This window comes from Coptis chinensis, chromosome 7 (assembly GCF_015680905.1).
Source record: "Coptis chinensis isolate HL-2020 chromosome 7, ASM1568090v1, whole genome shotgun sequence".
Lineage (NCBI taxonomy): Eukaryota > Viridiplantae > Streptophyta > Magnoliopsida > Ranunculales > Ranunculaceae > Coptis > Coptis chinensis.
In genome coordinates this window covers 89,084,582-89,145,529 of record NC_141462.1, presented here as the reverse complement: position 1 = coordinate 89,145,529, position 60,948 = coordinate 89,084,582, and the positions used below count along the sequence as shown (strand labels likewise).

At 37.2% G+C, this 60,948-nt stretch overlaps 8 protein-coding genes, 1 long non-coding RNA gene, 1 other non-coding gene and 2 pseudogenes across 17 annotated transcripts; 2 read left to right on the top strand and 10 right to left on the bottom strand.

Moving 5' to 3' along the window:
- Nucleotides 1–1,329: 1,329 nt before the first annotated feature.
- Nucleotides 1,330–2,543, top strand: LOC147489778 (putative E3 ubiquitin-protein ligase ARI8 pseudogene; annotated as a pseudogene).
- A 1,461-nt stretch (nt 2,544–4,004) lies between these two features.
- Nucleotides 4,005–9,882, bottom strand: LOC147489776 (ERBB-3 BINDING PROTEIN 1-like). Its single transcript, XM_086570230.1, has 9 exons — nt 9,688–9,882; nt 9,509–9,593; nt 9,275–9,424; nt 9,045–9,198; nt 5,280–5,495; nt 5,051–5,187; nt 4,865–4,956; nt 4,563–4,742; nt 4,005–4,316 (listed from the first exon to the last, which is right to left on the bottom strand). The coding sequence occupies exons 1-9, from the start codon at nt 9,779–9,781 to the stop codon at nt 4,237–4,239; spliced, it is 1,188 nt and encodes a 395-aa protein (XP_086426356.1). The 5' UTR covers nt 9,782–9,882; the 3' UTR covers nt 4,005–4,236.
- Nucleotides 7,189–7,284, bottom strand: LOC147489777 (small nucleolar RNA snoR69Y). Its single transcript, XR_015203439.1, has one exon. It is a non-coding gene; the product is annotated as a small nucleolar RNA snoR69Y (small nucleolar RNA).
- A 132-nt stretch (nt 9,883–10,014) lies between the features above and the next one.
- Nucleotides 10,015–14,987, bottom strand: LOC147489775 (GDP-Man:Man(3)GlcNAc(2)-PP-Dol alpha-1,2-mannosyltransferase-like). Of its 7 annotated transcripts, none has more exons than XM_086570224.1 (8): nt 14,675–14,987; nt 13,474–13,538; nt 13,096–13,386; nt 12,447–12,633; nt 11,824–11,913; nt 11,526–11,719; nt 10,461–10,570; nt 10,015–10,365 (listed from the first exon to the last, which is right to left on the bottom strand). In XM_086570224.1, coding segments are annotated over exons 2-8 (1,098 nt in total). In that variant the 5' UTR covers nt 13,476–13,538; nt 14,675–14,987; the 3' UTR covers nt 10,015–10,141. The 7 variants fall into 7 exon arrangements, with proteins under 7 accessions (XP_086426350.1, XP_086426354.1, XP_086426353.1 ...); XM_086570228.1 differs by lacking the exon at nt 14,675–14,987 and adding an exon at nt 12,743–12,948 and having other exon boundaries at nt 13,474–13,954; XM_086570227.1 differs by lacking the exon at nt 14,675–14,987 and adding an exon at nt 12,788–12,948 and having other exon boundaries at nt 12,447–12,661; nt 13,474–13,954.
- LOC147489774 (putative B3 domain-containing protein At5g58280) lies at nt 14,965–17,983 on the bottom strand. Its single transcript, XM_086570231.1, has 7 exons — nt 17,832–17,983; nt 17,254–17,319; nt 16,980–17,060; nt 16,549–16,604; nt 16,324–16,477; nt 16,004–16,210; nt 14,965–15,535 (listed from the first exon to the last, which is right to left on the bottom strand). Exons 1-7 carry the CDS (start codon nt 17,898–17,900, stop codon nt 15,251–15,253), a joined length of 918 nt encoding a protein of 305 aa, XP_086426357.1. The 5' UTR covers nt 17,901–17,983; the 3' UTR covers nt 14,965–15,250.
- An 11,532-nt stretch (nt 17,984–29,515) lies between these two features.
- Nucleotides 29,516–33,080, bottom strand: LOC147489773 (receptor like protein 24-like). The gene has a single exon (XM_086570521.1). It carries the CDS (start codon nt 32,787–32,789, stop codon nt 29,607–29,609), a length of 3,183 nt encoding a protein of 1,060 aa, XP_086426647.1. The 5' UTR covers nt 32,790–33,080; the 3' UTR covers nt 29,516–29,606.
- A 701-nt stretch (nt 33,081–33,781) lies between these two features.
- Nucleotides 33,782–35,384, bottom strand: LOC147489772 (clathrin heavy chain 1-like). Its single transcript, XM_086570523.1, has 4 exons — nt 35,038–35,384; nt 34,787–34,909; nt 34,597–34,707; nt 33,782–34,223 (listed from the first exon to the last, which is right to left on the bottom strand). The coding sequence occupies exons 2-4, from the start codon at nt 34,826–34,828 to the stop codon at nt 34,062–34,064; spliced, it is 315 nt and encodes a 104-aa protein (XP_086426649.1). The 5' UTR covers nt 34,829–34,909; nt 35,038–35,384; the 3' UTR covers nt 33,782–34,061.
- Nucleotides 35,385–35,496: 112 nt separating this feature from the next.
- On the bottom strand, nt 35,497–38,779 carry LOC147489771 (clathrin heavy chain 1-like). The gene is given in 10 exon segments (XM_086570522.1): nt 35,497–35,635; nt 35,720–35,891; nt 36,024–36,509; nt 36,683–37,165; nt 37,167–37,686; nt 37,766–38,044; nt 38,131–38,256; nt 38,372–38,433; nt 38,561–38,624; nt 38,704–38,779. Coding segments are annotated over 6 exon segments (1,842 nt in total). The 5' UTR covers nt 38,133–38,256; nt 38,372–38,433; nt 38,561–38,624; nt 38,704–38,779; the 3' UTR covers nt 35,497–35,635; nt 35,720–35,819.
- Nucleotides 38,137–39,088, bottom strand: LOC147489770 (clathrin heavy chain 1-like). The gene is made up of 4 exons (XM_086574728.1): nt 39,072–39,088; nt 38,704–38,865; nt 38,372–38,624; nt 38,137–38,256 (listed from the first exon to the last, which is right to left on the bottom strand). The coding sequence occupies exons 1-4, from the start codon at nt 39,086–39,088 to the stop codon at nt 38,137–38,139; spliced, it is 552 nt and encodes a 183-aa protein (XP_086430854.1).
- On the bottom strand, nt 38,781–41,828 carry LOC147489769 (clathrin heavy chain 1-like). 2 transcript variants are annotated; one of them, XM_086570525.1, is made up of 8 exons: nt 41,343–41,828; nt 41,114–41,230; nt 40,919–40,978; nt 40,416–40,502; nt 39,904–40,038; nt 39,072–39,133; nt 38,897–39,001; nt 38,781–38,816 (listed from the first exon to the last, which is right to left on the bottom strand). In XM_086570525.1, the coding sequence occupies exons 4-6, from the start codon at nt 40,479–40,481 to the stop codon at nt 39,095–39,097; spliced, it is 240 nt and encodes a 79-aa protein (XP_086426651.1). In that variant the 5' UTR covers nt 40,482–40,502; nt 40,919–40,978; nt 41,114–41,230; nt 41,343–41,828; the 3' UTR covers nt 38,781–38,816; nt 38,897–39,001; nt 39,072–39,094. The 2 variants fall into 2 exon arrangements, with proteins under 2 accessions (XP_086426651.1, XP_086426650.1); XM_086570524.1 differs by having other exon boundaries at nt 38,897–38,991; nt 40,919–41,230; nt 41,343–41,826.
- Nucleotides 41,829–45,959: 4,131 nt separating this feature from the next.
- Nucleotides 45,960–46,394, top strand: LOC147489768 (tubulin beta-1 chain pseudogene; annotated as a pseudogene).
- A 6,440-nt stretch (nt 46,395–52,834) lies between these two features.
- On the bottom strand, nt 52,835–57,407 carry LOC147489767 (uncharacterized). The gene is made up of 4 exons (XR_015200984.1): nt 57,186–57,407; nt 57,025–57,090; nt 53,634–56,846; nt 52,835–53,526 (listed from the first exon to the last, which is right to left on the bottom strand). It is a non-coding gene; the product is annotated as an uncharacterized LOC147489767 (long non-coding RNA).
- Nucleotides 57,408–60,948: the final 3,541 nt, after the last annotated feature.

Below are 60,948 nucleotides of genomic sequence, written 5' to 3'. Positions count from 1 at the left end.
TGCTTTGTCTACCACGTAGCGGTATGTGGCCGCTGAGGCAAGCAAAGAGATGATCCGTTTTCTGAGGGGATTGATGGAAGAGCTTGGGATGAAGCAAAGAGAGAAGTGTGTTACACGTGGCGGTCAGTGCTATACATCTTGCCAAGAATTCCGCCTTTCATTCTAGGACCAAACACATTTGGTCTCCTGTATCATTTTATCCGATCCCCGTTGGAGGATGAGGTCTTGCACTTGAGAAGATCCAAGGGAGTGAGAATCCGGCGGATATGTTGACCAAGACCGCGTTTTATCGAGAAGTTGAAGTTGTGTTCAACCGGTGGGTCTTCTTGCTTGAAGACCATGATGGACCGCGAGTGTTTTTTTCTTTAGTATATTGGATTTGGATTGAGTTGTTACAATTGAGATGTGATGTGCATGAAGAATCTCGAAGGTTCCAAGTGGGAGATTGTTGGGTTGTTGGAACCGTCGAGCTTTGCTCCGGTGTCCGTATGCCACTCTCGACTTCTGAACCTGATGAAGAGGGCGCGATCGCGCTCATCCATAGTAAAGCGGCTTTCGGCCATGCTCGATGAAGAGGGCGCCGGCCATCAATAGGCGCACTCGTGCTCATGCTCTGATGAAGAGGGCGCCGCTCATACCTATGGCCTTCAGCCATGCTCGAATTGCGGCCCAAGCCCATTTTTTCCTCCCCTTTGTCTATGTACACCTATATAAAGGTAATAGATTAGGGTTTTGAGAGATAACTTTGAGAGATTCATTTCTAGGGTATTGTGGGAGCTCTATTGAGCTAGGGTTTGAGTGAGGCCTCTTCTTATTGATTCTTGATCTCTTGTAAACTCTCCAATCTTTGTTATAAAGGAAACTCGGCTCTTGTGTGGATGTAGGTAACATTTACCGAACCACCTTAAATCCTTGTGTCTCTTTGCATATTTACTTCCATTATTATTGTCTGCTTGTTATGGGTGATGATAAGTTAGTGGCTTTGCTTGTTTGAGTTTGTTGTGATAACTACCAAAGTCTTGGGTGGGTGATTTTCTTGGTGTGATCTCCAAGTTGAAATCATTTGGGATAGAAAGTAGCTAGATTGAGGTGTGACCTTCTAGTGAAATCTCCCAACAGCTATCTTAACTGATTTTACTGGCAACAATTTGTAGTTATGTCGCTGAATATCTTTGAAAGGAATTCAAAACTTTCATTGTACTGTTGGTAAGAATACTGAAATCAAACCCCCAAATTTTGGGGTATGCGTATCCAATCAAACAGCTTCAGTTTTTAAAAAAATAGTAAATATACCTTCAAAATCAAATAAATTCAGTTAAAAAGTCTTGATTTTTTTTTTCCTATCAGTCCAACTTCCAAATCTCCATTTCAGCAGATGATGAAGTAGGTAATAGTGATTATGAAGCATCTCATCATCAGCAGCAGAATTACACTGTTTTGAGTGAGTATAACATACAACAGCTTCAAGAGGAAGCTATCATGGCGATATCTAATATGAATTCTATATCAAAAGTTTCGGCTACTATCCTGCTCCTTCACTATAATTGGAGTGTCGCGTCGACAAATTGCAAGATGCATGGTTTGCTGATGAAGAAAAAGTCCGCACAACCGTTGGGTTGTTGGAGGAACCTATTGTTCATTATCCAAATTCTAAGAAAGTGACTTGCACAATTTGCTTTGAAATATTTATCTGCCGTAGAATGCATGCCGCTGCTTGTGGTCATCCCTTTTGTAAAAAATGTTGGAAAGGTTATGTTGGCACAGCAATTAATGATGGCCCTGGGTGTTTAGTGTTGCGATGTCCTGATCCCTCATGTCACGCTGCTGTTGGTCATCCCATTACCTTATTAGAACCTTTGTTGAAAGCAATCATAAAATCAAGTGGTGCCCTGCACCTGGCTGTGAGAATGCTGTAGATTTTGAAGTTGGAAGTGAGAGCTACAATGTTTCCTGCAACTGCACATATAGCTTTTGCTGGAATTGTGCGAGGACGCTCATAGTGACCAAGTGGATCTTGAAGAATAGTGATGAGTCTGAAAACATCAACTGGATATTAGCTAATTCGAAGGCTTGTCCTGAATGCAAGAGACCTATTCAGAAAAATGACGGATGCATGCATATGACCTGCAGACCTCCTTGTCGCCACGCGTTTTGCTGGTTGTGTCTTGCTCCATGGACTAAGCATGGCTACGATGGTCCGTGTAATCGTTATAATGAGAAAGAAAAGAAAGACGGGACAGAGAAGAGAAGAAAGATGGCTAAACAATTGATAGATAGATATACTGCAAAAGGCGGTTGGAGATTTGAAGCAAATGCAAGATGTGAATATGGAGAAGCTGGGAAAAAATCAATGTCAGACTCTATTACAGCTCAAGTTCATAACAGAGGTCTGGCTACAGATAATTGAATGCAGGCGTGTTCTCGAGTGGACCTACTACGCCTATGGATATTACATACCTGAGCATGAACATAAGAAGAGGGAGTTATTTGAGTTCGAGTTAGAACATCTTCATCTATGTGTAGAGAAAGAGTTTCAATAACTTCCGTGCAAAGCTAAAATTTCTGACCAACACTACCTGTAAAATCCTAACTTTAATCGATAACAAAACACTCTTCCCTTTTGATTTAGAAATGGAATCGCAACCCTTGCAGTAGCAAACCAAGGTGTATTTAAAGAAGATGAGGGAAGATCATTACATTTGTTTTAGCTAGCTTCAAATTTGAGTATGTTGCTGATAAACACACGTCCTTATCGTTTTCGATTCTTTCTTTTATCACTTTGAAGATTGAGAGAGAGGAAAAGAATTGATCAATGGTGTACCCGCGGGTGAGGGGTTTTTTTTTTCTTGTTTTGCTTTTGATTTTTTTTCGTTAGATTTGAGGAAGAGTTTTTCATATCATTCTATTTTTTAGTTTTTAATTATTTACTTACCCCTGGTGGACATTCAAATAAAGGCATATGTTTGGTTTTTGTTTTTCATAAGAACTGAAAAGACTGAATAGACTTCTGTAAAATTACAAAGTAGACTAATTTCAGGCGTATTTAAGTAAAAAAATAAAATAAATATTTTCAAAACATGGATTCTTTTAAATTTTTTGCTGATATGGCTCTCTATGAGCATCATGGGAGAAAGAGATATTAATATAGGTAGGATTGGACCAACATACTAAAATCCAGGGCAGCCCAAACTGTGAAGAATTGAGCCCTGGGAAGTGTTTTTTTTTCCCACGTATTGTGTGTGGAGGCCTTTTTTTTTTTTAGAAAGAAGGGATTTACATGTTTAGAGTCCTGGTTTAAGAGAAAAAAAATTGGGATTTATCAAAATTAAGACCTATTTTTAAAGTGAATTTTGGGGGCAACTTACGAGGATAGCGACACTGCTAAAATCTCTACATACTAAATTTTTCGTTCGTTCATTACTTACATCGACACAAGAACTATAAAATTGTCTCATTAAGCATCTCTATGGAACATTCCCTCAAGCTGCTTATCCCTTGCTAGTTGCTACAGCCGAAGGGCTAACATATACGAGCACAAAAGGACCGGAAAAACACCGAAGCGTAGGAATCTTTCCAAAGTGGGGTGAATTTGTAACTATCACACACCTCGACTTCTTTTTTTATGTGTATTGGAAATGACCCTAATTTCCCATCTAGTTGGGGGAAAATCCTAATTGGCTCATACAGTAAATAGTAGTTAACCCTAGTACAAAAGTTCATAGTTCATTACAGACATCAGTTTTAAGCATAGGAATCTTTCCAAATGTGACAAGAAAAAAAGGAGAATCATCCAATACCCTACAGTAATTTAAAGTAAACGTAATTAAAATTATATCCAAAAACCATCTAACTTATCACCCCCTATAACAATCTACCGGATGGAGAGCATGAGAAAATGATGAACACAAATATGTTGCATGATATAGTTTTTCTCTTGAAAATAAGCTATCAGAGTGAGCCCAGTGGAACAGCGTACTGTCTGCCTCATTTAACTCGAGAGCAACTATGTAACTGTTTTATCTGTTATTCATATAAGTATAAAGTGGGTGTTGATACATCAAGCTTCACTTCATTGAGTCCTATTTTTTCAGAATTGGGAGCAGCGACATAAAAACAGGTAACCATGTAATGTACTGCCCGCTTCATACAAAACACAATTCAGCCAGACACCAGATACTCAGCTACGCTCATTTCAGCAATGAAAATACAGCTGAACAAAATTGCAGACCCTATTCTTCAGAGTTCAGACATGTCATTTGTAGTTGTATCCATGGACCCAACTTCTCCACCCTCGTCAGCTTTGTCGCTGTTCTTCCCTGATAAACACAAAAATACTTGGCATGATGTTGGAACAATAAAGTGGGATGTCATGATATACATTGGCATCTATAAAATCAATGTAAATGACATTTTAAGTACTGAAAATGTCCCACTTGTTTTGTAATCCAGCTAAAAACTAGCTATAGTATATACACCAATCAATTCAACTCTGACATGCTTCATCCCTTCTACTTGATTCTCATAATTTAGAATAATTTTGTACGAGTTTTGTCATTACGCACCTTTCTTCTTCTTTCCACCACCTTTCTTCTTTGTTTTTGTGCCTAGAGCTAACCAAGCCTTTATCTCAGGGTCATCTACTGCCTTTGTGGGCTGCAAATCCTGCAGAGCATGTGACGTGATTCGATCTGACCCATTTGGCATAAGCAAAACTGTGAATTTGATATGGGCAACAAAATCACCTGCACAATAACCAAACCATATTATAGCATGAATCACAGATGGGTAGATAAAAGCTTCTCAAAAAAGTGCATTGTCCCTACTATCAGGTTGTAATAAGACATCTATTCTATTTTATTCTCACCAGGCTTTTCATGAAGAACAGGATATGGCTGTAGTAAATCATGGTTTACACATTCAACCAACCCCAGCCGAGCTCGTTTCTCTTCTAAAGCCCTAATAAGAAAAATAGCTCACTAAAGTTAGCATGAAAAATTCAACAGGTTGACACATAGAAAACTGAACGACAATTGGATGAAAACTAGCAGACCTTGCTGAAAATGGCATGATGGGGAATTTCTGAGTTATTTCGCTAAAGATGAATCTGGATGCTTTCATCTTCAAGTGATAATTCTTATCCACAGCTCTTTTGTAAATAGTAGTTTGTTTCTCATCAAGTAGCTTAGGCTGCAATTTTTTGAACAATTGCAGATTACACAATTAGCATTGCCAAGAGAATAATGAGTATTTGATAGAAGGAACACACCGAACATACTTGCCTTGCCATCTCCTGTGCTAGTTACTATATCAATAGCATAGACTTCGTTCTCCTCAAACTCTGCATCATCAACTTTGGTATCTGGACTGGGAACACTCAATATGACCTTATTCCCATCAATAACAAACTGCTTTAGTTGATGACTAAGAACGCCTTCAACAATTTTGCAGTCATAGGCAGCAGCCACCTTCTGAATTGCTTCTGTTACTTCTTTGTTCTGCCAGCATCCAAAGAGATCCAAGCATAAGACTTGGGAAAACAACGATAGAAAAACTTTTCAAAAATGCAGGTATCACAATAAAGAATATATAGGTGCTGTCATCCCGATTTGCAGTATATATGTCATGATCATAATAAGCAATAAATAGAAGCCACCCATCAGTGAAACTATGACAAAATGAAGCCTCATTTGGACAATCCGTCCATAGCCTCCAATGACCATTCATCCCAAGGGGAGCAAATTTACTTGTGAACATAATAAAATATGCAAAACCACAACAGAAGCACATCATTTCCATTTCAACAATAAAACTCTGTTAGATCTTATATATCATAAAGCTCTTTTTCCTCTGAAGAACTTACAGAAAGGACTGATTAGATGGAGCCTTGATCAGCATTACAAGAAACAAGAAAATGAGGGATTGATACGCAGTTGATCTTTTGGATGTATTGCCTTTTTTGTTTCAATAATTGGTAACTGATCACCTTGGTAAAGATGCTAACATAGTTATACCTAGTAGTTATTTTTCAGTGCCAAGGGGATTAATGGCATCTGGAAACTATATTAACTTTATTTTCATACACAGACTTGAAGAACTGAAGTAATTGGTCTAGTCAGAAAATGTTGGCCATACTAGGTTAAGTGAGCAAGAAAAAACATTACTCCAGCCCACTCAAGTATAGCCTCTAATGTGAGCAACAGGGAAAAAGAGGAGAACCAATTGGTACCTGATCACCTCAGCAAAGTTGCTGATGTAGTTATTATACCTCCTAATTCTTTTTCAGTTAACCAAGGAGGTTCTTCTTTAAAGCATACAAGTTATTATTACCTAGTGGCATGTGGCAACTACATCAAATTTTGTATGATGTCTAACATGTATACGTAACAAGGGGGACCAATCACACCGAGAACTAATGAGGTCATACTGCCTACGGAGGAGCATATATATATAGGGGAGGGATCCATATATAACACTTTTTGTACAACAATTTATACAACAGCCTATATCTCACTCTACAAATTTACCTCATTTACAATATCTACCATAAACACTCGTGCATATTTTTTGCCAAAGATCTTATACTGTCAAAAAACTGGTCTCCCACACTTGTAGTACGAGGATTAATAATCTAGGTTACTGATAAAAGAAAAATACAGAATTTATTACGTGAATAGAGAGAGAACATCTAGGTGCTGTTATCCTGACTAGCAGTCTAGATGTCATGAGCACATGAGCATTAGATAGAAGCCTCCCATCAGAGTAACTATGACAAAAGGAAGCCTCATGTGGACATCAGTCCATAGCCTCTACTAATTATTCATCATAAGGGGGACCAAATTTACTCATGAACTTCATGGAATATGCAAAACCATAGAACAAGCACATGATGTCCATTACAACAAAAGGCGCCTTCAACAAAATAGTAAATTTCTGGCTCAAATAGAACTGAATTTATCAGATTTGAAAATAGTAAATCGAATGATCAATCTCAACATATACATGGAGTAAAAACTTTATCCTACCAAATAAAGCTTAACCAGAGTAGTGCAGTACTCGAGTACATCAAACGCCATTACAAAGAGGGAGAAAAGATAAAAGTGAACAGAGAATTCATTATTGATCAGTTTCAAACTAAGTTATATAGAAGTACCAATACAAACAAAGAAAAATGAAAACTTAAAGAAGTAACGACGTGCTCAGATAATTTGTTAAGGAAAGTCTTATCTTAGACCACTAGGGTCTCATAATGAGCTGGGTATTAACAATATCATCACTGCATCATCAATCCCCACAACTAACAATATTTTTGGGAACAAAAACAAGGTTTAAAACCCATGAAATCAAACTGAAGAAAACCCACTTTGAATTAGACCTCAAACAACAATAAAATGCAAAAAAGAATATTAAGTAAATTAAAATTGAAAGAAAAAAAAAACAAGAGGCAGAGGAAGGACTAGTTTCAATGGTTTGAATCAGATAAAATGGATACTTTAGAAACGAGGCTCTCCAGAGGAGAGAGTGAGATTGCTGCATTGATATTGACACAGAAATCCTAGTCGCTCCCAACAGTACCATTTAAGGAAATTGCTAGTCGCTCCCAACAGTACCAGTTAAGGAAATTGAATAACAAATAGGGACTGGTATACTCCATCGCCAAATATACCTCATGTAGTCATGTTGTCAAAGATATATTATGCTGTCATACACATCAAAAAGTTACATATCACTAGTTTACCAAAGTACATTCACATCCGACGAGAATAAAATGCCCTATCAGAGTAACTATGACAAAAGCTTCACTTGGACGTTAGTCCATAGCTTATGACAACTATTCGTCCTTTAGGAACATTACTAGACCTGGAAACATATAATTGGTGCACCAATAACCAAATGGATTTCATAAAAGGAAAAATATCAAAAAGAGAAAAGAAATTCCAATTCTACCTTCAAAACAAACTACAAAGCCATCTTGTCTACATATATGATATATCTTACTGTCACATTGTTATATCGTTATATACATGTTAGAATCACAGATCACTAATTTAACAAATACAATAATATCAAACGAAAAAAAAAATTACCTATCAGAGTAACTATGACAAAAGCTTCACTTGGATGTTAGTCCATAGCTTATGACAATTATTCATCATTTAGGAACATCACAAGCCCTTGTGATATGGACTTCCTAAATACAAACTAACTGGTGCACCAATCCCAAATGGATTTCCAAAACCTTGCGACAAGTATGACAAGAATTGTGCAATACTCCCATCATTAACACTTACAGTATTTGTTCTTAAAACCTAGTCTATCCGAATATACTGAACGAGGCAAGTGAATACAAGAAAAGTACGGATATAAACTACCTCAACTAATAGACCTCATATTGTCTTAGATACATTATATTGTCATACATAAAATACCACCAAATAACGATCACATCAAACAAAATAAATTCCCTATCAGAGTAACTATGACAAAAGCTTCACTTGAATGTTAGTCCATAGCTTGTGACAACTATTCATCATTTAGGGGTATCACTAATCCTGGGAACACTTGGGTATATACCTGGTGCTTCGATACCCAAATTGATTTTCTAAAGGAAAAAGAACAAGAGAAAATCAACTCCAATTCCATCTAGAGTAACAAAACATAAAACATGATATGACCAAGCAATGCTGGTTAAGGGGAAAGGGAACACAACATAAAAGGAAATATAAAATCTGAAAAAAGCTTTAATCACATAATCTTTTTAGCGTTAACTATGAAATTTACCCATTATACCAATATTGTCATAGACACATAGCAATTAGCAATCACTAGTTCAGTAAAAATACATTCACATGATCACACCAAACGACAAACACCTACCTTTCCACTAGGTTTTACATGAAAGGTCAACCACATAGTTTAAGTGCTTGGAAGTTTAAATAACCTTAAAAAAAACAAGTATTCTAGCAACCACTCGATTAGTCAAACACAACTTTAGAGGTATTCATAGCAACAGAGTAATATAAAATTCACATGAAATAAAATCTTACCTTTCTACCTGGTTTAACAAGCCTCAATGCAACTTCAGAAGCAGTTTGAGCTGCCGCAATAGCATCCGCTGCTCTTCCAGTCACTGGCCCACCCTGAAGAACATGGGTATGTCCAACTACTGCAATAAACCCATCGATATGACACCCCATATCACTGAAAACCATTTTAAAACTCGTCAATTCAACAAAACAACCCCAATACAAGTAAAATCTAACAAAAAAAAACTCACATTTTAACAATGTTGCCTTCTTCCAATACAGATTCATCACTAGCCAGTGGCGAAAAGTGACAAACAGTATTATTCACCGAAATGCAAGTCGGAAACGCAACACCCCTTTCAATCTTCTTCTTAACATTCTTGTAAACATTCCCTGTTTGCCTACATCACAAAAAAACACACTCAAAATCATCAAAACCCGAATAAAAAAACATAAACCACAATAAAAAAAAAAGAGACACTTACTCTCTAATATAGACATCCCCTTTTTCACAAAGATAAACAATCTTCGCTTTCGGTTTACATTCCGAAAGTACCAACTGCAATGCCTCTGCATTATAATAATAATAATAATATTACAACTACAGCCTTGAAATAAACAGTGAATATTGCTTATAAAACAAAGTGAGGAAAGAGAATAATACTGTTGACAATATCAGCTGCAGTTTTGTATTTGGTGACGACTTCAGGTGACGTCAGATCAAGTTCCTTCTCCTCATTCGCTTCGTCGTCCGACATTTTGGCTAAATAATATTAGGGTTTTAGTAAGAAGTAGCCGGCGTCTCTTTCTTCTATTGTTACTTGAGATAAAATTCAGGGTTTAAGGGTTAGCCACAAACTAGCTACTTTTATAGACCGTGCTTCGCTTTCTTGTAGGGCTTTGGTCTGTGGTCCGCTGGACCGGTTTTGGGCTTTTTTATGTTTCTATTATTTGGACTGCCAAAATTTCATTATTTTATTTGTAAGCGTACTTCAAGACAACCAATTAAGTGCTTTACGATGAAATAACTGTAAACTCGTATGTTTAGAGCCTACATTATCAACCAACTTCATTTGACACGTAGGACTTCTATTCTCATGCAAAAATTTTACAGCTCTTCACTTGGAAGGAAAAGATAAGATTGGGCAGATTGCAATCTTGAAATCTTGATAAAATCTTTGCTCTGAAAAATCTGCTGGCATCTCAAGTCTCTCAATATGTGGCATTCTTAGAATCTGTAGGATGGCATTTGCATATTCGTCTGGATCAGAAGCAAGGAATCCCGTCTGATGCCCGTCTTCTTCCAAAACAATGTCCATTTTGGGGCCGGCCGAATTGTGAGCTGAAAGAACGAGCCGGATTGTAAGTCAGAAAAACTGAAAGTTAAATGTACTTGAGGTAAAATGTAGATTATGCATATAATGGTCATGCTCCGACCTATTGGAATCGCGCCTGCAGCCATGTACTCCACAACACTGATACCAAAGTGCTCGTCTGTCATGGAATGGATTCCTGCAATTGCGCCTCCTAAAAGTCTTACCAAGTCCCTGCTCATGTTAATAATTCACCAAAAATCAATATATCTGATTAGAACTTACAATTAAAACTTAGCCATACCAAACCAAATCACATTTTTAAACATAGATATTGATGTTAAGAATTATACTAAAAGATAGAAGTGCATTTGAACTAATTCGGGTCTCTATTTGAAGGGAGTGAGTGATGCCACTAAGATCCTTCGGCTGTCTCGCGACAAATATATCCCCTTAACATTCACCAAGTCTCACCGCACCGTTTATATGAGTGGGATAAAGCAATCCAACAAAACCGATATGCTTTGCAACCGCAGCTGATTTCTTGGAAATAGTGCTAGTAATATTATAATCTCATGACAGATAAAGGAATACATATGAAAAAAGATTACCCAACATTCTACGACACCTACCATTGTTTCATTGCTAACCCTATTTAGTTCGGCTTTCGCCTCTTGGCATGTGTAATTCATTTTCACGTACAAAACACTACATGCTGTTGTAGGACTTTTATGTGTTCTGATGGCATTAGGATTATTTTAAATAGCATGCAATTAAATTGGGGACCCTTGTCCCATGTCTATGAAGAGTTTCAGCCACATTATGGTAAGAGATTAAGAAGATTAGGAAGACCAAAAAGTTTCAAACCTCTATAGAAATTTATCCATGTATTCACAACAAAAATGGCAATTTCTTTAGTGGGTCTGATACTCTAATTGGATTGGTTAGCATCTGTAATGTGCTGGTATCAGTAGGTTAACTTTCAGACAATCAAGAATGTGCAGTTCAACATCAAAGCCAGAGAGCTCATAATAATGTTCCCTGTGGACATGATATTCACTATCCAGCACGAAAACTTTCATGTCTGTCATGAACTCAAGTATAATAGGAACATTCACAATTTCACATGCATTAAAACTTAAAAGGACAGATACCTGAGGAAAAGAAGGAAAGATGATTGGAGACCCACCTGTACATCAAATTCTTATAAAATTCAACATCCTTTTCCACCTTTAGCTCAATAGCTCTGTCTTTCAGTTTTTGCAGCCTATCCTTGTCCTCCTTGTTCCTGCAACTGCCCACAAACTGGAGCTTTGGCCTGGGAGAGTTTGCTTCCAGTTCCCTGAGAACAACGGAGAAGGCCTCAAGTTGAAGAATGTGGGCCTGAGAAATAGTAAAGCAAGCTCACCTAACTAAGTGAACTTACAATGAGCTTTCAATGGAACTGATGTGTTTCTGTACACATTGTGAGAATAAAAAACTATTACCTTCTTTGGACGAAATTGTGCCACAGATATGAAAGTTGGGTTTCTGTTTGACCCTTCCAATGGGAGCTCCTGTTTAAAATACAGGTGAGGCTGTAACCAAAGCACAACAGATATAACATACGCACACACAAGCACAAGTGTAGGTGCACGAAAAAAAAGTTTTAATAGGCCCCAAGGCACAGTTACCATCCTTCTAAGTACACTCGTCTGAGAAAAAGCTTACTTGTCAGTTCTGACACGCACTGTTAACCAGTTTTCTAGCACTTTCTGGGATTTACCCATTGGTTGAGCTTATTGATTCATTCCATTTTGCTCCTACTGTCCAATTACGTACACTTGTTTTCAGCTTCTCTATATCTTCCTAACCTTTTAGATTTTGAGATGCCCATAGCACATCATCTTTCTTAGTGCAAATTAGTCACATGGTTCCCATGCTTACAAGAACAAACAATCTTACAAAGGCTATTCTATTGTTCCAGAGATCTTGTTTGTCAAGAAGATGAGAAATTACCCTTTGCACAGAATAAATGTTTTTAATATAGTTGTTATAATTTTTAAGAGAGGAGAAAACAATAAATAATTACCAATCAAGATTTCCTCATGTAGAGAACCATTAAACTAACCTGAAGGCCTGAAGTATTGCAGGGAGGGTAAACTTTCATAGTTCGTTTAGGAATTCCCCAGAGTTTCTCTATGTGCGATTGTGTCCAAGAGGAGTTGACCATTGCAAGGTGTGTGTAGGATCCCACGAACCCATACATCCAGCTAAAGATAGTGTAGTAGATGACCTTGCACCTGGATAGCCAAGTACTGCGACAAGTGAAGGAATTGTATAGTGCTGCATCAGGTAACAGAACATAGTGTATAAAGAAAGTGAATAATTTACTTACAAAAATGATAACTCTTATACTACTGATACCTTGAGAAAAGAAAGAAATAGAAAAGGAAAGGGGAAAAGAAGAACCAAAATAAAACTGAGACCCTGGTGGTTGAGTTTTGTCCAAATGATCAGTTTGGTTCGCAAGATCTAGGATGAGGTCCAAAATCCCGTGGCATGGGCCGCAGACCTCAATGGCACAAAAAAAACAACTTTTCCAACTTTCTTGCCTTCAGTTTATATTTTGCCTAAAGGAATTAATAGGCCATTTGGCAAACACAAGTCAAATGAATTATGTCTACTTCTTATCATTATTTCAATAAAGGTAACTTAAACAATGGTGGCCAAAATGACGTCCAGATGAGAAACATAACTACAATGGTTCAGAAGCGTACCTGTTTGCAACTAAAGCATCATTGTTATACAACAAGCTCCGGCGCCAAACACGAGAAACCATGTTGGTACTAATTGTTGGGTAATGTGTGTAGCAAATAACTTTGCATCCAAATATCCGGGCAAGTGGATAAGTAAATGCATATCCACTAGTATCAAAATAAAATGACGGTGTATATTTGCATAAAGCCTCCCATGCAAGATAAACCGACCCACCCAAAACTTTGACCAACCATAGTGAAACGAGGGTAGGTGCGTTCCTCAACCCACTTCCTTCTATACAAGTGAACCACCTGACCAAACAGAAGAATACCTTAGGAAATGAAGACAAGTCAAAAGGAGAGATCAAAATACAATGTTTATGCCAGAAATATACTTACATGCCAGAATGAGATCATCCTCAATATATATGCTAAGAGTAAGCTTTCTTTGAGTCCTAACAATTCTATTAAAAATGAAATTTAACTTTTAACCAAAAACATACTTTTAGAAACTTAAAAAAAAAAAAAAAAAATCGTCTGATTTGTAAATTGTGGAATTACTAAAAGGCAATGGGTAAAGTTAAGCATATGGAAGTTGATCCCATCCATACAGTTAAAATACAATACATCCTTAACAATAGAACCTGTCTTCTACCTGATCAACTAATAAATGAACATAGATGATAATATACACTCTTAGGTTTGAATACAAATATAACCATACCAAATGCAAATAAATATTTTTTTTCAGCTTGTTGCACCCAACGAAGCAGAGCTAATCAGCTAAGAAAGTATCCAAAACCCAAACTGAGATGCTACAATGGCTTAATAGGTAAGATTTGTTATGGAGTTGAAACCAGATATGAATCTAATGAACTGCTGCTACTTTAGTAATATGAGTTTAACTAAGGGGGTGTTTGTTTTTCTTTGCTAATTATAGGTGCTAATTATAATAAGGTCCTAAAACCTGTTTGTTTTTTTTTGCTACTTATAAGTAATTATAAGTGGTAGGGGTGTTTGTTTTTTCAAGCGCTTATAAGTTTATAAGTGTCGACATTACAATTTTACCCATATTTTAATAACACATGTATTCTCTTGTCGAAATTAATGACGATCATATAAGAAATCAATTTAATGGAAGTATAAATAAATTCATATAGACCATGTATTAAATAATCCACAATAGACATACTGTTTATTATGATAATTAAGAAGTGCTATTAGAAAAAACATTAACTTCTTCTCATTTACATCAACTCATTTGTTATTTGGTTAGTTATGTAATTTTATATGCGTCTATGGGTAGTTATGTAATTTTATATCTAATCAACTTGTTGGCGTAAGTAGAATTTTCTCGCTTACAACTTTCGGCCCTATTTATAAGTTTTTTTTTTTTTTTTTTTTTTTACTTATAAAGTTTAAGTGTGAAAAAAAATGGATAAAAACAAGTGGTCCACCACTTACAAGTGCTTATAAGTGGTCTAGCATTTATAAATAGGAAAAACAAACACCCCCGAAGTGAAGCAAAACTAACCAATTAACAAGTCACTAAATCTGTAATATATATATATTTTTTAAATAGTATGAAAACTATAATTACCTGAGGCGGCTGAAGGATCTTGACTCCAAACCGATCAATTGCTCGAACCATCAAAGGTTTCAGGCGTAGCATCATGATCTCCAGTATAGATAACAATATCAAGATTGGGATTCTCTTCTTGAATTGCTTTGACCAGCACACCAAACCACTCTCTCTTTGTATACGGATGGAAAAAACCAACTGCTCTTTTTATATTCTTTCGGGCTTTAATTACAACCAATAAAAAACTTGAAACAAGCAAAACTATCACAGATATCAGCACCACAAACAAAACCTTAAGCTCCATCATAGTTCTAAATTTCTAATCTCGTTATCTTCGAATGACAATGCAAGTTCAACGTCGTAATAAGTTGACAAAACCCAACAAACTTCCAAAGGGGTTAAAAATAGTCTTTTCAATGGGTGAAAAAACAGAAAATAACCATCTGCTTCTTTCGCCCTTACAACATAAATGATGATTTAAATATTTACATAGAGAATTAGTTAGCAAATACAACAAAACAAAATCAGGTATGATCCTCATAACAAGTGTGCTCTATTTGCTTCCTCCTCTTTCTATAGTTTTTTTTTCTCAGTTCAATTTCTTTTCTTTCTTAACAGCTTTGTACCCATCTTCCATGGGAACAAGGGAGAAACAGAACCATCATTCTTTTCCACATCTTCATCTAAAGTAGCATTCTGCTTGCTGCTATTTCTAGTGGTCCTTTTAACTCCACCACTTGATTGAGCACTTTGAAATGTAGAATCGTCTTTTTCATCTGCCAATTTTATTTTCTTTTTCGGCTTGGAGGCCTTCTGGTTGCTACTCTTCGCCGCCTTCTTTTTAGTCAAACTCTCCATACGTGGTCTAAATATATATACCTGTAAGCAAAAGTTCGCAAATATGACATTACAAAGTTGTAAACATTTCCGGGAAACAAAAGAAAATGAAAATTGATATAGGTATCTTCTGAACACTAGTGATGGAATGTGTTATCAATCATACAGTGCAAAACAAAGAAAAAGGACTACACATTTCCTCTTATGCAACAATGGTTTGTAATGAGCCAGTCTGATTGCTATAACGTGCTTACTATCATAAGAGCTCTATAGATCCACCTAGATCTTCTCATTTAAACAATCAAGTGCAATCAGTTATACTGAAATTGTATCGAGCAAGTCTAGAGCATTCTGCTACGTATAGAATGGGCAAATTTCTTTCCAATGGGTTGTCATTTCAGTGAAATTAGTATAAACTAATGAAATTAGATATAACATGCCAAAACTGCCAAAGATATAAATCATATAATCATAATTGTGTGAATAAACAACATAAAATCGGGGTACTACCTTGAACCTATCTGACTCAGTAAGCTCAAAAACCAAAGCATCTCCGTCGTCCAGCTTATGATCCAAAGCAAAACGTCTCCACCCACCACTAAGGCCCCTCTTTCTCCCAATATAGAGTGATTCATATTCAGAACCTTTTTCGTTCTCTAAAACCATTGTCAAATCAGCAGCAGGGAGGTGGTTCTTACAGAAATTATGTGGAAGACCCTAGGATCCAGAAACAAAATAGCTTCAAGTAGAAGTACAATACTACACTAGAAATGGTATCAACTATAAAGCTATATTTTCAATAACTAAACAAGAATGGTGGTGGAACTTACCAGCCAAAAACAACTATATACATGGGAACGGACCATGGATTTCACAAATGATGGATGCTGTAGGTTTGCTTGAAAATCCTCAGCATATCTTTGTGCAGAAGTCCTTTCCTCATAGGATGCAACTTTCACGTCTTCATATGGTACAGCAAGGTAGCTAATTATTCAAATTAATTAGCATTCAAATTAAACAATAGTACCAACATAAAAATAAATGCAGAGTAAGACCTGCTCGTTGAGCTTGACCTGAACCTTTTGCGTGTGCGGGAAAACTCCACCTTCATCTATATCACATATTGAAACAGTTAAGGCTTGTTTCAAAGTAAGTCCTAAGGCACTATCAAATGTACCCCAAGTCTTAGATATCAATGTCAGATCATAAGTAACTAAGGTGAATGGTAAATTGTTTCATTTCCAAAACATGGCATTATGGCAGCATGAAGAAAGCAGATATGGTTCAAACATACTGTTTGTCATTCAGGCATGATTGCATATGAGGGTGATAGAACAATCTGATTAAAGTATTCCATAATCCATATATGTGATAGTTTACTTGGAACACATGGAGCACAAAACAAGTGAAATATGAAACACACAACAGAAGGATAAGAGGAAAAGGGCAGTGAGGGAGGGGTGGATGAGATTTTCGAATAGCTTACTTCTTCAGCATAGGTGGTAACATGACTTCGCTCTCGAGAAGAGCGCCTAACTTCTAGCATCTCTGCCTTCAACTTTGGTTTCTGTTGGAGTAAGATAGCATATAAGAAAACATAAGCAACAAAAGCAAAACAAAATAGATAAACAGAACAATTCATTTACAGAATGCCTGCAAAGTGGAAATCATACAAAATTGCTCGAGTTTAAGGTCTCATGAACTACTGGTTATTCTGAAAAGCATAATCAGAAAACTAAAGTAATGAACTAAATGCTTACCGGTGACTTCTTCATAGGTTTTATATCTTCGGATAGGCTTTTCGAAAGTTTCAGAATACCCATGTCCTATGAGCCAAGCAAAAAACAAGAGCATAAATAAAAGAACAATTAAGATGTGCCAAAAACTAAGAACTCAATGCAATTTCTAGCCCTCCAACTTGTTAAGTGGCATACAAAAAAGGAAATGCCATATATGATATACAATAGAATCAAATGCCATCCAACACTTTCAAACAGATGGAAGCGATAGTAGAAGATCATCAAGATCAATAACTATTTAGTAGTAGCTCTAAATCAGTTAAATAATCTTAATCTTCCCAGGCTGTTATTTTGACAACCCTTATTACTTTATAGCATACCCTTCATCTTATTTTCCAGTACATACCAGTTTTGTCATTTTCAGTTTTAATTTCCCCAAGACAAATATTTTACGCAGTTTATCTGATTTAAGCCGATAAAAGATTATGAAATCCAAGTAAATAAACTACATTTAATTTTGAGAAATCATTAAATACCCATTGCCTTAAAATTTACTACATTATTAAGAAACAAAACAAAAAGAAAGAAAGAAAGCAAACCTGCAATCGTTTATTATTCTCTTCGACACGTTGCTTTCGAGTTTCTTCATAAGACTTGCTGTTTGCCATGGTCAAGTGTGAAAGAGTCGTGAATGCTGGGTCGCTCTCACTTCCAAGAAGACGAAGGGTTTAAGTTCAAGAGCACGTGTGACAAGGGTTTTGGGAGCTAAATATAATAATAAGAATAATAAGAATATTGGCGCTTTTCTGAAATTTTAAATTTTGAACGTAGCAACCCACTTGTCTCTTCAGCAACTGAAGTCTGTTTAGGCCTTTTGGTTTACGAAAATTCAGCTGGCCAAAGCCCAAAATGGTTGTTATGTGACGTGTGAGTCGTAACTCGTAACTCGTAAGTTCAAAAAAAAATGTCCAAATTTTAGGGGTATAATTGTCAATGTCGTGCTACTGCGTGACTATCACTCACAATAGTGGCTGGTAACTCGTATCACAGTATCACACTATCAGTCTATCACAATAAATTTACAATAGAAGTAAATAATTATGAAGATCGAAGCGCTCTATTACAGTAAAAGTTTATCTTATTTGCAAGTTAGAACATTTCTAGGTGGTGGTAGTATTACCTGTATGTTTGAGGCCGAAATTTAAAGAAAATATTTTCAAATTTTGACCAACTCTAGGTATAGGCAAATATGGGTCGCAAATCTGTATGTAGGGTTTACTACGGGCGACATTGGTAATGTCGCGTGATATCGAGTTAAAATACGTAAATTTCTCACATTGCTTCATTCTCACCCCACACTCTAAAACTATCTCCACAATCATTTCATTTTACCATGACTTTTTCTTCATCATTGCAAAAAACTAGGCAACATACCAACGTTGACGAATTAACTCAATAATTATGTTATTTTGATACACTCGATCAAGAGGTGCCAAATTTGCACCTCAAAGAAACACTTTACATTATCATGTAAGTATCTGAATGCAAAGTGACCTAAAACACCACATTGTCAAGGTTATATGCTCATATATAGAAGGTGTAACGAAGATGGTAAAAAGAAAAAAATTTTGAAATGCATGTATGATCTATGCCACGGTATTAAATATATATATATATATATATATATATATATATATATATATATATATATATATATATATATATATATATATATATATATATGAACGATGTGAACCAGAATGTAAGTGAGGGTGAGCCACTCATAAACCAAGCATAAAAAAAAACACACTAATTTTTTTTTAACTAAAAATTCAAACCCGATTACAAAACAAGTATATTTCGAACATAAAAAAATCATATAAAATAATTGCAATAAATGTAATATAAAAAAATAAAAAAAGAAAAAAAATAATTCAATCTAAACAAATACTAATTCATAGTTGTCCTCGGCGTCCTTCTTTTTTGTCACCCTTTCTTCATCTTTTGGAAGCGTTGCAAGATCAACTCGGTATCAATGCTATCAAAAACTTCTTTTTCAATGTATGTTATTAAACAATCATTCAACCATTCATCCGTCATCCGATTGCGTAGACGATTCTTTATGATATTCATAGCAGAAAATGCCCTCTCCACGATGAGTAGTAGCAACGAATTAAAAAAATCAGCGCCAACTTAATCAACAAATACACAAGTGGGTACACAATGTCTTTCTTTGTCTCAACCATTATTTTGGCTAGGCTGCTAATTCCGTTTACTTTACTAAACTTAGTATCGGAACGCACATCAATGATATAATTCTCAAGCTGATCCGCTAATTCCATCTGATCTATCTCTGAAAAATCATCGGGATAAAGTCGAGCAGAATGGATCAATTTTTCCTTATCGAAAGCAGCAAATGACTCACAAGGATCAAGACATGTCATGCAAATAAGTAATTCTGTGTTTGCTTCATTAAACCGGTCGTTTAACTCTTGAAGTTGCAAATCAATACAGTGATAGAATAATCCAACACGATAGTAATGTAAATTAGTGCTTCATTCCGCTCTTCGTCGAGACCTCCCTCGAGCCACATACCTCTCTTCCATATTTGGAACAACCACATCATGTTTGGCACATAGTGAAGAAACTTCAATCAGGAGACTATCCCACTCCATCTCTCATCGTCTGTAAGCGTACCTTTATTATTTTAACAAGAGTCATAGCATTGACAATGTCGTCTTGGTCTTCACGCTGCAAAGCCTTTGACAAATCATTGCTAATTCCTAGTATCGCTTTCATCAAATGCAAATTTAAGATAAATTCAAAAGATCTTGAAACTCAATAATCAAGCCTCACCTCTTTGTTCCGAAGCTTGAACCATCTTCCGCTATATTATCAAAACATCAAGTAATCTTGAACCATAACTGTTTATCATGCCAAGAAGTGTATAATAGTGTGAGCCCCATCGAGTGTCACCAAATCGTTTAAGACTAGTCTCTTGATTCAACCTTTTACCACTTGAAATTTCTTCGCTTTGTAAGGCTGCAACAACTCTAGTCTTCACTGCTTCACATAACATATTTCGTCGCTTACATGATGCTCCAACAGTATTTACCACATTAGAGAGAACACTAAAAAGGTTAGCAATTGACTCATGGTTCTTTGCAACCGATACAAGGGCTAACTAAAGCTGATGAGCGAAACAATGAACATAAAATGCAGACTCATTCTCTTTCATTATAAGTGTTTTTAGTCCATTCAAATCACCTTGCATATTGTTGGCCCCATCATACCCTTGTCCACGCAGTCTAGATATGCTTAACCCATGCTTAGAGAACAACTCATCAATTGCCTTTTTAAGTATTATTGCACTAGTTTCCTTAACATGCACAACTCCAAAAAATCTCTTAATCACGCAACCTTTCTTGTCGACATAACGCAAAACAACTGCCATTTGCTCTTTAATTGATATATCACGTGCTTCATCGACTAAAATAGCAAACAATGAATTTCCATAATCCTTTAAAATAGCATTTGTAGTTTCCACAGCAGCTGCATTCACAATCTCTTTTTGTATATCAGGCGAGGTCAATTTCCGATTTTTAGAAGCATATCATTATCAAGAACGTTCTTAATGACTTCGTTATGATCTTTCAAAAATCGTATAAGTTCAAGAAAATTGCCTTTACTGATCGACTCCTCTGATTCATCATGGCCACGGAAAGCTAAACCTTGTCTCAAAAGAAACCTAATACAATCAGTTATTGCAGTTAAATATATTCGATAATCCCTTCGAACTTGGTCAGATTGTCTCTCAAGAAATGTTTCGATATGCTGCTCTTGATTTAGCAATGTCTGTGCTGCCCCTGTAAGCAATATTATGAGCACTATTTGGTCCTCTAACATGCTCTTTTAATTTGGTTTTCCTTTCCCAATTAGTAAACCCCTTGTAAGAGAAAACATCTCCGCCTCCTTGTGCCCCCTGATCAGATTTAAAGAGATAACAATAGTGACAAAACGCAGCATCTTTGTGAATACTATATTCCAACCAACTAAACTCTCCATACCACTCTTTCCAAAAGCGACGGTTCCTCTTGCCTATTGTCCTTGGAGGAAAAGTATGATTAGGCTGGCAAAGACCCCTAAGCAAATATGTTCTTCTCACTGAGTCACGATCATTAGGATGATAATCTGAAATCTTGTTCCTCAATCCAGGGTCTCCCGGAAGACTAGACAAGTCAAGTTCTTCACAATTTTCATGCTGAACCCGCTTTGACGTAGGTTGTTCAACACCACCATCCTCAGTTTCTTAGTGACTTCGCTTTGAAGAGGATCCTACTTCAACACTAACAACATGATCTCGTATTTACTACTTGGTTGAGTGGGCAACGACTTTTTTCTTTGATCAAATACTTTAGCATAGCTATTTAAACAATTAAAATAAACCACCAATCAATTTAATTGAAATTGCACGAATTAAAATAAACCACCAATAATGTTCACAAAATAAAATAATAATCACAAACATATAAAAATCTAAATAATATGGTTTAGGAATCAGTACAAAAAGACGACAAAAAATTAAATAATATAAGAGTTACCTAGTTACCTTCACAAAACCGGTAGGTGTAAAGTTGTTTGTTTGGGTAGAAAAGTAGAAGACTTAAATTTTAATATATGATAATAGAGAATGGAGGAGAAGAGAAGTAGAGTGGGTGAGGGGGTTTTTTTTTTTTTTTAATAGATACAAGATGGTTTCTGTTTGGGTTTATATATGGGTGGATAAATACGAGACAAAGAGAAACACAAGGAACACAAGTACTATTGGGTTTTCTATTTGCTTTTTTGGTACTATTTGCTTTAACCGAATTTAACCGAATCAAATTTGTACATCCTTTTGTAGACATGACATCATCACATCCTTTTAACCAAATTTAACCGAATCTATTTGTACACATGACATCAGCACATCCTTTTGTTTCCTTTCTCATTTCTCATTAGCACATGCATACTTTTCTTTATCTTTTTTGTCTTTTACCTACCACTTAGCACTTGCGGGCAGTTGCCATAACTAATAATTTTTTTTTTTGGTTTGGGTCAAAGTGAGGGTACGCCAGGGTGTATGCTGGGCCCCCTGGCTCCGCCACTGTATATGGAGACAGTTTGTTGATATGCACGTATTGTGGCGAAAAAGATCATTGGTATATGTATTGCCCTTATGCACATATACAATACCCAAATGGTTGTGATGGTGTTAGAGAGCTGAAAAAGTTTGCGAACCTTGAAAAAAAATGTCTTGATCTATTGAAGTGTATAATGTGTAGAAAATATAAGTGGTTGGGTGACATAATGGAAAATGTTAAGAATGGTTAATCAGTTTATTTTCTATGAATATATAATGCAATATGTTTTTTTTAATATGAATGAACTTTTATTTTCTATAAATATATGTTAGTTCGTTTAAATTAAATAAATATATATATTTAATAAACGATAAATTAATTAACATTGTTTATTGATGATTAAAAAGAAACATGCATCTACAAAATTAAATTAAATTACAACAATTGACTCAACCTCGGTCACCCTTAATGCTCTATAAATGCTCGACAAGATTGCTTTTTAAGTCTATCATGTATAGTTTTTTTATTGAACTTATAGAGTCCCCTCAATGTAGTGTTCCCGAGTAGGTGGGATCTGTGGTTGCCCTTCTGGATCAGGAATGTACCTCCTCATTTCATAATTTTTATTCTTAGCTCCGATTATCATATCGTGCAATATGATACATGTTCTGATAATAGTACTCATTGTCTCCACATACCATAATTTGCAAGCTTTTGCCAAAATCCCAAATTTAGATTGCAAAATCTAAAAAACTCTTTCAATATCTTTTATTGCAGCTTCCTGTATCGTTGTGAACCACTTCGCCTTTAGAGCATTAGGTTTTGAAATTGTTTGTATAAATGTCAAATAGTCAAAATAGATACCATCAGCTAAATAATAATCCATATTGTAGCTATGATGATTTACATCAAAATAAACAGGTGGGGAAGTATCATTCATCACGTGCTCAAACACCAGTGAGTTGTCCAACACATTGATGTCATTGTGTGACCCTGACATCCAAAAGAAATAATGTCATATCCATAGGTTTTCGGTTGCAACAACTTCGAAAATAACATATGGTTTTCCAGAACGACTTGCCATCTAGTTGGACAATTATGTAATTCCCAATGCATGCGATTAATACTTCCCAACATACCTGGCCATCCATGTTTGACAAAATATGCAAGCAAGCATTCTGTGTCTGCAATATTTGGCCTTCGCAAGTAGACTGAACCATACAATTTGATAATTGCATCATAGAAATGCCTCAACGCCTGGTTTACAGATTGCTCAGAAATGTATAATTGATCAGCCATCGTATCCTAACCAGTAATACGCAAAGCTGCAACCACCTTGATTAAATGATCTATCTCAGGTTTACCAACATTGTTAAATTTAGGCTGAAAGTACTTAAAATGAGTCTGAATATCGTTAAAGATGTGAAGGAATATATTTTTTTCATACGAAAGTGCCGTTTGAAATCCTATTTCGGAAAAACAGGACGATCGACAAAATAGTTGGTCTTCAAGATTTCCAAAGTCAAAGCATAATTTATATGTTTCACTTTTCGACCCTTCTTTGCACCATCACGTGCATTCGGAGCATGCACTTGTGTTTGTGCAAGTACAACCAAACTGTGTTTCATAAAAAGAATGTTGTTAACAAATTCCTCATCAAGACTATCTACCGAGTCTTCCGCCGGAGAAGATGAAGAAGAAAATGACGATGAAGATGAAGACAGATGAAGATTGAAGGGGAAAAAACTCATACACTTCATGATCTATTGTGTGTTGTTTGTTGAGGATTGATGTGAAATGGTTGAGTTGTTTAATTAGAATATTTGGGGTGAGTGTATGTAAAATGAAGAAAGAAATGAGTGTAGATATATGGATGTAGAATTTCGACCATTTTTTGCCCGTTTTTGCACACGACAACGGATGCGGCTAGACATGTGATAACTCCGGATTTGCCTGCACCTAGAGGTGCTCTTATCCCAGTTTACTAATGTACTGGTTTGTGATACAATATTTTTCTCATTACTCAAACAATATTGATTACACCTTTATATAGTCATTAGCTGACGTGAGTTAGTTAGTTACAACAGAATGACGTGAGTTAGTTAGTTACAACAGAATGTTCTAGAACTATCTTTGATGAGCTGGCTCTTTGTCTGATGCTTCATTCTTTTGCTTAATTCCCTCCCTCAAGCTGAAGGGATTAGAAAGCACTAAAAGCTTGCTAGTAAGAAAATGAAATCGTTGAGAAGATAGAGCTTTAGTAAGGATATCGGCAATCTGATCCTTGGTGTTGAGATACTGAACATCAAGAAGTTTATTGGTGACTAATTCTCTGACATAATGATAGTCAATTTCCACATGTTTTGTTCTCGCATGAAATACAGGATTGTGAGCTAAAGAAATTGCACTAATATTATCACAGTGAACCAATGGAGCTGAAGGTAAAGAAATCATGAGATCCTTTAGAAGTACACATATCCAATAGATCTCACCAGCAGTTTGAGCTAGAGCTAGCACGATATTCCGCCTTGATTGACGATCGAAAGCGGCCATCTTTTGTTTCTTAGCGTAACCAAGATAAAGGATTATGACCAATGTAAATATAGAACCACGTAATTGACCTTACATCCATTGGGCGGCTTGCCCAATCTGCATCACTATATGCTTGTATTCGAGATTGCTCTTTGTAAACCATATGCCATGATGTATAGTCCCTTTTAAGTACACGAGAATTCTTTTCACTGCTGATAAATGAGGAGCTCTTGGGCTTTGCATAAACTGGCAAACCATATTAACTGCAAATGAAATGTCAGGTCTGCACCATGTTAAATATTGTAAACCACCCATAAGTGATCTGTATTCCATGGGATTAGGTAGAAGTTCTCCAGTGTGATTGTCAAGTTTGCAATTGGTTGCAAGAGGAGTAGCAATAGGCTTAACATCTAACATCTTTGCTTTTGTCAACAAATCAAAGGTATACTTTGTTTGAGATAGAAACAATCCTGTAGAGTTTCTTTTAGCCTCTAGACCCAAAAAATAATGGAGAGAGCCAAGATCTTTCAATGCAAAACAATTGCCGAAATGAGAAATAATCTTTTATATACACTTGCGTAACTGCTAGTAATCGAAATGTCATCAACATATACCGAAATATAAGTAATGGATCTTGAGTCTTTCTTGATGAATAAGGAGTGATCGGATGTGAGGTAGAGAATCCAAGAGATAACAAATGAAATAACTCTTCATACCAAGCCCCTGGGGGCTTGTTTTAAACCATATAAAGATTTTAACAGTTTGCAAACATGAGCAAGTCTAGTAAGATCAACAAAACCTTTTGGTGAGTCATGAACACATCCTCCTTGAGATGACCATGCAAAAGGCATTTGAGACATCTAATTGCTTGATATCCCAATTATAGTAAACTGCTAGAGATATAATAAGTCTTATAGTTGGAGGTTTTGCAACCTGGGCTAAAGGTTTCATCATAATCAAAACCATGTTTTGATGAAAGCCTTTAGCTACCACCTTGCCTTATACTTATCAAGGGAGCCATCCGCTTTTCTGTTTTGGGTTGAAATACCCACTTGTTATCAACAAGATTTTGTGAAGGAGAATAAGGTACAAGAATCCAAGTACCATTTTTTATTAGAGCATTAAATTCACTGACCATTGTTGCTCTCCAGTTTGGATCTTTGTCAGCTTGAGTGAAAGAAGTAGGTGTAATAGGTAGAGAAGAAAAAGTAGTTTGAAGAGCATGAGGAATAGGATGTTTAGTGGTGATGAGAGATTTTGGTTTGAAAATGCCATTTTTGGCTCTTGTGGTCATAGAATGAATTGAAGAAGAAGTGTCAACAGGTAGTGTAGTAGGTGATAAAGAAGTAATAACTGCAGTAGAATCAGAAGATGGTGGAGTGGAAGTATGAGAAGAAGGGAAAATGATATCATTGCAAAAGGATGAAAGAAGAAATTCTGTAGGAGACATTGAATTTGAATGTAGAGTTGTGTTTTTGAATGGAAATTCAGACTCATTGAATACAACATGCCTAGATATGTAGACACGACCAGTTTGTATATCCATGCACTTGTAACCTTTGTGATTTAAACTATAACCAAGAAAAACGCAAGGTTTAGACCTTAAATCAAGCTTATTAGTTGTATAAGGTCTTAACCAAGGAAAACATGTGCATCCATAAGCTTTGAGATTGGAATAATTAGGTTGGACATGAAACAACTTTTCAAGAGGAGAAATATTTTGAAGTGAAGCTGAAGGAAGTCGATTAATGAGATAAACAGAGGTAGAGAAAATGTCACACCAATATTTAGGTGGCATCCAAGACTGAGAAATGAGGGTTCTAGCCATATCTAATATATGCCGGTGCTTTCGCTCTACAATACCATTTTGTTCAGAGGTATGAGGACAAGTGAATTGATGACTGATACCATGGGAGATAAGAAAATTTTTAAATTGAGTACTGATGAACTCACCACCATTGTCAGTTCTGACACATTGTATTTTACCAGTCAAAAGATTCTCAACTAGAGACTTGAAAGATTGAAACACAGAGCAAAAATCAGATTTATTACAAAGAGGAAATATCCAACAATATCGAGAATGATCATCCACAATACTGGCATAATATCTAAAACCATTAATCGAAACAATGGGAGATGGACCCTAAAGATCAATATGCAGTAATTGTAAAGGTTTTACAGTTTTACAAAATGAAGAACCAAAAGTAAGCTTAGTGCTTTTGCCCATGGCACAATCAGCACACAAATTAAATTGTTTTGACCCTTGAAGATCAATACTGTTGGTTTGAAGAAGTTTGTGAATAACTGCAGCAGATGGATGCCCAAGTCTTCTGTGCCAAGTTGCAACAGGAGCTTTATTGGTGATGAAAGCAGAAGGAAATAGAACTTTACTTGACAAAGTGGAGAGATGAATGGGATACAGACCATGCTCAGTTGGACCTTTGAAAAGAGTCCTCCATGTTGCAATGTCCTTAGCATAGAACGCATTTGGAGCAAATATGAGTACACAATTATTATCATTGACAAATCGATGGACACTAAGAAGATTGTGTTGTATTTGGGGAACATGTAAATTGTCTTTCATATGCAAGTTATGCAAGGAATTATGTGGTTTAACAGACGCAGAACCAATATGAAGAATGGACAAACCTTGGCCATTTCCTACAAGGACTTTGTCAGCTCCTTTGTAGTCTGAGTGTATGGAGAGATTGGAAAGATCATTCATGAGATGATTTGAAGCTCCTGTATCAGCATACCAATAGGATTCCTTTGATGAACTAGGACCAGGATAATTGTTAGATCCATTGTAGTAAGAAGGAGAGCCAGCATATTGTGAAGTAGAACCATTGTACTGTGAACCAGAACCATGATATTGAGAACCATGAGGCTGAGGTATAACATCATTGATATTGACAAGCATAGCTAGTTTAGTAGGTGGAATTCGTCCTACATAGGAGTGGTTCATGCGATTGTGTCAGTCAATTGCCAAGTGCCCAAATTTAGTACAAATCTGACATTGAGGGCGACCTTGTGAGGCATTATTGTAACCATTAGAGGTGCTGGCATTGTTGTTGTAGCTAAATCCATTTCCTCTGCCAGTGTTGTGACCATTAGTGAAACTATTTCCTCTGCCTCTATAGTTTCCTCTGGCATTGCCTCTATAAAAACCTCGACCAGTTCCTCTGTTGCTGTTGTAATTATCAAACCCTCTTCCTCTGCCAAAACTATTTGATTGATTTTGATTTTGATTAAAAGCTGCAAAAGCTTGCACTGGATCAGCTTGAATATTGCCTCTAAGATCTTGTATTGAAAGTTCCTCACTGATAATAAGGCTATGTAATTCATCAACTTGTACTGGATCATTGTTCGACCTAGTCCTTATGGAAGTAGCAAAAGCAGCATACTCCTCTGGAAGACCTCTTAGTGTATGAAAAACCATATCAGCATCAGAAACTTGTTCACCAGATGCAGCAAGGCTATCAGCAAGAAATTTAAGCTTATGAAGATATTGCGCCATAGTAAGATTCCCTTTCTTTAAAGATTGAAGTTGTGCCTTGAGTTGATTAATATGAGACCTTGAAAGAGTAGATAGCCTCTTTTCCAGTTGTAACCACAATTGCCTTGATGAAGTGACACCAACAACATAAGAAGTATTTCATTTGATAGAGTAGCGTTGATCCAGATCATTAACATCTGATCTCTTTTGAGCCATGTAGTGAAATTAGGATTGATCTTGTTTGTGGGATTTCCACATTCATCAATAATAAAACGAGAAGGGCAAACATCTGTACCATCTATATGTCCTAATAAATCGAAACTGATGAAAACTGGCATGATAACTGTTTTCCATAGCAAGTAATTCTCTCTATTAAGCTTCAGAGTAACTAGATTTGTAATGTTCTGAAAAGAATATGATGTATTACACGGTGGAACTGCCATTGGAATAGAGAAGTTAACTGAATTCAAACCTTGATCACTGATTGTTGAATGACTACGATCTTGATATAGAAATTGATTTGTCTGATCTGGAATTTGTTGATCTTGAATCGGATCGCTTTGATCATTTGATTGACGATTAACTTCATGTTGAGCTATTTGATCCATTGTTTGTTGAATAAGCACCGCATCAGTATAAGAAGAAGGTTGTTGATTTTGATTGGTTCGAACAATTTTTCTTGATGATTTCTTGATATTGATACACAGAAACACAGAAACTATAAGAAGATATGAATCTAGATGAAGACGAATGATTGAATGATTACTTCAAATTGACTGAAGAAACCAATTTGAGACAAAGCTTCAAAATAGCTTTAATGGTGGATCGAGTCGCACTGAGCGTAATGGCTCTGATACCATGATAGAATATTTTTCTCATTACTCAAAACAATATTGATTGCACCTTTATATAGTCATTAGCTGACGTGAGTTAGTTAGTTACAACAGAATGACGTGAGTTAGTTAGTTACAACAGAATGTTCTAGAACTATCTTTGATGAGCTGGCTCTTTGTCTGATGATTCATTCTTTTGATTAATTGTTTGTTAGTTTGTTGATTTTGAAGTGGACTCTCGGCTTATAAGATTTATAATTGATAAAATTCTTCCTGAATGCAGACTGAAAAACTCGAGGTTGTTACAATTTACAACATTGTGATGCGCACATAGAATTCCAGAAAGTTGAGTGATGACGATAGCTAGCTACAATATTCAATTCGATATTACTATCTCCGTCTATCTTTAAGGATCTTCTTGCTAATGGCCACGCATAGCCGGTTCCAGGATCCGCAAAATGTTACAACGCAAAAAGCTATCCCAACGCCTGTGCCATATCCCAGTGCAACTGATACGAGTTGCCAATTGCATCCATCCCCACCTGCACAATTCTTGAACAAGGAGAACTTGCATGTCGGATCCGATGTCGGATGCAATGGTGCCGACTTAGTGACATTTTCACAAGTTATAGACAGTGGAGACCCACACAACCCTTTATTTCCTTCGAACACATTTCCATTGAAAGTTTGAAACTGGCGGCCTTGTGGGATTCTGCCAACAAAGTTGTTGAATGAGAGATTTAAGACTGAAAGGAAAGATAAATCTGCCAACTGTGAAGGAATCTGTCCACTCAGATTGTTTGTTGAAAGATCCAATGACTCAAGCTGTTTGAGATTTCCCAAAGATCTTGGAATTGAACCTGTGAGGGCATTGCCTGACAAATTAAGGACATAAAGTGATGTGAGATTTCCTATTGCATCTGGAATCTCTCCTGTGAAATTGTTGTTAGACATATCAAGGGAGGTGAAGATGGTTAGGATCTTCACCAGTTCCATCTGTAGCCCTTTACTTGTAACTGTCACAGCGTCCTGATAGTACAGTCGGTTAAGTTCAAGGAATCCAAATCTTAGAATCTGGTACTTGTAGTTCGACTGTGCTTCTTCCTCGTCAGTCATCATTCCTTTCAATCTTAAAAATATTTGGGAAGGTAGATTACCGTTAAAATCATTGGAAGAGACGTCAATGATTTGCAACATTGGGAGATTCTTTTCTTCTGGTGGAATGGAACCTCGAAACTTGTTGAATCGTAAAATAAGAACTCGCAAATGAGACAATTTTCCCAACCAGCAAGGGAAACGATCACTCATCTGATTGTTCCCTACATCCAGAACTTCTAGCATTAAGCAATTAGAAAGAGCCGTTGACAGCTTACCTTCTAATGTGTTATTATTTAGATCAAGTGTTCTCAAGCTACATTCTTGATGGAAAGTCTCAGGCATAGTGCCATTGAATTTGTTGCTCCGCAGATTCAATACTGTTAGGGTCGAAATGCTACCAAGACAGGTGGGTATTGGGCCGCTCAAACTGTTATTTGAAAGGTCAAGAACTTTAAGAAAAGTAGCATTGCACATTGATAAAGGGATTTTCCCACTAAGAGAATTGCGTGAAAGTGAGAAGAAAATTGCAAATTTGAGGTATGAACCAATGTCTGTTGGAATGATGGAAGTAATGTTGTTCTTTGAGTAATCTAGGAAGGTGGCGGATAGTGGTAGAATAGGTAGTAGTGGCCCTTGGAGCAAATTTGAATGTAGGTCAACGACAGCCAATGATGAGTTAAAAAGAACTTTAGGTAATGGCTGGTCAGGATCCTCCAGGAAGTTGAAAGAGAGATTTAAATGAAGTAAACTTCCTTTACCTATCTGCCCAATCCAATTGGGCATTTTCCCACCAATCTGGTTGTTGGACAGGTCTAAATGGCTCAATGTGGACTGGTTCCTCAAGAATCCCGGAAATGTTTTCAGGTTGCAAGAACCCAATTTCAATGTGCCTACTTGTGGGAACAATGCAGAATTTGTACCACTGGATTCGATCGATAACTTGCTACCTGAAAGATCAAGATTGGATAGGTTTCTCAAGTTCTGAAGCCTATCTAGTCTTAAGGTGTCACTGAAGTTGTTCCAAGCAAGTGACAACATTTTCAGACTGGTGAGATTGAAAAATGACAAAGGAAATGACCCTTCTAACATATTTTCACTTAAGTCAAGAGTATCCAACAGTAAAGAAGATCCATTATGAAACTCGCTAAGCGGACCAGTGAATCGATTTTGGCTCAGGTCCAACATCTGCAATGATGGCAGGGTAAATAGAGTGGATGGGATTGTCCCATTGAACAAATTATTTCGTAAGTTCAGACTTACAAATTTGAGATTCCCACTCCATTCAGAAGTAGATATAGATCCAGCCAATTGATTATGAGCAAGGTTTACTAGGGTGAGATTTTCAGATGAACCAAAGGAAGGGAGTGTTCCAGTGAAGTTGTTGGATGAAAGGTCTAAGTACTGCAGTCGAGTGAGGTTCGACATGGAAGCTGGTATTGACCCACTGAAACCACAATTTGGAAGCTCTAATTTTGACAAGAATCTTAGATTTCCGATTGACACGGGAAGTTTTCCTGTAAAATTTGTGTTAGACAGTACTAAGTTCTCAAGAGATCCACTTTCTGGGAATTCTGGCAAAGAGCCTTGGAGATTTGGATTCGTGGATACGTCCAGACTTCGTAGTAATGGTAATTGGAAGATTTTTTCTGGAAATTTTCCTATTAACTCAGAACCACCAATACGTAGGAATGACAATTTGGAGAAATTTCCAAAAAACCCTGGTACTTCAGCGGTGATATTGTTCTGATTAAGTGCAAGTCCAGAGAGTGATTTAAGATTTAGAAGTGAGGAATCAAAAGGCCCTGAAAGTGAACAACTTGACAAACTCAATACTTCCAGATTGGGGAGGGCAGATGATAAACTCTGACACCACTCTTTCCCATTCATTGACACATTCACACCATCAAGATAGAGTTCTCTCAACTCAGACAGGTTCTTAACAAGTGTTTTAAGGTCTGGTTTTTCAAGTTTTAAAGGATTTGATGAGACTGCGTAAAGAGTAGAAAGATCGAGTGAAACCAACCTTTTCATACGTGAAATCTCGATTGGTATTTGTCCCTCAAAGCCTGAAGTGGATAGGTTGAGATGAGTCAGGTTAACAAGCCTGTCCAAACCAGATGGAATTGTAGAACTGAAGTCATTGAAAGACAAGTTCAAGCTCTTTAGGAACCCAAGCTCAGAAAGACTACTAGTATTCTCAACACCACTCGTAATGGATTTGTTACTGAAGTCAATACTGATTACATGGCCATCCTTGTCGCATTTGATACCGTCCCAAGAAGAGCAACAATCGGTATTAAAATCCCAAGATGTAAGGGTTGAAGCTGCAGTAGTAGAGAATGTGATATTTTGCTTCCATTGAAGTAATAATGCCTTCTGATCCTCGAGGCATTGCCCGTAAACTAAAGTGTTTTCCACATTGAAGAGGCATAAAGATAGTATGATGAGCCATGCAAATTGTAGATTCACCTTCATTTTCGGAAATAGCGTGACATTACAAACTAAGAGAAGGTGCTATATAAAGACTTTCGTAGACTTGCTCCGGCCGAAAGTCAACTCTTGACTTTAGTATGTCACATTAACTGAATTTCTATGGTCCAAACTACGGTGAAGAAAGAAGAGAATATGATAGCAAGACCAAATTGCACACTCCCAATCCCAAAGATATTTACGAGTCCTGCAAGTCAAGTTGGATATTGTGCAATCATTAATACAGGGGAATCAAAGCTAGAATGAGCAACTAACATTTACTTGGCCCGTGACTTCAACGAAATATTTTCTTGCTCAAAAGTCGAGTTGACACTCAGAAGGTAGTTTCCAATTGAGGTCATAAGTTATTAGCCACAATGTAACCTGTAGAGGGTTAATACAGACCTCCACAGGTTACATTGAAAGACTCTACCCCGAAAACTTATATTGTCCGAGAAGAGAACCTAATTGAAGTTGTCATCAGTTAATTATTAACTTAACTAAAATACAATTTTCTATTCTTTTCACAGTTTGCATAAACAAGCATGACTAATTTCATTTCCCAAACTTCCTTTCCTTGCAGAAATGTGGAAAAGAGCCCGTTCATTTATCTTTTGCATTTTCAAAAGGACAATTAATATTTCTCAAATGGTGGTCAAGGCATTTTTGGGGCACTGTTAAAAACGGGTAAGTTTATCTTTATAGACATCTTAGTTCTGCTTCACTTCTTGTTCTTGCATTAACCATGGGTTCCTCAGAAATGCCGACTAGAATTTATCACTAGAAACAAAAACTCACCGAGTTTGCACCTAAACTTAATGCGGAATAGCTTCCCCCAGTGGAACTGGAAGGGACAGACAGGATTGCGGAAAAGATCGCCCCAGTGGTCTCCAATAACAAGGTTAGGCATGAAATTTGAATGGCACTTAAAATGGGAATATAGTAACAGAAAAGGACTACCAAAGATAAACAAACTACATTATGTTGGCATGCACAGGTTTACTGAAAATGGCTCTGCACCACAAACCGTTCCACCATGAGATCTTATATACAACAAGGAATGATACCTTGGGACCTTCTCAAGAGCAGTAAGAAATACCTCAGCTCAAAAGAATATGAAGGGAAAAAGAAGAAAGAAGCTAGCTCTAAGAGAAACACTAAAAGAGAATCAGGGACCAAATTCCTCTACCAACAAGGAGGAACACATGTCCCCACACTGCTGAGCTACCCGTATATTTGCTGATGCTGCTGCATATTGTTCCATCATTCACCTGGAAATCAGTAAGTACCCATTGGAGGCATGCCAGATGGAGGCATTGGGAGCATTGCCATACCAGCCATTGGTGGGTGGGGTGCAAATCCTCTGCCCAGTCCACTTCCTCCCATACCTGGCATCGGTGGGGCTGGCAAGGCAAGAGGCAGCAATTGTGCATACATGTTCTGCAGCGAGAAAGCGAATAGAGTTAACTTATTTTACAGCAGATCTCCACTTTACAAGTGAATACGAGGATGGTATGGGGACTTCAAAATGGTCTGGGAATCTACTTCTGGGCTTTACAGGGCCAAAGTCGACCGGTCTAAAGGAGAGAAACAGATCGAGCAACCAAGAAGCCCAATTTGGAGCAACCAAAGAAATGACCAGTGAAATGAAACAAGGCATTGACAGAAAACTTATTGGCTTTGATGTTTAGGTACAGTTCAATAATAAACCGAGATACATTGAATTCGTAGAGCCTAAATGATACTGTGAGGGAGGACAAAAGTCCCACCAAAAACTGAAAATAATGACATTTCCAAGTGCAGGAAACAATACCTGCTGTGCAACCATGTCCTTCTCCTCTGTTTCTTTAGCTTTGACTTCACTTAGAGATACAAATTTGTCCTTCACGAATTCATCAACCTTGCTAGTGTACTCACGGATAAACTGTAAACAAATACAGGTAGGTAAGGAAAAGGCATTGAGACAAGATAACAAGGACAGAGGAAAGTAATGTGAAATTGACCTGCAAGAGGTAAGGGAAGGCAAAGTCAACCATATTGTTCATCCAAGCTAGTTCAAGCACAACTTCCGGCCGGATCAAATCATAGCAAACAAATAGGCATGAAGCAAAACATTCCTTCTTTCCCTGAATAAAAACCAAATAAGAAAATCAAATTTTTGGTTTAGCAGCATTTAAACCAAACTTCAGAATCCATTAACCGCAAGTTAAAGGAAGTAAATTGAACAAAAAAAGAAGAAATCCGGTCTTCATACATTGTGGCTCTGCCCCACATGGAAAATGGAAAGTGAAGCACACAGGAATCTATCAACGCTAGGATACAAGAATCTATCAACACAAGAATAGCAGACATATAGGCAAGAAAGAACACTAGTGCACCTTTCTTACAAGTCGTGAATAAACCAGGATATGGTTATAAATACAAGAAAAGTTATTACCAAGTGGACTTGCTTAGTACTTTTACTAGCTTGTTAGTTACTAGATTAAACACAAAATCTTCAAGCTATGATACCCACAAGATGTCTTGACACTGACCCACCGTATGATTAGGGTGGTGAAGATGAAAGTCTCTCTCTGGGAAATAGGTTACCCGCTTAAATCTTATAATGTAATTCTTTATTCTAGAAGAGTAGAGTTGAAGAAATTAAGGATAACAGAGTTTACTACCTGCTCAATGAAATAAGCAAGTAATTCTTCAGAGAGTTCGCGCTCGCCCGACTGTGAACATGTCTCCATCGCATCTTTGTATTGGTTGTCTTTCGTTGATAAGGCAATGGATTGCTTCCATCTGCCTGCTTTCTTGTAAATATAAGCAGCTACCCGCCTCATTTCTAGGAGTTCATGTTTCTCAACCTGCAAAGATGAGCACCATAGGTTCTTTCAAAGTCATTCATTTAAAAAAATGGTGAAATAAATTAGATTACAACTTTTCTTTACCTTTTGTGCAAGTCCTATCTGATCGAAGTTATCATGCAAATCAAGTGATTCTCGCAACCTATCATAGTCCTCCTCCTCAACATAAATCTCATTCATAGCCTCATTCACAGCAGCAACATTGTTGCCCTGCACTGCTAAGCATGTATGGCTTCACAAGACACAGGTGACCAGCCTGAAACAATCAATACATATACATAAAAATAGGATAAACTCATATAAATTCTTTGAACCTTTATTGCAATCTCTGTGTTTGTGTGTGTGTGTGAGAGAGAGAGAGAGACCATCAACCAGCACATGTGATTACCTTGCGCATTATGTTCACAACACGTGTATGGTCCGCACGAAGGGAAAGAACATGAAGAATATCATTGATAAGATCAGGATGTTCCTGCAAATAGAAGTGCACAGCTTTATAGTAAAGCTCCACATTTGCAACTTTAACTGCAATGTCTTTGAACTGCATGTGGTCCCACGCTTCTGGAGAGTGGTTCATTATGGTAGTTGCTGCATTGTCAAACTCGTCATATTGGATGTACAGGTATGTGAGTTCTTTCCAGTGCTGTTGTTCATCACAAGCCCGTATAAGCTTGGGAATGTTAAGACGAGTTGAGAACAGTTTAATGTGCTCCATAAGTTTCTGTGGACAGTATCTAGCATATAAGACCCCCAACCCAGTAAAGATGCCCATATGTGCACACTCTAACCCTAGACCGCTCTCCACAAGAGATATAAGCTCATTGAAGCGGCCTCTGTTTTGATAATAATCACTAACCTCCTCCAAATCATCCACCTGAAATAGAGAACAGATAATACAACATAAAATCACCTTGCAACAAGAATATACCAAATTGAGGAAGAGATTCTCAGAAAGAAGAAATTGTGATTAAATGGAGTGCTGAACCTACTAGTAAGACATAATACCACATGATGACTAAAAGTAAAAAATGCAAGATCATGTGTCACCTGGACAATGATATTGCGCCCACAAATTTGTGCCAAGCGGAACTCCTCGGCATCAACACAGGCAAAGCATACTTCCTTCCATGTGTTTGAGCTGTTGGCTTTCCTAGCTGCATCAACTGCACTATGGAATTGTTTCAGCATCACAAGTGTGCAGGTCATCTTGGCCCAGTTAGAAATAAAACCATATATGATCTTTGCAGCCTCATAAAGGGCTTCATCAAACAGCCGGTCACCAATATTTTGGAGGTTAGCAACATTAGGCATGAGAATGAATTCTTCAATGTCACCCAGCCTATCAATCTTTGCATATGAATAGATAAGCTCGCTATCCACCTTTGGTTCCTTGGACTTCTGCCTAACCATTAGTAGATACCTCACCAAGTCATTATACACATTTGCATCCTCAGAAGCCCAGATAACACCTACGAATTGGGTGGTATCATCAGCACGGATAAACGACTCAATCGCATCGCTTACTAGCCCCCTCCCTGAGTTGGACTTTGGCTACCTCACTCCAAACAGCATCTTCCTCGACACGAAATGCAAACTCGACAGCTTGATCAGTGCTTCGGATGCTATCTAAGAGGACTTTCACAGCCTGGATATTCAAGTTGAACTTCTTGAAGATAGCAAACGCTTCTCCGTACAATTTTGCTTCAACAGCCACCTCTCCAACCACAGGACCAGCAAAGTTGTCTAGTCTATTAATGTAATCCATGACTCTAGATGATTCTGCCTTGATAGCAGTCAGAATTAGAAGATTCTGTAAATTAAAGTTCCGACTGAAAGCAGGGGTTTGAAGTACTATCTTTTCCAGAAGTTCAATAAGCTCATGTGGAAGATCTGCAGTCATGAATGCCTTAACAGCTGTGTAAACTTGTTCTGGGTTCTTGCTTTCTGGCAAGGCAGTAGATACAACTTGATCAATCAGCTGCCTTCTATACAAATTATCAGCATTAAGAACCTTCTCCCATAGAACAGAATCCGACCTTTCCACAACATATCTGAAATGAAAATAATTCTTTAAAAATGACAAAATAGGATGAACTTAGTTAAAATAGCATGATATAAAAGAACATGGACCTGGCCTGTAGTTTGAACAAGGAGTTCTTGTTTGTGACATTAATAAGTTCATCATCACATTGCCCTCTACGATAAGCAACAACTGCCAAAGTGGGGTCCCTCTTCTCACAGTATATACCCACCACACGTGAATCATAGTAGGGATTGGTAGTGAGAAACTGCTCTGGATTATTATCACTGTTTATGATGATTTTACCAAGAGCATCGTGAACATGTACATCTTGACTTCCCTCACTCACAAGATGCTCCAAGAACTGTGTTAGTAAAAGGAGGCGATTCCTGTAAACCAACAAAAGAGCATGATGTGTGGATTTTTTTTTAAATATGAGCAAGGGAGAAGAGATGAACAGATCACCTTTTCTCACATTTCTCTACAAGGGGCTCCACTGGAAGAAGAGAACGGACTGAAAGATTAGGCCTTTAATGAAATCCTCAGGACACTCATCATCAAGGAGCTGTCCGATAACTAATGGAGCATTTCCTGGATTGACCTGTAAGCAAACAGCAGAGAATCCAATTAACTTTGCTGTAATTTTCTAACGTGGATGTTGCTGCTACAGTTTCTTATTTTCATATTATAGCATAAACTTAGCTTCAAGTTCTTACCTTCTGAACATATCCTTCAATGTATTGAAGCATGTTGTTAGAGTAGAGGTAATGAGTGAGATCTGGGACAAAAGCAAAACGATCACAGACATTAATCAGAGGCCGCGCATCTGAGAGCTTGGCTTCCATTAAAAAGTTATTAGTTTTCTCAGGGTCGTAGAAATTCGACTCTCTTGTCACCCGTTCGACCTCTTTAATTTGTCCAGTTTTTGCAGCAGCCTTGATGTACTTGAAATGGACATCATGGTCCTCACTGTCAAGGAATTATTACATAGGTTAAGATCAAGAAATAATTTTTAGATTTAAAAACTGCCAATTGGAAAAGAAAATACCTGGAGCTCAGATATGAACCCAAGAAAAAGTATAAACCTTCATAAGACTTGAATCGTTCAAAAAGTCTTATGCATGCGTCAACACCCAACTGCTCACGGTATTCTTTGGCAGTCTGTACCGAGAATTGTTGGTGAGCCTCATTTAAAACCCAGGAATTGTCGCTACAAAAACCGAAAAATTAATGATACAGACCTGCACAATTATCTGAAGATTCCCTCTCAAATTAACCAGCAATAGGTCCTTCATGCATTCCAGTGCCCATTCTCTGGAGAGGCTTCCAAAGAATTCTACAAGTGACTGAAAAATAACACATCTAGATAATATCTTACACATATTCAAACCAAAATGAGAGCATTAAGTAACAGACCTGTGGCTCAATGGCATGTGTGTTCATGATGACACGTTTATATCCGGCAAGTCGCTATAATGCTGCAAGAACAAAAAGCTCAATTGAAGGAATATACCCAGCTATTATTTTTCATTTATAAAACTTATCCTAGATTACGCCTGCACCCTTCAATCCCTTTCCCCGCAGAGGTGGGAATTTAGACCTGAATTTCTTGAAAGTATGGAAGTTCAACGGAAACTTCGGTTTCTGGGCTGCTCAGCACGACGGATACATATGACTGGGAGACTTGGTGTTCCACAAAGCACCAAATAACTATGAATGGCTACTTCATATTCTCAAAAATACCAGTGTCAGACGCACAGACACATGGACACATTGTGCATAAAATTTCAAACTAGGGTTTCTTCTATGCCCTAACAGACCAAGAAACAAAAGTATTAACATAGCTATAAATCCATGATATGCTCACTTTCATAGTTATTTCTTTGTAAAGAGGCGCTCTGTAAGATCTTGAGCTTAAGAATAGTAATAGTTTTCTTTTTAATTAACTGTGCTGCGTGTCCTATTTCATATAGGTTGCAGTGTCAGACACTTAGTATCCGTGGTGGACACCGACATGCGTTTCCGTGTCAATGTGACTTAGTGGAATAAGTGTTGAAGTTTTGATCTGAACTTTAGGGTTTTTAGCTTTTCAGAATTTGAAAAGTTTAGAAATTATTGACTACAGGTGGGAATTGATCCCACAACGGACTAACCACCAAGGTTTGACCGTTGCGCTACTGGACACACATATCCCCAGATCTATGTTAAAAATATCCATATTGCTTACAAAGATTTCCAGAAATCAAACCTGAAGGGAACGAATAAACAAACCAGCTTTTTCACAGAGTTGTGCAATATGAGGACGGTTGTAGTGACTGAACATACGATTAGCCAAAACAGCATCAGCAACATTAGGAAACGTCACTAGGTTTATCTCCAAGACCTGAATAGTACCCAAAAGTCACGGTCAGGAACAGAAAAGTGAATCCTGAAACGTCTGCAACTAGATATCCATCAACAACTAAATATCTTTGTTTGCAGGAAAGCATGCTCTGGTAAGTTTGGCTTCAAAACATCTAACAGAAAGGCAGTTGCTTCACTAATCATGTTCCTCTGGTGTAAAAACACAGAAAAACATCTATAGTGTCATATGGTGTAATAACTTTACTGGTTAGACAAGCAGGAGTGAACAAATCCAGAGACATGAACCAAATGTCCAACTTCTAATCCTTTTTAACTTTGAAAGAAATGCATAAACATGGATGGACCCTGTTACATTTAACAATATATAACTAACATAAGAGTGAAAACTGGATGAACCTGAAGAAAGAGATCAGTTATTGTGCTGTAGTCAACTGGACACCCTCCCTCCATTTGAGATATCATCAAAGCAAAATTTACAGCTCCCTGTCATCCACAATTAGTTCAATGTTATCTTCTAAATCTTCTGACCAAAAGAAAACGAGACGTGCACTTTTCAGGTGGATTATACTCCAATGAAAAGGACCACTCAGCAAAAACGGTAACAGTTTAACTAAATAAAATTTTTAAAGACTCGTCAAGCATCCTCGATCAAACATTTTTTGGGAAAAAAACATTAATCATCCAGGTGTAATAAGTATGTGAGAAAAAAAAAAACAATGTGCAAAAGAAAAATGCAAGGACCATCACAAGGACCTCTGGGCAACATGCAAAGAGGCATTGCCACAACACAGACGATAATGAAATGTATATTAATTACCTTAATATGGTACAAATTCTAGCAGAGACTGTAGTCTACAAGTAGCTATCAAAACTATTGAGATCTAAGGCAAGCAAGTTACCTGCGGATCTGACCGTAGAATAGTTTGCAGAAGAAATAGGTACTCAGGTGTGTACCCAATCTGCTAGGGTAAGAGAGTGCATTTGAGTCAAAGAACTACAATGTCGTTGAAATATTAGAAGACACGCATAGTCCCCATCCTCTAAACGATTGCGAGAAATAAGGTGTCACAAAGAACAAACCACATGCCAACTACCTGCTTTGAGTATATGAGTATTTTGTCAAACTCTCTCCGTTCAGCAAAAGTTGAGACGACTTTCAGTGTAGCCCTAGCCTTGACGTACAGTTTCAGAGCAAGGTCATTGTCCACAGTCTACAGGGAAAAAACATCAGAAGATTACAAATGCTCAGAACTCAGAAGATTGTTTTTTTAAATTTAATTAACTAAGGGGTTGTTTGTTTTTTTTATTTTTAACCATTCATACCAAACCGACTTCAGCATTCCACGTTTCTTTTCTCACTCAACGCTGAAAAAAGAGTCGCTCAAGTTAGGTTTGCACCTCTACCATTCCATAACTTGATAACTCCAACTCATCTTCTCCCACTTTTGGTTGTTGGCGCTAATCTTCTCCCATTTTTAGTTGTTGGCGCTATAATAAATAGGTACGTAAAAGTCGTGTTTTATTATTTTTTTCTAGCAAATATCGATTTCTTTACTATATTTATCTTTGATCCATTCTTAATATGTGTTGTGTGTACCATTTATATATCTGTTTGTTTTTTTGTTTTTGTTGTTCTTTTGATTGGCAAAGATGTTTGAATGCCTTGGAAACAATTCTTTCATTGTAATATATATTGATTAATCAACATGTTTTGAATGATGCATATAACTAGTATTGATTAATATGTGTTATTTATATAAGACTATCTAGCTAGTTAAGCATAGATTATAAAGTAAAAAACTTTACATACTAAATGGGCAGATTCTTGTATAAGACGACCTTTTGGTTTTTGTTTATGGTTTAGAAGATGATCACATCCTGTTATTGCTTGAGATACTAGGATGGTGGTCTTAAAAATTCAGAGGCATTGTGTCTACAAGGCAATAGTAGGCACACGATGTTCTAGTCGAGAATATCCTTTTGTTATAGGTTAAGAACCTTTAGAAAGTAACCAGGAAAGAGAACTGTCAGATCACTTCCTTCATAGTGGCGACCCCTCCGGTGGAGCAATTGATTCCGCGGGTGTCTGACAAACGTTAAAGTGAGAGGTGTGTAGAGACCAGCGTTAGAGTGAATACCCTTAGCTGTCTGACAAACATAGCAGCTGCGAATAAAAGCGTTAGTCTCCTTACGCATAGTAGGCCAATAGAAACGTTCTCTGAGTGAAGACATGGTTTTAGCTATGCCAAACTGTCCACTCAATGCTCCCGAATGTACTTCTGAAATAATGGTTTGATTAAATATAAGAATACAGAAGTACAACTACTAAGCACTTTCTAAATATCCCATATTTGTATGTTCCACTACAAGCATTCACTTCTGCTTATGCGCTTTCATAATCTGTAAGTAGTAAATATAATTATATATGACATTTATCTGATGAAGTCAAAATCAAATTGCTAATGGTAAGGTGCATCATTTTTCCACAACTGCTCAATGTGTACATGTGCTATTCACACCACGAATTCCAAGCAATATCCTCTAATCGTTTTTCAAGTAGGATTAGATGTCTAGATAAGGAGTCCCATAGGCTGTAGAGTCTATACTTTTGTTCTTGATTTAAGGTCAAGGTAAATTGTTAATGACAATGTAAATGGTATGTTATACTTGATCAGAAGGTGGTTTAATGAATAAAAATGTAACAGTAATTGTGAATATAATCAAACTATAAGAAATATTGAGAAGTGCTCACACTAGTAATACTTATACCCATTGCCCCCTGGTGAGAAGCGCAATCAACATAAATAGAAGCAAAGTCTTGGTCAGCGGCATATAAGGCATGAAAGGAATCAAAATCAGGCACATGAGAACGCAGCATGACCAGGGCATGAACACTAAGGGCATCTGCAGCCTGATTGTCTTTACCAGGATTGTGCTTAAGATGATAAACATAAGCCTGTAGAATGTTAGAAAACCGAGCCTGTCTATCTGAAACCTTCTGTTGGGTACCCAAAAACCTCAGAGCATCATGGCCAGAATTAATAATAAATTCACGATGGATGAGATAGTGTCGCCAATGAATAAGAGCACGAATAAGAGCATACAGCATACAACTCAGCATCATAAATGGAAAAATTAAGTTGCAGCTGTTTCAGTTTCTCACTGAAGTACTCAATAGGATGACCACCCTGGCTGAGAGTAGCACCAATACCGATCTTACTAGCATCACAAGTAACCTCAAAAACCTTAGACCAATCTGGGAGATAAAAAACGGGTGCTGTAGTAAGTCGTTCTTACAATGAACATAACGGACCTCCTCCTTACCGTCTCAAGGTAAATAATTAGAATTCCACTCTTTTTCTTGTTCAAAACAGTGAATACTAGTAGTAGCTTCACTGTAAAGAGCCTTTGACCCTTTGACTGCCTTCATGAAAATATTCAATCTAGAAACATGGCACTTTGTCTTTAAGACTGCTCTTCTTCTTCATTAATGGAAACACCTGGGTACCAAACTCCTCCTTTTGACGCCGTTCTTGGAACATGTTGTCCAAGGGATCTAATCTAAAACAGCTTCATGCATTGTCAGTTCAATTTGTGGTTTTTTTAGCAGGGGTCCCAGAAGTAGATCCAACATATCTTCGGCAGGATCCCCCATTCTGCTAGAACTCTGGATGAAGTCTTCAGTTGCGGAGTTCTCCTGCAAGTAAATTGGATGAACAACCCATTGTGGAGAGTTCAACAATGTGAGATTAGAAATTTGTATCTGTTTAGAGTACAAAATTTCAATCAATGTCCGGCGAGTGTATTTCAATCTTGTCCCACCATGTTTGACCTTTGCCATCAATTGTTCCATTAGCACCTGAGAAACAGTGGCAGTCTCATTTAGTTTTGTTGCATTTTGAAGCAAAGTATTTTCCTATAGGAGTTATAGGCAAGTATTACCTAGATTCATAACCTATGGTGTATTTTGAAATGGTACCTGTTAGTATAACATCAGTGAGCTTGTTCCCATGGATGAAACTACTGTATCTTAAATCGTCACCTTTATATGCAAACACTCGAGTGTGCAGTGTATTTGAAACACGGATCATTCATGGTCAGAGATTGAGTCCAGCCAAGTTATGCATCATCTATTTCTGACCATTTCATGAATTAGTCTTTTTTATGTATTTTTTTATTTTATTAGTCAAATACTTTAAATTCATTTAAATGGCTAATGAATGACATTAAGCATGGGTCCTCGGAAGGAAAAATTAACTCCAAGAGTTAAGGAAGAGAAAAAAGCAACTCAGGAAGTGGTTGAGAAATCTGCTCCAAATCTTAGGTTAAAGACTGATGATACGTGGAAAAAATATTTCATCGAAATGTGTTTGGACGAGGTTAATAATAAAGGCTTTAGTGGAACTTCATTAAAATCAGAGTCATGGACTAAGATTAATGAAAAAATGAGCAAGAATTACAATGTCTAATATACACAAAGGCAACTCAAGAACCAATGGGATTACCTTCGAAAACAATATGCGGCATGGAGGTTACTATCAAAACGAACGGGACATGGAGTCGATTTTGTTGGAGGTGTCTTTGAATTCCCCGGATGAAGTTTGGGGCGACTTAATTGAGGTAGAAACCCATATTTTTTGTTCATACAAGTTATATAAGCGTATGCATATTATTTTATTTGTTTAATTTGATTTTTTTTTTTTTTTTTGCTATAAACGAAATATCCGTTGATCGGTCAATTCAGGCATGCTCCGTTGATGAATAGGGAGTTGTTAGAATCCTTGTTTGAGCCCACCCTAGCTTCTGGCGATGAAATGTTTAATCACAAACATCCAATTCCAATGACGAATCCCCCCAATGATGATGCTGCAAAGGTTAAGAATATTGAAAGTGATGGAGATGAGGATAACCAGATTCATGGAGCTGATTACTTCCCTAATGTCACAATTTGTGGGGACTATGATCCTTACACATCACAAGATGTACCCATGGATGACACACAATATAATCCTTCTCATGATATCCCATCTGATAATGAAGAATCTCCTACATATGTATAGAATACTCCAGCAGACGGACCACCTAACCAAAGACAGGTTCCGACTACGTCACGAGCAAAGAGTAATACAAGTAGCTCGCAGCAAAAACGTAAGAGAGATTCGATTGAGCTAGTAGATCCTCTTGTTAAGAGTATTGGGGAGCTTGTGGAGATGGTGAAGACTGAAACCATGGGAGACAAGAAGCTTGTGGATGAAGGTGATGCGCAGGTGCAAGAGTTATATGTTTTGGGTTTGCTGGATGATTCTCTTTATCTTAACTCCTTGGAAGCTCTTTCTCTTCATGCTTCTCATAACAAGAAACTTCTGAATCTTCAATAAAATAGGCTTAAAATCCAATTCCTGAAAAATATTACTTATAGGATGACATAATCTTTGCAAGTGAATATTACTTAAGACTACAAAGTAGAGAAATGATCAAAAAGTCAATGCAAATGATTATATTTGAGAACTACTAGACACAGAGATAAGTTAATAATTAGTTTGGGTTTAAATACAGAAATATGCAACGTACTTAGGTCCTATTAACACTTGTATCAATATAGAATTTTTTTTCCACAAACGTATCAATGTACTATGTCCGATTTCACAAAAATAGCAATATGTTAGCATCCGTCAGTTAATTGATGATGTGTCTATTTATTTTCATTTTTTTTTTTTGTATTTTCCATCCGGCAAAACACTAGGACATGATGTGGCGAAAATAATACACCTAATATAATGGGTGAGATTGATAACTCTTAAGGCCCAAAAAGAATAAGGGCCCAGCCCCCAAAAATGACAGAACCCGACCCAACAATCTAACCCAAATTCAACCATCGCCCTCGCCCTCATCTTCTTCCCCAACCATCGAACCAGCACAACCTAAATTCAAAAACCAAAAATGAGAGAAATACTCCACGTGCAAGGAGGACAATGTGGGAATCAAATAGGATCAAAATTCTGGGAAGTAATATGTGACGAACATGGAATAGATCCAACAGGAAGATATAAAGGAACATATTTAAATTTACAATTAGAAAGAATTAACGTTTGTTACAATGAAGCAAGTGGTGGTCGTTATGTACCAAGAGCAGTACTTATCCATCTTGAACCGGGTACTATGGATAGTATTAGATCCGGTCCTTGGTCAAATTTTTAGACCTCGATAATTTTGTTTTTTAGTCAATGCAGTGCAGGGAATAATTGGGCTAAGGGACATTATAATTTGAAGGTCTTGAAGTTAATTGATTCTGTTCTTGATGTTGTTAGAAAAGAAGCCAAGAATTTAGGGTTTGCTGGTTTGATGGTTGGGGAAGAAGATGAGGGCTTAGGGTGATCCTATACACCCGGTCGTTGCTTAGTGTAAGAATTTGGGTTAGATTGTTGGGCCGGGTTATAATCTTTTGTTTCATGGGTCGGGTTCTGTCATTTTTGGGGGCTGGGTCCTTATTCTTTTTGGGCTTTACGAGTTATCAATCTCACCCATTATATAAGGTGCATTATTTTCGCCACATCATATCCTAGTGTTATGTCGGGTGGAAAATGAAAAAAAAATGGAAAATAAATGGACACATCATCACTTAACTGATGGATGCTAACAGATTGCTATTTTTGTGAAATCGAGCATAGTATATTGATACGTTTGTGGAAAAAAATTCTATGTTAATACAAGTGTTAATAGGACCTAAGTACGTTGCATATTTATGTATTTAAACCATTAGTTTGCCATAGTTAAATTTGGTAAAATGATGGATGGATCAAAATTCAGAATGAAATTAAAAACAAAAAAAAGGTCAAAACATTGTGAATTATCAGGGAAACTTAAAATGTAAAACACAACAAAACAAAATGGGATAACAATTAATCATAACATGGTTAAGAACTTCGAAGAGCTCATATACAAGTGATTATAAACTTGGAGCTATTTGACATAAAAAGATAGGCCAATAATTATTAGTGGGCGTTTGAATTGGTAAAAGGCATTTATAGAGAAAAAATGAGTTTTTTTTCTTCTCGTGTAAAAACCCTTATATGTATGCCTGGACAAGGGCGCCCGCGTTCCTCTCTTAATAAACGATCGGTTGTTAGCGATGCCATCGTCGTCGAATATTACTGGCCAAGGGTGCGCGCGACCCTACCGTATTCGAAAGACGACTTGTTTTGGAAGCTTTCGGAACAAGATAAATATAAAGTTTTTTACTGTAAAAACTTAACCTAACCAAAAAAAAAGAAAGAGAGAAATTCTTAGTGAGTTGAGTGTTCATTTTTTGTGAGTGAATTGAGAGCTTTTGTAATCTGTTACTCTGAACATCTAATAAAGCTTGGAACTCGCAGTGTGGACGTAGGCAAATTGCCGAACCACAATATATTCTTGTCTTGTGGTGTCTTCTCTTTTACATTAATTGTTTTACTTTATATACTTGTTTAATTGACATTGAGAAGTGTTGGGATAGTACTTGGAGGGTGTTGAAGTCTTGTCTAGAGAGAATAATCAATCCTTGTGTAGGGTTAATCTATTTGTAGTGGATAACGTTGTTTCCGCATTGATTTATCCACAAAAATTGATATCAGAGCGAGGTATACGACCTAGGATTTTGAGTTTTAGTGAATAACCATAATGTTCAAAATTTGCGTAGATAAGGTGTTCAATAAAATTCTCAAGTGAAAAATATTTTTTGGATTATTGTGTGTAACTTGAAAAATGGCTCTCAAGATGTCAAATGCAAGGTTTAAAGTAGAGAAGTTTAATGGAAATAATAACTTTGGGATTTGGCAAGTCCAAGTAAAGGACATTCTCATCCAACAAGGTTTGCACAAGGCTTTAAAGGGGATTAAATCTAAGGCGGTGAGTATGAGTGAGGATGATTAGGAAGAGTTTGATCTACAGGCTTGTTCATCAATCCGGTTGTGTCTTGCAAATGAGATTATGTATAATGTGATGGGAGAAAATACCGCAGTCGGTATTTGGCTCAAGTTAGAATCTATGCATATGACCAAGATCATGGCGAACAAGATGTACCTTAAGAAACATCTTTATCGGTACATGATGATGGGTGGTTCAATGATGCAAGAGCACGTTAGTGAGTTCCGTCGACGCCTAGCAGATTATTTGAATGTTGGCATGAAGATGGATGATGAGGATCAAGCGGCATGTTTAATATTCTCTTTGCCAGAAAGCTATGAGCATCTAATGACTACCTTTATGAACAGAGAAGATGTTGATCTTGATGAAGTTCAAAGTGCTCTTCTTTCTTATGAGTTGATGAAGAAGACACGAGTTAAGAATAACATTAATGCAGTCGTAAGGCTAGTGGTAAGAGGAAGGTCATATGAAAAAGCCTCTAGAAACAATGAAAGGTCTAGGTCCAAGTCAAAGAAGTCGTTGAAACATGTGAAGTGCTACAATTGCGATGAAAATGGACATTATGCAAGTAATTGTCCTCACCCGAAAAAAGATAACAAGATATATGGTAAAAAGAAAGGTAAGGCTAAAGTTGAGGCAAGTTTTGTTTCCGGCTCTGAAGGGGACGATATGAATCTCTGTGTGTCCACACAAGACTATATGGCCGAAAGGTGGATTCTTGATTCCGGATGTTCCTACCATATGTGCTTGAATAGAAAGTGGTTTACTTCTTATGAGAGCATTGATAGTGGTTCCGTTTTGATGGGTAATGATGTTGTTTGTAAGACGGTAGGAATTGGAACTATACTGGTCAAGATGCATGATGGTATAGTGAGGACTTTAACCGATGTGAGGCATGTTCCTAAGCTAAAGAAAAACTTTATTTCTCATGGTACCTTGGATTCCAAAGGCCACAAGTTTGTGGGGGAAGGTAGAGTCCTAAAGATTGTTAGTGGCTCTTTTAGTTGTTATGAAGGGTCAAAGGCATGGAACCTTGTATACTTTGATGGGTAGTACGGGTGATAGGTGGTGTAGCGGGGTGCATGTAGTGATGATTCCGAAAGTGCTAAGTTGTGGCATATGCGACTAGGGCATATGAGTGAAAAGGGCTTGTCTGAGTTGTGCAAGCGAGGGTTCTTGAAGGACTTGAAGAAGCCAAGTATGGGGTTCTGTGAGCATTATGTCTATGGAAAGCAGTGCAGAGTCAAGTTCAGTTCAAGCAAGCACATGACAACATGCATCCTTGATTATGTGCATACGGATGTTTGGGGACCCTCCAGAGTGGCTTCTAAATGAGGTAACTGCTATTATGTCTCATTCATTGATGATCATACTCGCTATGTGGGTGTATATGATGAAAACGAAAGATGAAGTGTTTGAGACATTTAAGAAGTGGAAGGCAAGGGTTGAGAATCGCACAAATAGAAAGGTGAAGACTCTATGATCTGACAATGGTACTGAGTATACCTATGAGCCTTTCAAAGAGTTTTGTGCACAATAGGAAATTGCCAAACACTGGACATGTAGGGGCACATCTCAGCAGAATGGAATGGCAGAAAAGATGAATAAACCTTGCTTGAAAGAGCTAGATGTTTATTGTCTAATGTCAGTCTAGGCAAAGAGTATTGGGCAGATGCAGTGTCCATGGCGTGTTACCTCTACAATAGGTCACCAGTTCTAGCTATAGATTGCAAGACACACACCTTATGAGGTGTGGTCAGATAACCCAACTGATTATAGTATTTTGCGAGTGTTTGGATCGATTGCTTACTACCATGTGACATGTGAGGGAAAACAAGCTAAATCCTAGAGCTAAGAATGTCATATTCTTAGGCTTCGCAAATGGGGTAAAAGGATACAGATTGTGATGTCTAGAAGACCACAAGTTCCTGGTCAACATAGATGTTACTTTTGATGAGACTTTGGTGTTATCTTTCAGTAAGCCGGAAAGAGCTGGGCAGAATGGTGAGTCTATAGAAGTTCAAGCTACTGAGCTTGAGTTGTCTGATGTAGCAGATGACTAGTTGGTTCATGATGAGGTACCAGATCATGGAACCACACAACAACAAGAAAAAGAGCATGAACATTCACAACTTGTAGTGGCTGACCCTAGGCCGAAGAGACAAGTTAAAGAAGTGCACAAGTATGGGCACGAAAAGCCGGTGAAACACTATGGTTAGGTGGATTTAGTAGCATATGCACTGAATATTGAAGATGATGAGCTAGATAGCTTCAAGGAAGTTGTTAGAGATGTTCATTACATAGATTGGTTGGTTGCTATGCAAGAAGAGATGAAATCTCTTGATAAAAATCACACATGGGACCTAGTTTTATTGCCAAAGGGTAAAAGGACTATCGGCAATAAATGGGTTTTCAGAAAGAAAGAGGTCCTTCCTGAGTCTGATAATACTAGATACAAGGCAAGAGTGGTAGCAAAGGGTTTCTCATAGAAGGAAGGAGTCGACTACAATGGAGTATTTTCCCCGGTGGTCAAACATACTTCCATTCGTGTGTTATTGAGTTTAGTTGCTCACTTCGACTTGGAGTTAGAGCAACTTTATGTGAAAACTGTTTTCTTACATGGGGACTTGGAAGAAGAGATCTATATGAGACAACCTGAGGGTTTTGTTGTTGCTAAGAAAGAAGATTATGTGTGCAAGTTGAATCGGTCACTGTATGGTTTAAAGCAATCTTCAAGGCAATGGTACAAGCGCTTTAATACATTCATGATGCAACATGAGTACACTTGAAGTAAGTATGACTGTTGTGTTTACTTTCGTAGGCTTCGTGGTAATGACTTCATCTATCTCCTACTTTATGTGGATGACATGATTATTGCTTCCAAAAGTATGGTGGAGATAGACAAGTTGAAATCTCAACTTAGCTCTAAGTTTAAGATGAAAGACTTAGGTGGAGCCAAGAAGATATTGGGCATGGAGATTGACAGATAGGAAGAAGTTTAATTGGATAGTTGTGTCTCAAAAGAAATACCTTCAAAAAGTAATTTCTCGTTTTGGTATGGAGAATGCAAAGTCAGTTTCTACTCCTTTGGCTGGGCATTTTAGGCTTTCAGCTAAGTTCTCTCCTAGTTCGGTGGAGGAACAAAAGCATATGGCTCATGTTCCTTATGCAAGTGCAGTTGACAGTTTGATGTACGTTATGGTGTGCACACGCACAGACATTTCACAGGAAGTTAGTGTTGTAAGCAGGTACATGGCAAATCCTGGGAAGCAGCATTGGGAAGTAGTGAAATGGGTATTGAGGTACTTGAAGGGTATCTCGGATGTGGGATTAGTTTATAGTGGAGGCACTTGCTATGTCAGTAGGTATGTGGATTCAGATTATGCAGTGATCTAGATAGACGATTTATCGATCGACTACCGGTTATGTGTTTATGATGCATGGTGCACCGTTAGTTGGAGGTCTATGCTACGTGCTATAATTGCTCTATCTACTACCGGGGCAGTATATATGCGCTGGCGGTGAGGCAAAGAAAGAGGCACTATGGCTTCGGAGGTCTTCCGGATGATATGAGTATTGAAAGCGTAATGTGTTGTTTTGTATTGTAATAGTCGAGTGCTATTCATTTGGCGAAAAACCGGAGTTCATCATGCTCGGACCAAGCATATTGATGTCCGTTATCACTTTATACGGGATGTCGTTAAGGATGGTGATGTAGCACTTGAGAAAGTGGACACCCATGACAATCCCCGGCGATATGTTGACAAAGGTTGTCACCGAGTTAAGTTCCAACACCGCTTGGACTTGCTCCAAATCCTACATGTTTGAAAGAGCCTTTTGTGGGCATAGCCCTTTAGGGGCGCTTAACCGCGAAGTTCCGGACTAGTACTTCTTGCTGGATGTGTTCGCCTCGGTTTTATGTGTTAAAACCTCACCGAGGTGGAGAATGTAGAGAAAAAATGAGTTTTTTTTCTTTCTATCGCGTAAGGCGCGCTTGCGCTTATGTATGCCTGGACAAGGGCGCGCCCGTGCTCCTCTCTTGGTAAACGATCAGGTTGTTAGGCGCGCACACGCTCGACTTTTGCCTGACCAAGGGCGCGCCCGCATTTCAGCACGACTTCAACTGTGGATTCACTTTCCCTGCTCCCCCAAGTTCACAGTGAATTTGGAATGATCATAGAGGGGTAGCTCCTTGGCACATATTCCTCAATTTTATGTCCATAAATATTGAGATTTCATTTACGGAACACAATAAACTAGGTTATTGCAACTTAAATGGTGAGCCTTGCCATTGCAAAGGAAGCACGGGATGAAGGTGTATTGTTTTGTTGTTGTTTCTCATTGCAGATAAGCGGGAGGCAATTGGAGCAGGAGCGGTGATCTGCAATGGCAAGAAGAACAGAGCGAAATTGAAGGTTGTTAATTCAGTTGCCTGTATGTGGAAAGGCTTGCAGGTTAATTAGCTTTTTGTCTTGTGAATTGTGAAGATATGGTCTGATGTGAAAATCAGCTTACTTACATGTATAAATCCGCAAAAGATGTTTGTGTATTGATGATTAACAAATATATTCTTTTTGAAATGCTGAAGATTTAGGAATTACCAAATTCATTGGTTTTGAACTTTTTGGTAAGATAACAGTCATACTTCTGGTTGATTTTTTCTTGTCAATGTAATCTTATCTTACCAATGTTGGGGATGATTTGCATCTGCAACACTTTCCTGAACATTTAGATCATAGTCATCGTTTTGGTATATCATATTTTCAAATTGTACAGGAACGATATGTAATATACGTCATACATTTAGGAAATGGACAAACCTGAATAATCACCTAGAGTTTAAGAATTCAGATAGCTAATTGGATACCTATATTCATCACCACGTAGAGGAACTTACGAGATTCAATGTCTTTCCACAATTTCATTACTTTCTTATAACTTAAGGTTGAAGATTACAAGCATCGGCATCTTAAACACCAGCAGCTTCACTACTACTTAAATGTAAGATACAATAGTGACAGTAAAAAGCATACAGAGGTACTTGTAGTCTGTAAACCACTGTACAATCATCTTCTCCCCGGGAGATCTATCTTCTAATTATGCAGTCGGATAAGAGGCTTCCATAGCAATACCACACATTCCCTCTGCTGCATCAATATCACGTTGCATTCTTATCCTTGTCACCCCATTCAGTACCCCAAGAGTTCTTCACCAACCAGTATTTTATACCATTATTGCTGTTTGTCCCATAGCCAACTACAGTAACACCATGGTCCAGTCTTATGCCACACTCTCCTTTTAATACGCCGCCTTTGTAAAACTGGAAAGCGGATCCACTTGCATCAATAGCTACTGAAATCGGTTGGTTAGCCAGTGTCTTCAACAAAGCTTTCTCATTGTTGTGTGGCACGTCTTCATGACCATTGATCTTTGCTGCATGGGACGTACGCTTCCTTCTTCTTATCACAAGTTCCACCTGTGGTTGTGTTGTACGGGTACGTACCTTCTGTTGCCAAGCCGTGATTTTGTTGGATGAATTCGAAGGCGTAGTCCATTAAACCTCCCCCACAACCGTGATCCATAAGCGTACCTCGCAATCAACTAACTGAAAATAAACCAAGTTTTAAGAATAATCTCTCCTCATCAGTACAACTCAAAGTGCAACCACGAGCAAATTATAGTTAGTTACAACTCTAGAAGATTTTCACTTACCACATGGGCCTTGGTCTTTGATGGGTGTAACAGCTCCTTTTTTTCTCCAATTCATGCTAGTAGGCCGGAATGGCTGTAACATTTTCGTACCAGAACAATGTTGCTGATCTTGGTTGGAGTGGTTTTTTGTATCCGTTTCGAGATGCTATAAATTCTTCATTTGTTTGGACTACGAATTTATTTACGCTTAGCACACAGGATTGACCATCTAAATTGTTAAAATTATCAATGAACTCGACGTTGGCCTTGAATACTTGGAAACGCCTCTCTTTCTCCAGAGTGTCCTTGTATACTCGCCCGCAGCTGATCATCCGATCCACTGCTCATGCCTATCTTCCATGGATAATTTATGGAGTTCACGTGACATAATTTGAGGTGCAACGATAACCAAAATAAACAAGGCGAGACACATGCATTTCCATGGGGGCGAACTGGCGAAGAAGCCATGCTTAGTAAGCAGTATCAATTTGTGGAAGTGGAGTTACAGTATCAGGGATGAAGGATTGAATGACAGAGTTTGCACATTCTGGAGTGCTGTGGGAGCAGCAACTGATTTGAAGTTTGGAATAGACAAGTCTGTCATAAAATGTATTGTGCATATCATACATATACACACAACACAAAATAGGAAGCTAAAGTGATTCTATTGCATTCGGCCGAGCGTATACGTGAACAAAGAAGCACACAAAGCAAATCTAAACATCAAAGACCAGATTTAGTTACCAAATTAAAAGATTTTAATTGACAGGCTGTTTTTGGTAACACTGAAAGAAGACGGTGTCAATCCTCACGTTAACACATCACAATCCCAATGAAATCTAACCAGATTGGGTGCGCCCACATAAATTTCCATGTGCTGAATCCGGACTCATTTACTAATAAAAGGAAATGTATACTAACTTTACCAAGGTGAAAAATATAAGAGCGCCGGGAGCAGGTAGGTTATGATAGACCGATCCTATGCTAAGTTTTGCAAAACCCTGCCTTGTTGTTTTCAGACATTTTACATTTTTTTTGGGTATCACATATGTGTGACATATCACACAATATTAACTTGCTAAATTCTAAGTTCACACAATTTATAATACTAATTTATAGTTCTATCACTACATATAGTATATATGCTTTCCTTCCATCTAATTTGCATTGTGAACCGCTTGCAATCTCTTTAAGACATCATAGATTACTGAAATAGGCATTCATCTTCTATTTTATCTATTGTTAATTCTAGAGTATTCATAGATCAGTCTCCTTAGTTGAATAACAAAATTGAGTAAAATTTACATATTAGAAGGAACTTTTTTTTGGTTAATGAAATGTTGGAGGAAACTAAAGTACAATGAAATTTAAATTCAACAATTTATAGATCAAGTTAGAGAAAAAGAATAAAACTCAAATAAAGGATCATACATTTTTTTATGTTGTAAATATAAATTTTAGAAAACAAAGCATTTTTTTTTCTTTCGAAAGTTTAATATTCTTAGTAATATGATGCAATGAAGTTTTGGAAAAGTTGAAGATTTCATAGTCCCTGGAACGATTGAATGCCAATATATCTATTTGGTTGAGTTTGATATATGAGCGTCATTACAAACTTTATATTATCGGATTCCATAATTTTCTATTTCCTGTATTGATTGATTTGGATAAAAAACTACTAACAAAAAGGATGTCTTGCAAACCGATAAATTTGTATAACCCAGATTATTTGAGATTGTGATTGTGACAGCCATAATAGTATGATACACATTTCTCGTCTTTTGTTTAAGAAGGGTTGTATGTAGTATGTACTATCTACAACTAATTACGTGAAAAATAGAGAGGGAGTAAAAGAGAGGGAATAGCAGTGAAAATAAAAACAAAATTACAAAAAATAACCTTTATTCTACTATTTTAGAGACATCCAGAGAGCCAGCGAACTTTCTTTCTCTTCCCTCTTTTTTCTCTATAAAAAAAAAATCTCCATTAACTTGAACAAACAAAAACCAGGGAAACTCAAGAAAATGTAACTATCAGAGACCAGATTGTGAAAGCCTGCGCTACAGGATTTGTAGAGAAAAAAAGGTGTTTTTTTCTTTCTCTCGTGTAAGGCGTGCCCGCGCTTGTGTATGCCTGGACAAAGGCGCGCCCGTACTCCTCTCTTGGCAAACGAACAATACTTTAGGCATGCACGAGCTCGACTTTTGCCTGGCCAAGGGCGCGCCCGCGCTTCACCGTGTTCACAGCAGCCTTCGACCGTTTCGGTCCAGTATAAAGAGAAAAGTTTTTTTTCTAAAAACTTAACCTTTCTTTGTGAGATAGTTGGAATCTAACCAAAAAATAGAAAGAGAGATTGTAAGAGAGAAATTTTTAGTGAGTGTTAATTCTTTGTGAGTGAATTGAGAGTTCTTGTAATCTGTTATTCTGGATATCTAATAAAGTTTGGAACTCGCAGTGTGGACGTAAGTAAATTGCCGAACCACGATATATCCTTGTGGTGTGTTCTCTTTTACATTAATTGTTTTACTTTATATACTTGTTTAATTTACATTGAGAAGTGTTGGGATGGTATTTGGAAGGTGTTGAAGTCCCTAGATAGAAAGATCAATCTTTATGTAGGATTAATCTAGTTGTTTCCGCATTGATTTATCAACAAAAAAAGTCACCAAGCTCCTCACTGCATTCAAGTTTATCCTCAGCCAACCAATTCTCCAAAAGAATCTTTTTATTTAGATTCAGAACTCGACGCGATAATTCCAATGACTCATACACATTGAGTTTTCCTTTCGTCAATAGAGTTCCAAAGTACAGCAATAGGGGTGGAGTTTGTTCAGCTTGCACGGGAACACTCAGCAAAACACATACACCATAAGCCAATCAGAACTTGTAGTTTGTCCGCACTTCTAGAAAACTATGGAAATATATACTGGACAAGGATGATAAGAAATTGCTACTTCCTTCTTAGCTAAAGCACTTTACTGAAGACTATAGAAAAACAATAACAGTAATCTTAACAGAAATAAAAACTATTTAGAAGGTCAAGAATTTGACCTCAAACCAAAACCACATTATAGCAAACATATAGTTTAGAAGGAAGGAGAAAACCATGAAGAAGACCTGAAATTTTGCAACAGTATCAGGAGTGCGAAGGATTCCCTTCGGAGATTCTGCAGCAAGCTCCGCAGCTTCCTTATATTTAGCCTGCGAGAACAATTCCTGGAACCTTTGGACAACCTGGAAAATAGAACAAAAATTAAAACATATAAGTAAACTCTCAGGGAATGAGAGGCTACAAATGCTTGACCAGGAGGGCATTACTATTTACTACAACTATAAAAACAAGAATAATGGCCTTGAAACGATAACAATAAACAATAAACAGTTCAACAAATATATTCAAGCAAGATTTTACCAGATTTTCTGACCCAGGGAGGTTTCCTCTTCTAGCTAGATGCACAGCAAGCTCTAGATTGTTTAACTGTAACATTGATAAAGTCACACATTACAGCAACGTTTATTGTTTAAGCTTCAGTAATTGTTCACAAAGGATAAAACAACATTAGATAAACATACTTGACCGCTGATGAAAGGCACAATTGTTGCTTCATTTACAGTGGCAACTAACACCTGACCTTGCTTATTAACCGCGTAAAAACCTCCACTTGATGTAGCTTCTGTCGTCAAAAATATAGGATCTGGACTTATTTGGTTTTTGTAAACAGCGCGCGGTTGCAGTCTCCAGGTCAAACACAAACAAAAGTCCGAGCTTTGTGATCACATATATCAAACTGTACTTATGGGATATCTGTGAAAGAAAAAAATAATAAACAAGAAATTAATCATATCACGCATAAATACAATTATGGTAGAGATTTGTGCATAATTATGGTAAAGATGCTACCTGCATTGCCACAGGGAAGTCATCAGAAAAATCTGGAGGGAAGAAAAGATCTGCTCGCTTCTTTGTAAAAGCTGGCTTGCCTGCTATCCAAATTCACAAGATGAGTACTGGAAAATAGACGGGGCAAGAGTGAAAACATAACAATTTCCTGTGAGTATTACTATACAATGGTGGTCACTATGGATGTCATAGAACACTACCACCACGCGGACATGGAGAAGAACAGAATAAAAAGGTAAACTAAATTCATCAATCACACTTGAAATATCATACGGCTGAAAAATGGAAACTGCACCTAATAAAGCAGAGAAAGGTAATTCTAGGTTTTCTTCTGATGAGAACTAAATAATAGAAAGGTGAATGAAGAAATGAAAGATAGACCTGGCTGGGAACCAAGTTCAATCACATGCAACTTTGACATAACTTGTCCAGCATTGGTACTCTTTGAGGCAAAGCAGATAAGAATAGAAGGGTCTTCATTGCCAGGGACCTGTATATGACAAAAAAATAGATACAAGTCCACTAACTCATTAAGTAAACACCACCAAAATTCAATAATCAGATCAATGGTAGATAACAGAACCGAAGGCACTCACTACAGTTGCAGCAAACGAAGCAGCATGTGCTTCAAGAGCTTGACTACGCTGCTGATCGACAGAGAAAAGTTGCATATTTCCTTTAACAAGTTGAGGCCTCTATAGCCAGATTTGGGAGTATAAAGACCAATCAGAAATTTTAAGTATCATCAGAAATTTTAGAATATAATAAATTCACCAAAAATTTGCATATCTCATTGTCAACCAGATTTTCAGTATAAAGACCATTCAGAATTCTAAACTATAATCAGAATATAATAAATTCGCCAATAATTTCTGTAAACTACTAGTTCTCACGTACTAAGGGTGCCATGTTCAATGTCTGAGCGAATTTGCGATTAAACAGGTAGTTTCCACTTTCCAGATACCCAAAATATAAGGGATGCCTTTTATGATGACTTGATGAGAATGTATGCATGGATTGTAATTTGTAACACTAAAACTGATAGTTAAATTCTAGAACTCAATCTATATAATTAATAAAATGAGGAGGCTATCCATCTAGGCTTCATAATAATGTTCTAAATTATCTGTGTTGTATTCTTCGCGATTTAAATTTTGTTGAACTACTGTGTTACTTCAGCATAGGATTATAGGAGGGAAAAGGTTGTTCGCTTTGTAATATGCCCCCTTAGTATTTGGCAATTGAACCACCTGCAGGTGATCTGCTGGAGAGTTTAGGACAACTTCTAGCAGGACACACGCACACCCACACGCACCAGGAAAGCACTGCAATATGATTCTGGTTTCAGGAACCACCAGGAAAGCACTGCGATATGATTCTGGTTTCTTTTTTTATCAACATAGCAACTTTATTTCCAGCATAAACCAGTAATATTCAGCAGTAACTAAAATGTTATATCCAACTAAATAATGGAAAAATTAAGGAAAACCTTAATGATAATGATATAAGACAATCACCTATGAACAGATATACATACCTAGAAAAAAACCGGTATTATTTTCTTTATTATTTTTCTTTTCTTTTCTACCTAGAAAAAAATTAATACACAAAGTAATGTGACCCAAAGAGAAGATCATAGAATGCATATAAAACTGGAGGTCTTATATTATGATCCAAACTTACAAAGGACTACTGCATTCATAAACACCACCGTTCAGTCTTGCTTTTTTGTTTTTTTTATTGAGTTCATATACTATTTGAGCACCTACAAATGCATGCTTTCTCTATTTACCACAAAAGAATCACACATTCATAGTCATTTAGCACATAACTAACCAACTTAAACTTAAACATAGAAAACATTTGAAATAACCAATGTAGTTTCAGTTGCTCACGCGCAAGTTCAATCACTTGTAACACCAAAATCCGATTATATTAATTACAATGTATAGAGATTTACATATTTTTACTACCTTTAAGGGCAAGAATTCGACCATTAGGATTCATCAAAGCGGAATCAGCCGTAATAGGTCTTCTCAATGGTTGCATAGGCATACTCATATCTACAATTACAACACTATTCTGCGGCGAAGTTTCTCGAACACATGTACTTGTTGGATTCCATTGTAACATGTGAAAAATTAATGGAATCCGGATTAATCCCGATACTTGGTAACTGCAATCACGAAATTTTAAAAAAGACAAACCAGCATTCACGAATCAGAACATACTATGCCAAAATAAGCTTAGAGTTTAATAAGTATGAAATCGAGTGAACGAAGACATACTGTTAAAGTTTCTTTCATGGTAATTGGAGCATTTGCAGCAGCCATTGTTGTTATTTTCTTTCAAAACTGAAACAATGAATAGGAAAATGTTTTCAATATGCGATTCAAGGAGGGAGAAAGTGACGATTTGAAGTAAAAAGAGATATACATGCAAGTGTGAATACTGCGAGAGAGGGAGGGAGGGAAGATTTGTTTTTTTTGTTTCTTCACCTTCAAGTTGTTCTTAACAAGTGTCACAATGTGATATACGTGGTAAGTGGTAACTGTTGGTATAAGGTTACCAAATTCATATTGGTTTTGGTTTTGGTTTTGGTTAACTATTCTAAATAGGATTCCAATTTGATATCCACGACATCTATAAATACGAGACCGGTTTGTGGGATTTGTCATGCTCAAGTTTGTGAGAGTTTGTGAATTCTTCGGAATTCGTTTGTGAGTGATTGTACTCTATTTGTTTATCTCTTGATTAGTAAAGTTCTCCTATTTTGCTTGATAGATTAGGTTAACGCCAAACCACGTAAATCTCGTCTCCACTTCTATTGGTTATTCACTTTGCATTGGTAAGTATTTTAATCGATTTGTTTTTGTCAATTTCTATCACCACATTCAATCTTCTTTGTTCAATTGTCACGTTTTCGCATTCGTTTATGTAACAAATTAGTACCAGAGCCAAGGTTCTACTTAGGGCTTCTTTTTTTGTTGGTTTATTGATTGTTTTGTGGTATATGAAAGTTTTAGAAAGTATGGCGACGGATCCTCCATCGAGTACTTATTCTACGACGTCTAAGGAGAAATCACCTCCTACGACTTTGAATATTAACCATACAATGATTGATGTGGAGAAATTCGATGGATCTAACAATTTTAGTATGTGGCGTTGTGAAGTTATAGATGCACTATGCCAACAAGACTTGGATGATGTGTTAGACGAAAAACCATCGGATATAGAGGAGAGTGTTTGGGTTAAGAAAAATAGGCGAGCTTGTTGTCATACCCCGAATTTCGACAGAATTCGGAAAAACAATATTTGTTCCCGACTCTTTGATCTCCGAGGTGTGACGCACTCTCAACTCCCAAAAATCCATAAACAGTTTAAATATACGGATAATTAAAAACCAATAAAAAAATTCAATTAAACAAAAGTCTT

What these genes read in the sequence shown, in the direction of transcription:
- LOC147489776 (XM_086570230.1), bottom strand. Translation starts at nt 9,781, where the DNA reads ATGTCGGACGACGAAGCGAATGAGGAGAAGGAACTTGATCTGACGTCA. An exon ending in TTGTTAAACCAGGTAGAAAG is followed by an intron (nt 5,496 to 9,044) that starts GTAAGATTTTAT and finishes GGATGCTGGCAG; the next exon opens with AACAAAGAAGTAACAGAAGC. An exon ending in TGGTGGAAAGAAGAAGAAAG is followed by an intron (nt 4,317 to 4,562) that starts GTGCGTAATGAC and finishes TGTGTTTATCAG; the next exon opens with GGAAGAACAGCGACAAAGCT.
- LOC147489775 (XM_086570224.1), bottom strand. An exon ending in GATGCTTTAGTTGCAAACAG is followed by an intron (nt 12,634 to 13,095) that starts GTACGCTTCTGA and finishes CACTTGTCGCAG; the next exon opens with TACTTGGCTATCCAGGTGCA. An exon ending in TGCAGGCGCGATTCCAATAG is followed by an intron (nt 10,366 to 10,460) that starts GTCGGAGCATGA and finishes TCGTTCTTTCAG; the next exon opens with CTCACAATTCGGCCGGCCCC.
- LOC147489774 (XM_086570231.1), bottom strand. Translation starts at nt 17,900, where the DNA reads ATGGCAAACAGCAAGTCTTATGAAGAAACTCGAAAGCAACGTGTCGAA. An exon ending in AGAATAATAAACGATTGCAG is followed by an intron (nt 17,320 to 17,831) that starts GTTTGCTTTCTT and finishes CTTGGCTCATAG; the next exon opens with GACATGGGTATTCTGAAACT. An exon ending in AGGTCAAGCTCAACGAGCAG is followed by an intron (nt 16,478 to 16,548) that starts GTCTTACTCTGC and finishes TTGAATAATTAG; the next exon opens with CTACCTTGCTGTACCATATG.
- LOC147489773 (XM_086570521.1), bottom strand. Translation starts at nt 32,789, where the DNA reads ATGAAGGTGAATCTACAATTTGCATGGCTCATCATACTATCTTTATGC.
- LOC147489772 (XM_086570523.1), bottom strand. Translation starts at nt 34,828, where the DNA reads ATGAACAATATGGTTGACTTTGCCTTCCCTTACCTCTTGCAG. An exon ending in CCTTCCCTTACCTCTTGCAG is followed by an intron (nt 34,708 to 34,786) that starts GTCAATTTCACA and finishes ATTTGTTTACAG; the next exon opens with TTTATCCGTGAGTACACTAG. An exon ending in AGGACATGGTTGCACAGCAG is followed by an intron (nt 34,224 to 34,596) that starts GTATTGTTTCCT and finishes TTCTCGCTGCAG; the next exon opens with AACATGTATGCACAATTGCT.
- LOC147489770 (XM_086574728.1), bottom strand. An exon ending in GGTTCATATCTGAGCTCCAG is followed by an intron (nt 38,625 to 38,703) that starts GTATTTTCTTTT and finishes ATTCCTTGACAG; the next exon opens with TGAGGACCATGATGTCCATT. An exon ending in TTGAAGGATATGTTCAGAAG is followed by an intron (nt 38,257 to 38,371) that starts GTAAGAACTTGA and finishes GTTTGCTTACAG; the next exon opens with GTCAATCCAGGAAATGCTCC.
- LOC147489769 (XM_086570525.1), bottom strand. Translation starts at nt 40,481, where the DNA reads ATGATATCTCAAATGGAGGGAGGGTGTCCAGTTGACTACAGCACAATA. An exon ending in TAACTGATCTCTTTCTTCAG is followed by an intron (nt 40,039 to 40,415) that starts GTTCATCCAGTT and finishes GGTACTATTCAG; the next exon opens with GTCTTGGAGATAAACCTAGT. An exon ending in TGTTTATTCGTTCCCTTCAG is followed by an intron (nt 39,134 to 39,903) that starts GTTTGATTTCTG and finishes TTGTTCTTGCAG; the next exon opens with CATTATAGCGACTTGCCGGA.